At 47.6% G+C, this 71097-nt stretch overlaps 13 non-coding genes and 3 pseudogenes across 13 annotated transcripts; all 16 read left to right on the top strand.

Annotated features, from left to right (window-relative positions):
- The first annotated feature begins 19162 nt into the window (after positions 1-19162).
- On the top strand, positions 19163-19352 carry LOC140397919 (U2 spliceosomal RNA). Its single transcript, XR_011937341.1, has one exon. It is a non-coding gene; the product is annotated as a U2 spliceosomal RNA (small nuclear RNA).
- A 6134-nt stretch (positions 19353-25486) lies between these two features.
- Positions 25487-25662, top strand: LOC140397141 (U2 spliceosomal RNA; annotated as a pseudogene).
- A 6143-nt stretch (positions 25663-31805) lies between these two features.
- Positions 31806-31984, top strand: LOC140397285 (U2 spliceosomal RNA; annotated as a pseudogene).
- Positions 31985-32769: 785 nt separating this feature from the next.
- On the top strand, positions 32770-32960 carry LOC140397577 (U2 spliceosomal RNA). Its single transcript, XR_011937011.1, has one exon. It is a non-coding gene; the product is annotated as a U2 spliceosomal RNA (small nuclear RNA).
- Positions 32961-33745: 785 nt separating this feature from the next.
- On the top strand, positions 33746-33936 carry LOC140397545 (U2 spliceosomal RNA). Its single transcript, XR_011936980.1, has one exon. It is a non-coding gene; the product is annotated as a U2 spliceosomal RNA (small nuclear RNA).
- A 5757-nt stretch (positions 33937-39693) lies between these two features.
- Positions 39694-39885, top strand: LOC140397174 (U2 spliceosomal RNA). The gene has a single exon (XR_011936744.1). It is a non-coding gene; the product is annotated as a U2 spliceosomal RNA (small nuclear RNA).
- Positions 39886-40670: 785 nt separating this feature from the next.
- Positions 40671-40861, top strand: LOC140397612 (U2 spliceosomal RNA). Its single transcript, XR_011937045.1, has one exon. It is a non-coding gene; the product is annotated as a U2 spliceosomal RNA (small nuclear RNA).
- A 784-nt stretch (positions 40862-41645) lies between these two features.
- On the top strand, positions 41646-41836 carry LOC140397734 (U2 spliceosomal RNA). Its single transcript, XR_011937163.1, has one exon. It is a non-coding gene; the product is annotated as a U2 spliceosomal RNA (small nuclear RNA).
- A 777-nt stretch (positions 41837-42613) lies between these two features.
- Positions 42614-42804, top strand: LOC140397718 (U2 spliceosomal RNA). The gene has a single exon (XR_011937148.1). It is a non-coding gene; the product is annotated as a U2 spliceosomal RNA (small nuclear RNA).
- Positions 42805-43581: 777 nt separating this feature from the next.
- On the top strand, positions 43582-43772 carry LOC140397567 (U2 spliceosomal RNA). The gene has a single exon (XR_011937001.1). It is a non-coding gene; the product is annotated as a U2 spliceosomal RNA (small nuclear RNA).
- A 777-nt stretch (positions 43773-44549) lies between these two features.
- On the top strand, positions 44550-44740 carry LOC140397479 (U2 spliceosomal RNA). The gene has a single exon (XR_011936915.1). It is a non-coding gene; the product is annotated as a U2 spliceosomal RNA (small nuclear RNA).
- A 785-nt stretch (positions 44741-45525) lies between these two features.
- On the top strand, positions 45526-45716 carry LOC140397767 (U2 spliceosomal RNA). Its single transcript, XR_011937196.1, has one exon. It is a non-coding gene; the product is annotated as a U2 spliceosomal RNA (small nuclear RNA).
- Positions 45717-46501: 785 nt separating this feature from the next.
- On the top strand, positions 46502-46692 carry LOC140397737 (U2 spliceosomal RNA). Its single transcript, XR_011937166.1, has one exon. It is a non-coding gene; the product is annotated as a U2 spliceosomal RNA (small nuclear RNA).
- A 778-nt stretch (positions 46693-47470) lies between these two features.
- Positions 47471-47661, top strand: LOC140397480 (U2 spliceosomal RNA). The gene has a single exon (XR_011936916.1). It is a non-coding gene; the product is annotated as a U2 spliceosomal RNA (small nuclear RNA).
- A 785-nt stretch (positions 47662-48446) lies between these two features.
- Positions 48447-48637, top strand: LOC140397638 (U2 spliceosomal RNA). The gene has a single exon (XR_011937071.1). It is a non-coding gene; the product is annotated as a U2 spliceosomal RNA (small nuclear RNA).
- Positions 48638-58788: 10151 nt separating this feature from the next.
- Positions 58789-58959, top strand: LOC140397409 (U2 spliceosomal RNA; annotated as a pseudogene).
- Positions 58960-71097: the final 12138 nt, after the last annotated feature.

Raw genomic sequence — 71097 nt, 5'->3', positions numbered from 1 at the left:
CAGTGCCCTATAGTAAATCAAATGCTTTTAAACAGTGCCCAACAGTAAATCAAATGCATTTAAACAGTGCCCTGCAGTAAATCAAATGCATTTAAACAGTGCCCTACAGTAAATCAAATGCTTTTAAACAGTGCCCTACAGAAAATCAAACGCATTTAAACAGTGTCCTACAGTAAATCAAACACATTTAAACAGTGCCCTACAGTAAATCAAATGCTTTTAAACAGTGCCCTACAGTAAACCAAACGCATTTAAACAGTGCCCTACAGTAAATCAAATGCATTTAAACAGTGCCCTGCAGTAAATCAAATGCATTTAAACAGTGCCCTACAGTAAATCAAATGCTTTTAAACAGTGCCCTACAGAAAATCAAACGCATTTAAACAATGTCCTACAGTAAATCAAACACATTTAAACAGTGCCCTACAGTAAATCAAATGCTTTTAAACAGTGCCCTACAGTAAACCAAACGCATTTAAACAGTGCCCTACAGTAAATCAAATGCATTTAAACAGTGTCCTACAGTAAATCAAACGCATTTAAACAGTGCCCTGCAGAAAATCAAATGCATTTAAACAGTGCCCTACAGTAAATCAAATGCTTTTAAACAGTGGCCTACAGTAAATCAAACGCATTTAAACAGTGCCCTGCAGTAAATCAAATGCTTTTAAACAGTGTCCTACAGTAAATCAAACGCATTTAAACAGTGCCCTCCGGTAAATCAAATGCATTTAAACAGTGCCCTGCAGTAAATCAAATGCATTTAAACAGATTCCTGCAGTAAATCAAATGCATTTAAACAGTGCCCTGCAGTAAATCAAACGCGTTTAAACAGTGTCCTGCAGTAAATCAAACGCATTTAAACAGTGCCCTGCAGTAAATCAAATGCTTTTAAACAGTGTCCTACAGTAAATCAATCGCATTTAAACAGTGCCCTGCAGTAAATCAAATGCATTTAAACAGTGCCCTACAGTAAATCAAATGCTTTTAAACAGTGTCCTACAGTAAATCAAACGCATTTAAACAGTGCCCTCCGGTAAATCAAATGCATTTAAACAGTGCCCGACAGTAAATCAAATGTATTTAAACAGTGTCCTACAGTAAATCAAACGCATTTAAACAGTGCCCTGCAGGAAATCAAATGCATTTCAACAGTGCACAACAAAAAATGTAATGTATTTAAACAGTGCCCGACAGAAAATCCAATGTATTTAAACAGTGCCCTACAGTAAATGAAATGCATTTAAACAGTGCCCTACAGTAAACCAAATGCATTTAAACAGCGCGCCAGAGTAAATAAAATGCATGAAAACAGCGGCCTACAATAAACCAAATACGTTTATCCAGTGCACTACAGTAAATCAAATGCATTTATACAGTGCACCACAGTAAATCAAATGTATTTAAAAAGTGCCCGACACTAAAGCAAATGCATTTAAACTGTGCTCTGAAGAAAATCAAATGAATTTAATCAGTGCCCTACAGCAAACCAAACGTATTTAACCAGTGCCCTGATGCAAAATCACTTGGAATTAAACAGTGCCCTGCAGAAAATCAAATGCATTTAAACAGTGCCCTGCAGTAAATCAAATGCTTTTAAACAGTGTCCTACAGTAAATCAATCGCATTTAAACAGTGCCCTGCAGTAAATCAAATGCATTTAAACAGTGCCCTACCGTAAATCAAATGCTTTTAAACAGTGTCCTACAGTAAATCAAACGCATTTAAACAGTGCCCTGCAGGAAATCAAATGCTTTTAAACAGTGTCCCACAGTAAATCAAACGCATTTAAACAATGCCCTACAGTAAATCAAACGCATTTAAACAGTGCCCGACAGTAAATCAAATGTATTTAAACAGTGCCCTGCAGTAAATCAAATGCATTTAAACAGTGTCCTGCAGAAAATCAAATGAATTTAATCAGTGCCCTACAGCAAACCAAACGTATTTAACCAGTGCCCTGATGCAAAATCACTTGGAATTAAACAGTGCCCTGCAGAAAATCAAATGCATTTAAACAGTGCCCTGCAGTAAATCAAATGCTTTTAAACAGTGTCCTACAGTAAATCAATCGCATTTAAACAGTGCCCTGCAGTAAATCAAATGCATTTAAACAGTGCCCTACCGTAAATCAAATGCTTTTAAACAGTGTCCTACAGTAAATCAAACGCATTTAAACAGTGCCCTGCAGGAAATCAAATGCTTTTAAACAGTGTCCCACAGTAAATCAAACGCATTTAAACAATGCCCTACAGTAAATCAAACGCATTTAAACAGTGCCCTCCGGTAAATCAAATGCATTTAAACAGTGCCCGACAGTAAATCAAATGTATTTAAACAGTGCCCTGCAGTAAATCAAATGCATTTAAACAGTGTCCTGCAGTAAATCAAATGCATTTAAACAGTGCCCTGCAGTAAATCAAACGCATTTAAACAGTGCCCTGCAGTAAATCAAATGCATTTAAACAGTGCCCTACAGTAAATCAAATGCATTTAAACAGTGCCCGACAGTAAATCAAATGTATTTAAACAGTGCCCTGCAGTAAATCAAACACATTTCAACAGTGCCCTACAGTAAATCAAATGCATTTAAACAGTGCCCTACGGTAAATAAAATGCGTTTAAATAGTGCCCGACAAAAACCAAATGCCTTTGAAGTGCATTACAGTAAATCAGACAAATTTAAACAGTGAAATGAAATGAAAATCGCTTATTGTCATACGTAGGCTTCAAAGGAAGTTACTGTGAAATGCCCCTCGTCGCCACATTCCGATGCCTGTTCGGGGAGTCGGTACGGGAAATACGGGAAACAGTGCCCTGAAGTAAACCAAATGCATTTCAACAGTGCACAACAAAAAATGTAATGTATTTAAACAGTGCCCGACAGAAAATCCAATGTATTTAAACAGTGCCCTACAGTAAATCAAATGCATTTAAACAGTGCCCTACAGTAAACCAAATGCATTAAACCGCGCGCCAGAGTAAATAAAATGCATGAAAACAGCGGCCTACAATAAACCAAATACGTTTATCCAGTGCACTACAGTAAATCAAATGCATTTATACAGTGCACCACAGTAAATAAAATGTATTTAAAAAGTGCCCGACACTAAAGCAAATGCATTTAAACTGTGCTCTGAAGAAAATCAAATGCATTTAATCAGTGCCCTACAGCAAACCAAACGTATTTAACCAGTGCGCTGATGCAAAATCACTTGGAATTAAACAGTGCCCTGCAGTAAATCAAATGCATTTAAACAGTGCCCTACAGTAAATCAAATGCATTTAAACAGTGCCCTACAGTAAATCAAATACATTTAAACAGTGCCCGACAGTTAAATGAAGGTAATTAAACAGTGCCCGACATTAAATCAAATGTATTTAAACAGTGTACTACAGTAAATCAAAGGCACTTAAACAGTACTTTACAGTAAACCAAAGGCATTTAATCAGTGCCCTACTGTACATCAATCGCATTTAAACAGTGTCCTACAATAAACCAAATGCACTTAAATAGTGCCTACAGTACATCAATCTTATTTGTTCTGGGCCAGGGTTTAGAGATTCCCAAAGTGTATCATGAAGTTCACCTCACGCCCCTGACCCAGAACTTTTAATAGACTGTGGTATGGGGAGCACACGGCCCACTCTACAGGAGTGGTACAGCAGAAATGGAAAATATATTTTAAATAACAAATCGATGTTTATTCTATGAATTTAAGTTAACCTTTTTAAAACATACAGTGAACTTCTTAGCAACCATTAATTCAACTACAACCCCCAAAGAATACAACACTAAGTAATGCTTACGCTGTCCTTTTAACATCCAGAAGACTTACAAAAAACAGAACCTTTAACAGAAGCACATCTGGTTAACGTCACTCCTGAAAACGTTTATAATTCTGACTTCACCAAATGATCAAGAGATAGACGCTTCATGGCAGAGAGATCAAGAGTACACCTGCTCTGTCTGGCTTCTGCTCCAACACTGAAACTAAAACACACCCTGCAGCAAACAGCCTAAAACGAAAGTAAAAAGCTGCCAGACATCCCAGCTCCACCCATACTCTGACATCACTGATAAACACCCGTTTCTTAAAGGTTCATTTCTTAAACACCCATTTCTTAAAGGTACTCTCACATGACACCTCCGCCCAAGAAAAAATATAAACCATCAACTTCAAGATGGTTTCATTTTTCACCTTGTCACTATCCTTTAAGAAATGCACGAAGTAAACACACTTTTGCGTTTCTAAAAACAACACACGCAAACAGGGATAATAATATAGTCCATTTGTGTTCTTCTTCCTTCAACTGAAGCCCTTCTCGATTGACAGTCACTTTCAACATGAAATTTTACTTAAATGTTTAATGAAATTCACTCATGCCAAGAAATCGCATTATTTCCCTACGTTTGAGGGTATCGGAAACTTCGCAATGAAAGTGACTTGGGTTTTTCCAAATTCACTTTTGGCTAGGTTTATCACCAAACCCGCCTCCAGAAGTCGATCGAATAATTCCATCAGACGTTTCAACTGTTCTTTCCATGTCTGGCTGAAAACTATCAGATCGTCGATGTATACCACACGATTGGGTAATCCTGAAACAACTTTGTTAGTTAACCATTTAAACGTGGTTCGGCGTTTTTCATGCCAAATGGCATAACTTTGAATTGTTATATACCATCTGGAGTCACAAAAGCTGAAATCTCCTTCGCCCTTTCGGATAAAGGTACCTGCCAGCAACCCTTAAGTAAATCCAGTTTGGAAATAAAAGCTGATTGTCCCACTTTCTCAATGCAATTCTTCAAACGTGGGATAGGGTAAGAGCCCGTTCTTGTAACTGCATTAACCTTTCTATTGTCTACACACAACTGTTGGGTACCGTCTGGTATTGGTATCATCACTATGGGCGAGCTCCATTGGCTGCAACCCACTTCAATTATGCCATTTTAAAGCATAATCACCATCTCTTTGTTAACCTGTGCCAATTTTAAAGGATTAAGTCTACATGGATGTCGTTTGATTGGAACAGCATTTCCCACATCTACATCATGTATAGCCATTTTAGTACTTCCCAATTTATGTCCACAAACTTGCCCATGTGATAACTTTCAGGTCAGTCCGTTTTTCCTCTGGAAGGTAACTCTACAATTTATCCCAATTTTTAAGAACATCCCCGTTTTCCAATTTAATTTGAGGTGTGTCAAATTCACAGTCATCTGGATTTGGTTGGTCATTTTGAGTTAGAATCATTAAAACCTTTTTCTCTCCTTCCCTTTCCAAGCACCTTTTAAGCATATTCACATGACACACTCGGTGAGTCTTCCTTTTATCTGGTGTTGTTACCACGTAATTCATTTCACTTAATTTCCTTTCAAACTGATATGGTCCACAAAGCCTAGCTTTTAAAAGTTCACCTCCCACTTGGAACAATACTAAAGCTTGATCTCCACAGGCGAAACAACAAACTTTGGATTTCTTGTCCGCTACCCGTTTCATCGCATTTTGTGCAACTTTTAAATGTTGTCCAGCCAATTGACCTGCTCTATTTAATAGTTCCCTAAAATTTGCCACGTAATCCAATAATGTAATTTCTGATTACTCACGCACCAATTTTTCCTTACTCAATTTAAGTGACCCTCGTACCTCATGACGAAAGGTTAGTTCAAAAGACTAAATTTGGTTGACTCAGTAGGTGCATCCATAATTGCAAACAGTACGAATGGAATTTCTTTATCACAATCCTCTCAATTATCGTGACACTAAGCCCTCAACACTGTCTTTAATTTCTGACATTTACCTTTCGATTACTCCCTGCGATTCTGGGTGGTACGCAGTTGATTTAAATTGTTTTATTCCGAAACTATCCATAACTTCTTTGAATAATCAGGAGGTAAAATTTGACCCTTGATCCGGTTGTATTTCTGTGGGTCGTTTATTGCTAGTAAATAATTCAAGTAATTCCTCCAGAATCTTTTTAGCTGTAATATTACTGGATGGCCTCCGGAAACCTAGTAGACACCTCCATTATCGCCAAAAGATATTGATTCCAACATTTTGTTTTAGGAAGTTGTCCTACACAATCAATTAGGACCCTTGGAAAAGGTTCCTCAAATGCTGCAACGGGTATTCAGGGCGCTGCTTTTATCACTACTTGAGGTTTCCCTATCATTTGACATGTGTGACATGACTGACAACATTTAATTACATCTTTCTGGCGTACAGGCCAATAAAATTGTTTTTGTATTTTAGCTTAAGTTTTCCTTATTCCCAAATGACCTCCCACTGGAACCTCATGTGAAACTCGCAACACCTCCTTTCCATACCCAACGGCAATACTACTTGATGAACCTCTGCCCACTTTTCATCAGCCTGCATATGTAAAGGTCTCCATTTTCTCATCAAGCCATTACTTTTACGGTAATAACACTCTGTTATACACTCTTCCGTGTATGTTTCTGATACATCCGTTTTATTTCTACACCTTTCTGTTGTAACTCTGCCAATTTTCCTGAACTAAAAATATCCGCCTCATCCTCCACCTTTGTCAACCATCTGATCAAAAATCCTTTCTGATAATTGCACTTCAACTTCATCTTCACTCTCTGAATTCCCCTCCTGTCTTAACCTGTGACTTTGCGACCTTGTAACTACAGAATCCGGAAAAATCCTTCAACACTTCAGTTGTCTGATTTTCCACTGGATTATCAACCACCGTGGGCATCAGTCCCACCTGCGATTCAGCTGTATCATTACCAGAGATAAACTGTATTCCTGGACAAGATAGTTTCTCTATTACTCCTACTACCACCTCACGCCTCTTCACTGGACTTTCCAACCTTACCTTATATAATTGAACACTACTCCTCTCACCCTGAATTCCACATATTACCACCTTTTCTGGCAGCATTCTTCCCAAACTACATAACTCCTCATCTCCTACCATTAAAGATTGATTAGCTCCCGTATCTCTTAAAATTGTGACTTCTTGACCTACTCCTCATGATACACATGTAACCTTTACCAACACAAGTAAATTCTTTAAAGAGATCTGGCACCATTTGATAAATCACCTCTTGATCAGGTGTACAATCTTTTGCAACTCCTTCGCTTCATTTGGGCTTTCCTTTACCACTTTAACTACCCCCACTGTCTTATCCTGTTTTACCACATCAGCCTTCCCAGCGCTTTTCTTCAAGCACCAACACTGTGACTTTACATGGCCTAGTTTATTACAGTGAAAACATTTGAACCTTTTCATGTCTCTTCCACCCTCCTGGATTTTTACTCTGAGGTACACTTTCCTTATTATATCCCATCACATCACCTTTACTTTTACCACTTGAGTATTTCTCATGTCCCCAGTTTCTATCCCTCACAGGCTGAAACTGATGTCGGAAACCAAGCTTTGATTTATGAACTAATTCATAATCATCTGCCATTTTGCTGCTAATCTCGCAATTTTAACCCTCTGTTCATGCACATGAGTGCATACTGCATCAGGAATTCAATGTTAAACTACTCCAAAAGTATAATTTCTCTGAGAGCTTTGTACGTTTGGTCTATTTTCAAATCCCTTATCCACCTATCAAAATTAATTTGTTTGAGCCTTTCAAACTCCATGTATGTATGACCAAATTCTTTCTTTAATTTTCTAAACCTTTGTCAGTGAGCTTCGTGCCCGAGTTCATATGCACCTAAGATGGATTTTGTCACCTCCTCATACGTCCCAGATACCTCCTGCGGTAGTGATGCAAACACTTCACTGGCTCTACCTTCCAGCTTTGTTTGAATCAGTAATACCCACATGTCCTGTGGCCATTTTATTTGTTTAGCCACCTTATCAAATTAAATGAAAAAGGCTTCTACTTCCTTCTCGTCAAACCTTGGCAATGCTTGGACATATTAAAAAAAAATTCCACCAAGCCTTCAACTTTGACGCTCTTTCTCACTCTCTTCATCACTATCATCCAACTGTACGTTTCCCTTTGCATCTACCAATTTTAACTGACTGTCATGTTTCATGGCTATTTTCTGAAGTTCAAACTCTCTCTCTTTACTTTTTCCCCTCATCTGTATCTCCCGTTCTCTTTCTCTTTGTTCTGCTGGGGCTATTCTTCCATTTCTACTTACTTCTCTCACCTTTTCTATTTCTTCTCTCTCTCTCATTCATTTCCGTCTCTCTCCCTTTCTTATTCCTCTCTATCTCTTTCTTTCTCCCTTTCTTTTTCCTACAGCAAACTAAAGGCATTTAATCAGTGCCCTACAGTAAATCAAATGTACAGAAACAGTGCCCCAGAATAAATCCAAAGTGTTTAAACAGTGCACTGCAGTAAATCAAATATAATTAAATAGCGCACAACAGTCCATCAATTGTATTTAAACAGTGCCCTCGAGTCAATTAAATGCATTTCAACAGTGCCCGACTGTAAATCAAATGCATTTAAACAGTGCCCTAAGTTAAATCAAATGCATTTAAACAATGCCCTACAGTAAACCAAACGTTTTTGAACAGTGCTTTATAGTAAATCAAATGCATTTAAATAGTGCCCTACAGTAAATGAAATGCATTTAAACAGTGACACAGTAAATCAAATGTATTTAAACAGGCGCTGCAATAAATCAAATGCGTTTAAACAGTGCCCTACCGGAAACTAAATGCATTAAAAAAGTGCCACGAAGTAAATCAAATGCATTCAAACAGTGCCCTACAGTGAGCCAAATATATTTAAATCGTGATTTATAGTAAATTAATTGCATTTAAACAGTGCCCTACAGTAAATCAAATGCATTTAAACAGTGCCCTACAGTAAACCAAATGCATTAAACCGCGCGCCAGAGTAAATAAAATGCATGAAAACAGCGGCCTACAATAAACCAAATACGTTTATCCAGTGCACTACAGTAAATCAAATGCATTTATACAGTGCACCACAGTAAATAAAATGTATTTAAAAAGTGCCCGACACTAAAGCAAATGCATTTAAACTGTGCTCTGAAGAAAATCAAATGCATTTAATCAGTGCCCTACAGCAAACCAAACGTATTTAACCAGTGCGCTGATGCAAAATCACTTGGAATTAAACAGTGCCCTGCAGTAAATCAAATGCATTTAAACAGTGCCCTACAGTAAATCAAATGCATTTAAACAGTGCCCTACAGTAAATCAAATACATTTAAACAGTGCCCGACAGTTAAATGAAGGTAATTAAACAGTGCCCGACATTAAATCAAATGTATTTAAACAGTGTACTACAGTAAATCAAAGGCACTTAAACAGTACTTTACAGTAAACCAAAGGCATTTAATCAGTGCCCTACTGTACATCAATCGCATTTAAACAGTGTCCTACAATAAACCAAATGCACTTAAATAGTGCCTACAGTACATCAATCTTATTTGTTCTGGGCCAGGGTTTAGAGATTCCCAAAGTGTATCATGAAGTTCACCTCACGCCCCTGACCCAGAACTTTTAATAGACTGTGGTATGGGGAGCACACGGCCCACTCTACAGGAGTGGTACAGCAGAAATGGAAAATATATTTTAAATAACAAATCGATGTTTATTCTATGAATTTAAGTTAACCTTTTTAAAACATACAGTGAACTTCTTAGCAACCATTAATTCAACTACAACCCCCAAAGAATACAACACTAAGTAATGCTTACGCTGTCCTTTTAACATCCAGAAGACTTACAAAAAACAGAACCTTTAACAGAAGCACATCTGGTTAACGTCACTCCTGAAAACGTTTATAATTCTGACTTCACCAAATGATCAAGAGATAGACGCTTCATGGCAGAGAGATCAAGAGTACACCTGCTCTGTCTGGCTTCTGCTCCAACACTGAAACTAAAACACACCCTGCAGCAAACAGCCTAAAACGAAAGTAAAAAGCTGCCAGACATCCCAGCTCCACCCATACTCTGACATCACTGATAAACACCCGTTTCTTAAAGGTTCATTTCTTAAACACCCATTTCTTAAAGGTACTCTCACATGACACCTCCGCCCAAGAAAAAATATAAACCATCAACTTCAAGATGGTTTCATTTTTCACCTTGTCACTATCCTTTAAGAAATGCACGAAGTAAACACACTTTTGCGTTTCTAAAAACAACACACGCAAACAGGGATAATAATATAGTCCATTTGTGTTCTTCTTCCTTCAACTGAAGCCCTTCTCGATTGACAGTCACTTTCAACATGAAATTTTACTTAAATGTTTAATGAAATTCACTCATGCCAAGAAATCGCATTATTTCCCTACGTTTGAGGGTATCGGAAACTTCGCAATGAAAGTGACTTGGGTTTTTCCAAATTCACTTTTGGCTAGGTTTATCACCAAACCCGCCTCCAGAAGTCGATCGAATAATTCCATCAGACGTTTCAACTGTTCTTTCCATGTCTGGCTGAAAACTATCAGATCGTCGATGTATACCACACGATTGGGTAATCCTGAAACAACTTTGTTAGTTAACCATTTAAACGTGGTTCGGCGTTTTTCATGCCAAATGGCATAACTTTGAATTGTTATATACCATCTGGAGTCACAAAAGCTGAAATCTCCTTCGCCCTTTCGGATAAAGGTACCTGCCAGCAACCCTTAAGTAAATCCAGTTTGGAAATAAAAGCTGATTGTCCCACTTTCTCAATGCAATTCTTCAAACGTGGGATAGGGTAAGAGCCCGTTCTTGTAACTGCATTAACCTTTCTATTGTCTACACACAACTGTTGGGTACCGTCTGGTATTGGTATCATCACTATGGGCGAGCTCCATTGGCTGCAACCCACTTCAATTATGCCATTTTAAAGCATAATCACCATCTCTTTGTTAACCTGTGCCAATTTTAAAGGATTAAGTCTACATGGATGTCGTTTGATTGGAACAGCATTTCCCACATCTACATCATGTATAGCCATTTTAGTACTTCCCAATTTATGTCCACAAACTTGCCCATGTGATAACTTTCAGGTCAGTCCGTTTTTCCTCTGGAAGGTAACTCTACAATTTATCCCAATTTTTAAGAACATCCCCGTTTTCCAATTTAATTTGAGGTGTGTCAAATTCACAGTCATCTGGATTTGGTTGGTCATTTTGAGTTAGAATCATTAAAACCTTTTTCTCTCCTTCCCTTTCCAAGCACCTTTTAAGCATATTCACATGACACACTCGGTGAGTCTTCCTTTTATCTGGTGTTGTTACCACGTAATTCATTTCACTTAATTTCCTTTCAATCTGATATGGTCCACAAAGCCTAGCTTTTAAAAGTTCACCTCCCACTTGGAACAATACTAAAGCTTGATCTCCACAGGCGAAACAACAAACTTTGGATTTCTTGTCCGCTACCCGTTTCATCGCATTTTGTGCAACTTTTAAATGTTGTCTAGCCAATTGACCTGCTCTATTTAATAGTTCCCTAAAATTTGCCACGTAATCCAATAATGTAATTTCTGATTACTCACGCACCAATTTTTCCTTACTCAATTTAAGTGACCCTCGTACCTCATGACGAAAGGTTAGTTCAAAAGACTAAATTTGGTTGACTCAGTAGGTGCATCCATAATTGCAAACAGTACGAATGGAATTTCTTTATCACAATCCTCTCAATTATCGTGACACTAAGCCCTCAACACTGTCTTTAATTTCTGACATTTACCTTTCTAATACTCCCTGCGATTCTGGGTGGTACGCAGTTGATTTAAATTGTTTTATTCCGAAACTATCCATAACTTCTTTGAATAATCAGGAGGTAAAATTTGACCCTTGATCCGGTTGTATTTCTGTGGGTCGTCTATTGCTAGTAAATAATTCAAGTAATTCCTCCAGAATCTTTTTAGCTGTAATATTACTGGATGGCCTCCGGAAACCTAGTAGACACCTTTATTATCGCCAAAAGATATTGATTCCAACATTTTGTTTTAGGAAGTTGTCCTACACAATCAATTAGGACCCTTGGAAAAGGTTCCTCAAATGCTGCAACGGGTATTCAGGGCGCTGCTTTTATCACTGCTTGAGGTTTCCCTATCATTTGACATGTGTGACATGACTGACAACATTTAATTACATCTTTCTGGCGTACAGGCCAATAACATTGTTTTTGTATTTTAGCTTAAGTTTTCCTTATTCCCAAATGACCTCCCACTGGAACCTCATGTGAAACTCGCAACACCTCCTTTCCATACCCAACGGCAATACTACTTGATGAACTTCTGCCCACTTTTCATCAGCCTGCATATGTAAAGGTCTCCATTTTCTCATCAAGCCATTACTTTTACGGTAATAACACTCTGTTATACACTCTTCCGTGTATGTTTCTGATACATCCGTTTTATTTCTACACCTTTCTGTTGTAACTCTGCCAATTTTCCTGAACTAAAAATATCCGCCTCATCCTCCACCTTTGTCAACCATCTGATCAAAAATCCTTTCTGATAATTGCACTTCAACTTCATCTTCACTCTCTGAATTCCCCTCCTGTCTTAACCTGTGACTTTGCGACCTTGTAACTACAGAATCCGGAAAAATCCTTCAACACTTCAGTTGTCTGATTTTCCACTGGATTATCAACCACCGTGGGCATCAGTCCCACCTGCGATTCAGCTGTATCATTACCAGAGATAAACTGTATTCCTGGACAAGATAGTTTCTCTATTACTCCTACTACCACCTCACGCCTCTTCACTGGACTTTCCAACCTTACCTTATATAATTGAACACTACTCCTCTCACCCTGAATTCCACATATTACCACCTTTTCTGGCAGCATTCTTCCCAAACTACATAACTCCTCATCTCCTACCATTAAAGATTGATTAGCTCCCGTATCTCTTAAAATTGTGACTTCTTGACCTACTCCTCATGATACACATGAGTAACCTTTACCAACACAAGTAAATTCTTTAAAGAGATCTGGCACCATTTGATAAATCACCTCTTGATCAGGTGTACAATCTTTTGCAACTCCTTCGCTTCATTTGGGCTTTCCTTTACCACTTTAACTACCCCCACTGTCTTATCCTGTTTTACCACATCAGCCTTCCCAGCGCTTTTCTTCAAGCACCAACACTGTGACTTTACATGGCCTAGTTTATTACAGTGAAAACATTTGAACCTTTTCATGTCTCTTCCACCCTCCTGGATTTTTACTCTGAGGTACACTTTCCTTATTATATCCCATCACATCACCTTTACTTTTACCACTTGAGTATTTCTCATGTCCCCAGTTTCTATCCCTCACAGGCTGAAACTGATGTCGGAAACCAAGCTTTGATTTATGAACTAATTCATAATCATCTGCCATTTTGCTGCTAATCTCGCAATTTTAACCCTCTGTTCATGCACATGAGTGCATACTGCATCAGGAATTCAATGTTAAACTACTCCAAAAGTATAATTTCTATGAGAGCTTTGTACGTTTGGTCTATTTTCAAATCCCTTATCCACCTATCAAAATTAATTTGTTTGAGCCTTTCAAACTCCATGTATGTATGACCAAATTCTTTCTTTAATTTTCTAAACCTTTGTCAGTGAGCTTCGTGCCCGAGTTCATATGCACCTAAGATGGATTTTGTCACCTCCTCATACGTCCCAGATACCTCCTGCGGTAGTGATGCAAACACTTCACTGGCTCTACCTTCCAGCTTTGTTTGAATCAGTAATACCCACATGTCCTGTGGCCATTTTATTTGTTTAGCCACCTTATCAAATTAAATGAAAAAGGCTTCTACTTCCTTCTCGTCAAACCTTGGCAATGCTTGGACATATTAAAAAAAAATTCCACCAAGCCTTCAACTTTGACGCTCTTTCTCACTCTCTTCATCACTATCATCCAACTGTACGTTTCCCTTTGCATCTACCAATTTTAACTGACTGTCATGTTTCATGGCTATTTTCTGAAGTTCAAACTCTCTCTCTTTACTTTTTCCCCTCATCTGTATCTCCCGTTCTCTTTCTCTTTGTTCTGCTGGGGCTATTCTTCCATTTCTACTTACTTCTCTCACCTTTTCTATTTCTTCTCTCTCTCTCATTCATTTCCGTCTCTCTCCCTTTCTTATTCCTCTCTATCTCTTTCTTTCTCCCTTTCTTTTTCCTACAGCAAACTAAAGGCATTTAATCAGTGCCCTACAGTAAATCAAATGTACAGAAACAGTGCCCCAGAATAAATCCAAAGTATTTAAACAGTGCACTGCAGTAAATCAAATATAATTAAATAGCGCACAACAGTCCATCAATTGTATTTAAACAGTGCCCTCGAGTCAATTAAATGCATTTCAACAGTGCCCGACTGTAAATCAAATGCATTTAAACAGTGCCCTAAGTTAAATCAAATGCATTTAAACAATGCCCTACAGTAAACCAAACGTTTTTGAACAGTGCTTTATAGTAAATCAAATGCATTTAAATAGTGCCCTACAGTAAATGAAATGCATTTAAACAGTGACACAGTAAATCAAATGTATTTAAACAGGCGCTGCAATAAATCAAATGCGTTTAAACAGTGCCCTACCGGAAACTAAATGCATTAAAAAAGTGCCACGAAGTAAATCAAATGCATTCAAACAGTGCCCTACAGTGAGCCAAATATATTTAAATCGTGATTTATAGTAAATTAATTGCATTTAAACAGTGCCTGACAGTAAATCAAAAGTATTTAAATTTGCGCCCTAGAATAAATTAAATGCGTTTACACAGTGTCCGACACGAAATCAAACGCATTGAAACAATGCCCTACAGTAAGTCAAGTGCATTTAAACAGTGCCCGACAGCAAACTAAAGGCATTTAAACAGTGCCCTGCAGTACATTAAATGCATTTAAACTGCCCGACAGTAAATCAAATGTATTTAAACAGTGCCCCAGAATAAATCCAAAGTATTTAAACAGTGTACTGCAGTAAATCAAATATAATTAAATAGCGCACAACAGTCCATCAAATGCATTTAAACAGTGCCCTCGAGTCAATTAAATGCATTTAAACAGTGCCCTACAGTAAATCAAATGCATTTGAACAGTGGCCTAAAATAAATCAATTATATCTAAACGGTGCCAAATGTATTTAAACAGTTCTTTATAGTAAATTAAATGCATTTAAACAGTGCCAACAATAAATCAAATGTATTTAAACAGTGCCACGACAGTCAATCAAATGTGTTTAAACACTGCGCAAGAGTAAAACAAATACTTTTAAACAGTGCACCACAGTAAATCAAATGCATTTAAACAGTGCCCTACAGTAAATCAAATGCATTTAAACAGTGCCCAACAGTAAATCAAATGCATTTTGTTCCCTACAGTAAACTAATTGCATTTATACAGTGCCCGATACTCAAATGCATTTTAACATTGCCCTCCTGTAAATCAAAAGCATTTAAACAGTGTTCTACGTTAAATCAAATGCATATAAACAGTGCCCTACAGTAAATCAAATGCATTTAAACAGTAACATAGTAAATCAAATGTTTTTAAACAGGCGCTACAATAAATCAAATGCATTTAAACAGTATCCCACAATGAACTAAATGCATTTTAAAAATGCCCTGCAGTGAATCAAATGCATTCAAACAGTGCCCTCCAGTATACGAAATGCTTTTAAACAGTTTCTGACAGTTAAATAAATGCATTTAAAGAGTGCCCAACACTCAAATGCATATAAGTAGTGCCCTACAGTAAATTAAATCAATTTAAACAGTGCCCTGTTGTAAACCAAATGCGTTTAAATAGTGCGGTGAAGTAAATGAAATGCATTTAAACTGTGCCCTACAATAAATCAAATGCATTTTAACAGTGCCCATCGTAAATCAATGCATTTAAACAGTGCCCTACAGGAAATCAAATGCATTTATACAGTGCCCTACAGTAAACCAAATGCATTTAAACAGTGCCCTATAGTCAATCAAATGTATTTAAACAGTGCCCGACAGTCAAACGGACCTTATTTAAACAGAGCCTTACAGTAACACACCAATTAAAAGTGCCCTACTGTAATCGGACTTAAAATGTGCCCGATAATAAATCATGTTTTTAAACATTAAACATGTTTATGTAAAGCGAATTGCTTTGGAGACCTAAAAAACAACTTTCCCGAGGCCAGTATATGCCCTTCCAAAAACTGAACGGGATCCAGCCAAAATAATACTGTTCCATATTTCTATCCAGCATATTAATTCTGCTCCATTTTAATATGCAGCCATATTAAAACGGCTCCATATTAATACTGTTCCATATTAATACTCTTCCACATTAATACTGTTCCATATTAATACTGTTCCATATTCGTGCTGCTTCATTTTAAGACCGTTACAAATGAGTACTGTTCCCTATTAATGTCCAGCATATAAACATTGTTCCATATTAATACTCGCTCAGATTATAACTTTTCCATATTAGTAGTGTTCCATATTAATACTGTTCTATATGATTACCGGTACATATTAATATCCAGCCATGTTAACACTGTTCCATATTAGTACTGTTCCATATTAATATCTGGCCAATTTAATATCCGGCTATATTAACACTGTTCCATAGTAATACAGTTCCATATTAACATCCAGCCACATTCCATATTAATAATAATTATCTTTGTCACAAGTAGTCTTACATTAACACAACAACGAAGTTACTGTGAAAAGCCCTTCGTCGCCACATTCTGGCGCCTGTTCGGGTACACAGAGGGAGAATTCAGAATGTCCAATTCACCTAACAAGCACGTCTTTCGGGCCTTGTGGGAGGAAACCGGAGCAGGAAATGCACGCAGACACCGGGAGAACATGCAGGCTCCGCAAAGAGACTGACCCAAGCTAGGAATCAAATCTGGGACCCTGGAGCTGTGACGATATGGTTCCATATTAATACTGTTCCATATTAGTACTGTTCCATATTAATATTCAGCCATATTAATACTATTCCATATTAATACGGTTCCAAGTTAATATGCAGCCATATTAATCCTGCTCCATATGAATAATGTTCCATATTAATATCCAGCCACATTAATGCTCTTCCATATCAATATGGTTCCATATTAATATGCAGCCAGATTAATACGTTTTTGCTCAATGCCTGCTACCCCGCCCCCCACATGGAGGTTGGACATGGCCCGACTTGCACAGAATGCTTTGTGCAAGAAAATATCACAGCCACAGATAACTATATTATTAATAACTAGAATGGGGAAGTCCCGCCCTTCACGCTCTGGGAGGCCACGAAGGCTGTGGTCAGGGGTGATATCATAGCCAAGAACGCACGTAGAGACAAGGTAGAGAGGGTGGCTAGGCGACAGTTGTGGACTCCATACTGGAGGTAGACAGGCGATACTCTGAGGGCCTGACCAAAGAACTCCTGGCGGAGAGGAAAAAGCTACAAATGGACTTTGATCTGCTCTCCACGAGGGAAGCATTGCAGTAACTCCGCCAGGTACGGGAGACCCTTTACGAACACGGAGATAAAGCCAGCCACTGCTGGTTCGCCAGCTGAGAAAGCAGGCAGCCACGGGGGTAATAGCTCAGATTAGAAGCAGCAGACCGAATCCAGTGGCAGAGCCAAAAAATGTCTACGAGGCATTTGAGACGTTCTACCGGGGGCTATTCACCTACAAGCCATCACCTTAGGGATGAAACAGTTCATCGATGGACGGGACACGCCAGTTGTGAGACAGGCTGAAAATGGGACTGGAAGCACCAGTAAAACTGGGAGAAGGATAGCGCAGTGGTGAGCCGTCGTTCCTCATGATCCCGCCCGCCCCAAACATCCCTGTGACGATGGATGTGGCTGTCCTGAAACCCAGTTGTGTGTAGAAGCTGGGATTCGTCTTTCTGGAGCGCAGGAGGTTAGGGGGAATTGAAACAAGTCTTCAACGTCATAAAGATTTTTTTTTAATGATAGAAATGGATAGATCCTCTGCCCCCAATTGCTCGACTGCATAAATCCCACCTTAGTTAGTGTACCAATCCACCGGACTTTCCACAATACCATATCCAGCAATGCTCAGGAAGAATAATTGTTTTCCTATCCAGCCGAATGTTCTATATTGAAGAAGCTGGTGAACTTTAGAAGGACAATTCTGCCTTCCTATCCACACTGCTGTTCACACATCAGTGCACTACGTCGAGATATACTTTGGACTGACTTTTCTGTGTCATTTTTGGCTCTATTGTTCATAAAAACAGATCAAGCTGAGCTGGACGAGATCTGCGTGTTCCCAGTGCACTCTGCTGAACACATCCAGATATCGTCTGGAGTAATATTTCGCTCTTCCGTTCTAACCTGGTGCTCCAACGGACACATGCACCTGCCCTGCAGCCGAACATGTATGTGTTTCATTTCCCAACCACTGTCCACACCCACTGACCCAAGCTGTACTTCAGAAGCCAATCTGCCTGTGCCATTCGCCTTGGATTGTTTCGAAATCCCACGTCAGGCTCGAATGCAGGTTACGATTCTTTATAGAATCATAGAATACAGAGCGGAAGGCGGGTCATTCGGCGCAACGCGTCTGCACCAGCCCTTAGAAAGAGCAACCTATTTAAGCCCACACCGCCACCCTATCCACATTCCCGCAAACCAAACTAACCTAAAGGGCAATTTAGCACGGCGAATCCACCTGACTTGCACATATTTGGACTGTGGGAGGAAAACAGAGAACCCAGAGGAAACCGTGTCAGAGAAAGTGCAAACTCCACATGGACAGACATCCGAGGCTGGAATTGAACCTGGGTTGCTGGCGCGCTGAGGCAAGCGTGCAAACTACTGTGACACCGGATTGCAGCCTCCTGGACTCTGCACTGCACCGATTCACCGTGTAGGACAACCTCTGGGGTCTCTGACATCCTCTTTTTTGTTTTACAATGAAATACACAGTTCTTAAAATTTAGAGTAGTCAATTATTTTTCCAATTTATGGTGGCTAATCCACCTACCTCTCACATCTTTGAGTTGTCGGGTGAGACTCACGCAGAACCGGGGAGAATGTGCAAACTCCACGCGGCCAGTGACCCGGGGCCGGGGTCGCAATGTGGACTGGGAACTTCAGGTAATTAGGAGAGCAAAAACGGTACATGAAAGGATACAGGCAGGTAAAATGAACGAACGTCCTAAGTAATTTTACCAGCTCATTACGGGTAAAAGGATAACTCGGGAAATAGCCGGAAAACATGGGCTATCGCTTCTCGGCCTTTTGGTTCAGATCAAGTGTTGTATCTGTTCTTATCAGTTTAATATCTTGTATGTCCCCTTCGGGGGACCGAATATTAAATTGATTTTTGGGACACGGAGATGGTTCAGGGGCTTTCTTGCTCCGCTCCAGGCATCAACCTGGTCTTGCAATGTTTCCAGGAATGGTGCCTTCACCCCGCTTTGGGCACAAATAGTGCAAAAGCAGAAAATGGCGCAAAACCTGGCTTCCCCTCTCCTGTCTTGTCCAGTTGTCTCATCCTGACCAATTAAAAAAATTTCAGGCTCCAGAGCATTGCTAGCTTTTCTGCTGGCGGGCGCTTCGCGCACTAATGTCGTGAGCCTATGGGCTCGCGGACTTGCGGCAGCCAGGCTCCGTTTTCAGCTGATATGCCAAACAGATTTCCTGCTGCTTTTTACAGGCCACTCACCCTCACCCTCGGATGCCGACTTGCCTTCTCCTCACTTCAGTTACCACATCCCTTCATCCTGCACAACGGGGAAGTGTGGCGACAGACTGAACGGCATCCTGATTTGGATGTAGGTACACCTTCACGGCGTCTCTTTTCGTTCTCGTGACTCCACGACCAACACGCCAGGGTGGAGCTCAGGGAGACTAGACATTTCCCCCTGTTGGATTCCGCCAGTACTTGCTGCTTGCACGGATTGCCCTTTGTTCGGCAAAGGTGGAGATTTCTTCGACTCCCTCCGTTGGGTGTCACTGGGCCTTCACAGCGTCTCCATTTAATCTGGTGACGACAGGGGGCGGCTTGCCAGACGATGTCTTCCTGTTGTGTTTTACTGGTTCTGCATGCACAGACTCCACCGTGCTCGGCCAAGCTGGAGGTCTCTTGACCAACAGTGACCGTAGACTAAAAGTTCCAAAGCACGGTCGAGCGCAGCAAGGTGCTCCTGAATGTCGGTGGACGAGGAGGACAAGAGCCATAGCCGGAAAATATTGGCTATCGCTTCTCGGCCTTCTGGCTGAGATCAAGTGTAGTCTCATTTGATCGAGGGAAGCTGAGGATCTCGATGACGATCGTGGATTGGAGAACTCGGAGGGATTGAAGTCGTCAAAGAGGAAACGTTTGGAGCCCGGCTGCTATTGGTGGATCTACATACTGGCCTAAACTTCTGGTTTAGGCCTAACGCCGATACAGTTCAGACCCAACGTACGAGCTATGGATGCAGCTGCATCCCGACCACCAGGCTGGGGAGTGCGAAACACTGTCCGAGTCACAGTGAAGAAAACGGAAGGAGAGTCACCTGTGGACAGGAAACATTTCGTGAAGAGGGTGCTGCTCGAGTGTTGAGGGTTTAAAGCAACAGAGATCTTCTGCTTGCAAAACTTCCCCAACAATGTTTGTTTTGATGTCACCTTCAAGAGCGTCGCAGCGTGCATCAAATTCTTGATTGTCTTCAAGGAAAATGGTAACCAGAGTCCCTTGTCGATCCTGACTGCGGATCCTCTGTTTACGCTACCGTCGCAGCGAAATCGGGTTGTTACACTGCACACGTACAACCCCCACGTCCCTGTGTCTGATGTGCCTACGTTCCTCGCCAGGTACGCTGAACTGAAAAGTGACAGCGTGCAAGTGAAAGACACCTTCGGCATCTGGACAAGTGAGCACCAGGTCAAGGTGACTCTATGAACAGACAGCAAATGAACCATCCTGCATCCCCCCTCCAATTTCGCTATTGGAGTAAGTCGTGGCTACCTCGACTACGTGGGACAGCCACGAGTATGCCACACCTGTGGCAAAACGGGGCATGTTGCAGCAAACTGCAGTGTGACCTTCTGCAAAAACTGCAGGCAGGAGTGACACATGATTAAGGAATGCAAGGAAGACAAGTACTGCAACCTGTGTGGGGAGGCCGGCCGTCTTTACAGGGCCTGCCCGAAACGCGGGGCGACATACGCTCAAATCATCAGCAGCGGAGTTAAAAAGGCGACCAGAGAGGAGGAGCATACACCCTCCACCGAAAAAGACAGCACGGCTCAGAATGAGGAAAAGCAACAGAAGGGCCCCCAACAAAAAGAGGAGGCCCCAGCACCTCCTGACAACCCAGCCCCAGCCCCATCTGATGAGGAACACTCAATGGAAGAGGAAGAGGATGGGACAAAGAATAAAGAGCCCTGGGAAACAGTGAACAGGGACAAACGAAAGCGGAAACAAAAAAACAAACTGAAGAACCCCCCGAGGGGTAGTGGCAAAAAGCGACAACTTTCAGCCGGCGCACTTAGCGCCGACACCTCATCCGATGAGTGAAAACAGGACAAGAATCGGCCTCAAATAAACAGACAAAGCACCAACGTGGAACGGGAGGCACAGACCCTCCAGACCACCGACCGGGAAGAAAACAAGGTCACAGACCAAACCCCGATAGTAACGAGCAGCAACAACCCAGGTGAAGACCGGCCTGCAACCCCAACACCTACTGTCTGCCACGACGAACCCCAGGAATACACCCCCCCCCCCCCAATGCATCTGCATCAAAACCACGGGGCCAGTATGGACCAGAACAGCTTCCTCAGCCCTGCACCTGTGCTAAAGTTTGCGAGCACTACCGGCATGCTGGGGAACATTCAACAGCTGGAACAGCCAACTGTATAGACTCTGGACTCTTGAGACTGGTAAATCTACCTTTTTATAATGGGTTTAAAAATTGCATCCATAAATGTGCGAAGCATCAAAGATACTTCGCGGTCTGTAGCCACACTCAACTATTTGGCAAATGCAAAAGCTGACCTACTGTTCCTGCAGGAGTGCGGAATTCCGCACCTCAGCAACTACAGGCGCTGCTCGAGCTGGTGGTCCCACGGACCATCCATCTGGTCAGGAGGAAACGACTGCCGCTCCTCCGGCCTGGGTATTCTGCTGCGGGGAGGCAACTTCACCATCTCTGACGTTAAGGAGGTGGTGGGCGGGCGCCTCCTCGTAGCAGACGTGAAATACAAAAACACCCCTCTCAGACTTATTAATGTGTACGCCCCGGCCGTAAAAAGTGAGCGGCTGGCAGTCCTTCAGCAACTCCCACTGCTGTTGGCCACCTCCAAGCCGGTCATCCTGGGTGGTGACTTCAACTGCATCATCGATGCGGCTGGACGATCCAGCAAAGCCGACAGCAAACTAGACGCTACGTCCAGACTCCTGATGGAAACGGTAAAAGACGCCAAGCTGCTCGACGTCTGCATCAACCCTGCAGACGGCGCGCAGCGTAGATACACATGGTCATGGCCAGACGGGTCCGTCCGCTCCAGGATAGACTTCTTTTTTGTGTCCCGAGCTTTCACGGTCAGGTCCACCGACGTAACGCCGGTGTTCTTCTCTGACCACTGCCTCCTACTGGCCGACTGCCACCTGCAGGAAGACCAGGGGGTAGGCAGGGGGACATGGAAGCTAAATGTAAAACTGCTGACCCCTGAGAACATCGAGGAACTCAGGAGGGATTACAAAGGTTGGAGAACCGTGAAACCCCTCTTTGAGGCCCCACATCTCTGGTGGGAAGCAATCAAGGGGAATATCAAGAGGTTTTTCATCCTCAAGGGCGTTCAAACGGTGAGAGAGAGACGAGGGGTCATGTCCAGGATCCAGAAAAGTATGCAAAATTTGCTCCAGCTGCAGTCGATGGGGGTGGATGTCAAGGAGGATTTCCAAGAGGTGAAGAGCCAGCAAGCCTCGGAGGCCTCCAAGGTTATCTTCCGTTCCAGAGTCCGCTCCGTGGAGCAGGACGAAAAGTGCTCACGCTTCTTCTTCCAAAAGGTGCACAGAGAGACCTCTGTGATCAGCAGCCTGAAGGAAGAAGATGGCTCTGAAAAGTCATCGCAGTCTGACATCCTGAGGATCAGCCAATCCTTTTATGCCGGACTGTATGACCTGAAGCCAACAGATAGAACTGTTTCCCAGACCTTCCTGTCGACTATCACGGAGGTCATAGGCGACAGCGAGCTGGAAAACCTGGACAAACCACTAACTCTGGACGAGCTGACAAAGGCCGCCAAGTCCTTCGAGACGAGTAAAACTCCCGGAAGCGACGGCTTACCGGTTGAGTTGTATTCGGCTCTGTGGGACTGGATGGGCCCAGACCTGCTGGAAGTGTACGAGAGTATGCTTCTGGAAGGCAGCATGTCAGAGTCCATGAGGAAAGGCATCATCACCCTCATCTACAAGCAGAAGGGGGAAAGGGAAGAAATTCGAAATTGGCGACCCATTTCACTGTTGAATGTGGACTACAAAATTCTAGCCAAGGTCATCGCCAATCGGATCAGGTCTGCTCTGGAGTCGGTGATCCACCCTGACCAGACCTGTGCTGTACCCGGCAGAAAGATCTCTGATAGCCTCGCGCTACTCAGGGATACGATCGCCTACGTGCAGGACAGGGGGGTGGACACTTGCCTCATCAGCCTTGACCAGGAGAAGGCTTTTGACAGAATATCACACACCTACATGATGGATGTGCTCTCCAAAATGGGGTTTGGGGAGGGAATTCGCAATTGGATCAAACTGCTCTCCACAAACATCTATAGCGCAGTCTCAATCAATGGCTGGGAATCAGAAAAGTTCCAGATCAAATCTGGAGTCAGGCAGGGCTGCCCTCTCTCCTCTGCCCTTTTTGTGTGCTGCATAGAACCTTTTGCCGAGTCCATCAGGAGGGATCCGGGCATAAGAGGAGTGACGATTCCAGGTAGTGGAGGCATGCAAGTCAAGGCCTCCCTGTACATGGACGACGTTGCCGTCTTCTGCTCGGATCCTGCGTCTGTGCGCAGGCTCTTGACCACCTGCGACCAGTTTGAACTGGCCTCGGGAGCCAAGGTAAACCGGGGCAAGAGCGAGGCCATGTTCTTTGGGAACTGGGCCGACCGGTCCTTTGTCCCCTTCACTGTCAGGTCAGATTACCTGAAGGTGCTGGGGATATGGTTCGGAGCTGCTGGGGCGTGCACCAAAAACTGGGAGGAGCGCATAGGAAAGGTAAGACAGAAACTGGGCTGGTGGGAGCAACGCTCCCTCTCCATTGCGGGCAAAACCCTGGTCATCAGGTGTGAGGTACTCTCGGTGCTACTGTACGTGGCGCAGGTCTGGCCCATAACCCGACCCTAGGCCACAGCAGTCACCCGGGCCATCTTCAAATTTATCTGGCGATCCAAGATGGACCGTGTCCGAAGGGACACCATGTACAAACCTCTGGAGAAGGGAGGGCGGAACGTACCCAACGCCTCCCTCATCCTGTTGGCCACCTTTGTGTCCAGCTGCATCAAGCTGTGCGTGGACCCCCAGTATGCAAACACCAAGTTTCACTACATACTGAGGTTCTACCTGTCCCCGGTGTTACGAAGGATGGGCCTGGCCTCATTGCCGCGGAACGCTCCAAGTAGTTGGACCGGACCGTACCACCTGTTCTTCGTGGAAAAGTTTTTGAAGTAAAACACCTTTGACCACAAGGCAATGAAGCAGTGGTCAGCACGTAATGTCCTCGAGGCCCTCAGGGAAAAGGAGACCGTGGAGGACGTTGGATGGTTCCCTGAGCAGACTGCCAGAGTCATCTGGCAGAACGCCTCATCACCAGAACTTTCAAACAAGCACCAAGACCTAGCTTGGCTGGTGGTGAGAAAGGCCCTCCCTGTCAGATTCTTCATGCACACCCGAAGGCTCTGCAACAATGCACGCTGCCCTCGGAGTGGCTGTGGGGGAAATGAGACGGTCACACACCTCCTTGTGGAATGTGCCTTTGCAAAGAAGGTCTGGAGAGAGATGCAGTGGTATTTGTCAAGGTTTATCCCAAACAGATCAGTGACACAGGACTCTGTGCTCTACGGACTGTTTCCAGGGACACACACCGAGACAAATATCAACTGCTGCTGGAAGGTCATCAACTCGGTAAAAGACGCTCTTTGGTCTGCCCGAAACTTGCTGATCTTCCAGTGCAAAGAATTGTCATCGACCAAGTGTTGCAGACTGGCACATTCCAAGGTCCAGGACTACGTGCTGAGGGACGCACTCAAGCTTGGGGCAGCTGCCGCCAAGGCGCAATGGGGAAAGACCACTGTGTAAAGTCTTTCCAGCAAATGTACACCAAGGGGCGCGTAACAGTGTAAAGCCCCTCGGTCTGGGCAACCAACACTCCAATGTATAAAACAAACATGCCACTGTAAATATTTAAGAAGGAATTGTAATGTAAAGAGTGATATGTGTACGACAATATCAAAATTAAATGAAAGAAAGTCAAGGCAGCATGTAACCCTGCCGGAAATGTACAGTCAAGACAATTTGAAATGTTTCTGTAATGCTCATGATAAAGTTTTATGAATAAAGTATATTTTTTTGGAAAAAAAAAAATCTGTTCTTATCAGTTTAATATCTGATATGTCCTCAATCTGGGGACCGAATATTAAATTGATTTTTAGGACTGGGAGATGATTCAGGGGCTTGCTCCTTCCGCTCCACGCATCAACCTGGTCTTGCAGTGCTTCCAGGAATGGTGCCTTCACCCCGCTTTGGGGCGAAAATGTATAAAAGCAGAAAATGCCGCAAAACCTGCCTACCCCTTTTCTCTGTTATCCAGTTGCCTCATCCTGACCAATTTAAGGCATTTCAAGCTCCAAAGCATTGCTAGCTTTTCTGCTGGCGGGAGCTTCGTGCACTCATGTTGCGAGCCGATGGACTCGAGGACTTTCGGCAGCCAGGCTCCGTTTTCAGCTGATATGCAGCACAGATTTCCTACTGCTTTTTACAGGCCACTCACCCTCACCCTCGGATGCCGACTTGCCTTCTCCTCACTTCAGTTACCACATCCCTTCATCCTGCACAACGGGGAAGTGTGGCGACAGACTGAACGGCATCCTGTTTGGATGTAGGTATACCTTCACGGCGTCTCTTTTCGTTCTCCTGACTCCACGACCAACACGCTATTGTGGAGCTCAGGGAGACTAGACATTGCCCCCTGTTGGATACCGCCAGTACTTGCTGCTTGCACGGATAGCCCTTTGTTCGGCAAAGCTGGAGATGACTTCGACTCCCTCCGTTGGGTGTTACTGGGCCTTCAGAGCGTCTCCATTTCATCTGGTGACGACAGGGGACGGCTTGCCAGAGGAAGTCTTCGTGTTGTGTTTTACTGGTTCTGCATGCACAGACTCCACCGTGCTCGGCCAAGCTGGATGTCTCTTGATCAACAGTGAGCGGAGACTAAAAGTTCCAAAGCACAGTCGAGCGCAGCAAGGTGCACCTGAATGTCGGTGGACGAGGAGGACAAGAGCCATTGCCGGAAAATATGGGCGATCGCTTCTCGGCCTTTTGGCTAAAATCAAGTGCAGTCTCATTTGATCGAGAGAAGCTGAGGATTTCCATGTCGATCGTGGATTGGACAACTCGGAGGGATTGAAGTCGGCAAAGAGGAAACGTTTGGAGCTTGGCTGCTATTGGTGGATCTACATGCTGGCCTAAACCTCGGGTTTATGCCTAACGCCGATACAGTTTCACACCCAACGTACGAGCTATGGATGCAGCTGCATCCCGACCACCAGGCTGGGTAGTGCGAAACACTGTCCGAGTCACAGTAAAGAAAACGGAGGGAGAGTCACCTTTGGACCGGAAACACTTCGTGAAGAGGGTGCTGCTCGAGTGTTGTGGGTTTAAAACAACAGAGATCTTCTGCTTGCAAAACTTCCCCAAGAATGGTTTCTTTGATGTCACCTTCAAGAGCGTCGCAGCGTGCATCAAATTCTTGAACGTCTTCAAGGAAAAAGGTAACCAGAGTCCCCTGTCGATCCTGACTGCGGAGCCTCTGTTTACGCTACCGGCACAGCGAAATCGGGTTGTTACACTGCACACGTACAACCCCCACGTCCCTGTGTCTGATGTGCTCACGTTCCTCGCCAGGTACGCTCAGCTGAAAAGTGACAGCGTGCAAGTGAAAGACACCTTCGGCATCTGGACAAGTGAGCACCAGGTCAAGGTGACCCTACGAATGGACAGCAACGAAGCCATTCTGCATCCCCCCTCCAATTTCGCTATTGGAGTAAATCGTGGCTACCTCTACTACGTGGGACAGCCACGAGTATGCCACACCTGTGGCAAAATGGGGCATGTTGCCGCAAACTGCAGTGTGACCTTCTGCAAGAACTGCAGGCAGGAGGGACACATGACTAAGGACTGCAAGGAAGACAAGTGCTGCAACCTGTGTGGGGAGGCCGGCCATCTTTACAGGGCCTGCCCGGAACGCGGGGCGACATATGCACAGATCATCAGCAGTGGAGTCAAAAAGGCGACCAGAGAGGAGGAACATACACCCTCCACCGAAAAAGACACCACGGTTCAGAATGAGGAAAAGCAACAGAAGGGCCCCCAACAAAAAGAGGAGGCCCCAGCACCTCCTGACAACCCAGCCCCAGCCCCATCTGATGAGGAACACTCAATGGAAGAGGAAGAGGATGGGACAAAGAATAAAGAGCCCTGGGAAATCGTGAACAGGGACAAACGAAAGAGAAAACAAAAAAACAAACTGAAGAACCCCCTGAGGGGTAGTGGCAAAAAGCGACACCTCTCAGCCGGCGCACTTAGTGCCGACACCTCATCCGATGAGGGAAAACAGGACAAGAATCGGCCTCAGATAAAGAGGCAAAGCACCAACGTGGAACGGAAGGCACAGACCCCCCAGACCACCGACCGGGAAGAAAACAAGGTCACAGACCAACCCCCGATAGCAACGAGCAGCAACAACCCAGGTGAAGACCGGCCTGCAACCCCAACACCTACTGACTGCCACGACGAACCCCAGGGCTACACCACCCCCCCATTGCATCTGCATCAAAATCACTGGGCCAGTACGGACCAGAACAGTTTTCTCAGCCCTGCAACTGTGCTAAAGTTTGCGAGCACCACCGGCATGCTGGGGAACATTCAACAGCTGGAACAGCCAACTGTATAGACTCTGGACTCTTGAGACTGGTAAATCTATCTTTTTATAATGGGTTTAAAAATTGCATCCATAAATGTGCGAAGCATCAAAGATACTTCGCGGTGTGTAGCCACACTCAACTATTTGGCAAATGTAAAAGCTGACCTACTGTTCCTGCAGGAGTGCGGAATTCCGCACCTCAGCAACTACAGGCGCTGGTCGAGCTGGTGGTCCCACGGGCCATCCATCTGGTCAGGAGGAAACGACTGCCGCTCCTCCAGCCTGGGTATTCTGCTGCGGGGAGGCAAATTCACCATCTCCGACGTTAAGGAGGTGGTGGGCGGGCGCCTCCTCGTAGCAGACGTGAAATACAAAAACACCCCTCTCAGATTTATTAATGTGTACGCCCCGGCCGTAAAAAGTGAGCGGCTGGCAGTTCTTCAGCAACTCCCACTGCTGTTGGCCACCTCCAAGCCGGTCATCCTGGGTGGTGACTTCAACTGCATCATCGATGCGGCTGGACGATCCAGCAAAGCCGACAGCAAACTAGACGCCACTTCCAGACTCCTGATGGAAACGGTAAAAGACGCCAAGCTGCTCGACGTCTGCAGCAACCCTGCAGACGGCGCGCAGCGTAGATACACATGGTCACGGCCAGAGGGTCCGTCCGCTCCAGGATAAACGTCTTTTTTGTGTCCCGAGCTTTCACGGTCAGGTCCACCAACGTAACGCCGGTGTTCTTCCCTGACCACTGCCTCCTACTGGCCGACTGCCACCTGCAGGAAGACCAGGGGGTAGGCAGGGGGACGTGGAAGCTAAATGTAAAACTGCTGACCCCTGAGAACATCGAGGAACTCAGGAGGGATTACAAAGGTTGGAGAACCGTGAAACCCCTCTTTGAGGCCCCACATCTCTGGTGGGAAGCAATCACGGTTAATATCAAGAAGTTTTTCATCCTCAAGGGCGTTCAAAAGGTGAGAGAAAGACGAGGGGTCATGTCCAGGCTCCAGAAAAGTATGCAAAATTTGCTCCAGCTGCAGTCGATGGGGGTGGATGTCAAGGAGGATCTCCAAGAGGTGAAGAGCCAGCAAGCCTCGCTCTACACCTCGGAGGCCTCCAAGGTTATCTTCCGTTCCAGAGTCCGCTCTGTGGAGCAGGACGAAAAGTGCTCACGCTTCTTCTTCCAAAAGGTGCACAGAGAGACCTCTGTGATCAGCAGCCTGAAGGAAGAAGATGGCTCTGAAAAGTCATCGCAATCTGACATCCTGAGGATCAGCCAATCCTTTTATGCCGGACTGTATGACCTGAAGCCAACAGATAGCACTGTTTCCCAGACCTTCCTGTCGACTATCACGGAGGTCAGAGGCGACAGCGAGCTGGAAAACCTGGACAAACCACTAACTCTGGACGAGCTGACAAAGGCCGCCAAGTCCTTCGAGACGAGTAAAACTCCCGGAAGCGACGGCTTACCGGTTGAGTTGTATTCGGCTCTGTGGGACTGGATGGGCCCAGACCTGCTGGAAGTGTACGAGAGTATGCTTCTGGAAGGCAGCATGTCAGAGTCCATGAGGAAAGGCATCATCACCCTCATCTACAAGCAGAAGGGGGAAAGGGAAGAAATTCGAAATTGGCGACCCATTTCACTGTTGAATGTGGACTACAAAATTCTAGCCAAGGTCATCGCCAATCGGGTCAGGTCTGCTCTGGAGTCGGTGATCCACCCTGACCAGACCTGTGCTGTACCCGGCAGGAAGATCTCTGATAGCCTCGCGCTACTCAGGGATACGATCGCCTACGTGCAGGACAGGGGAGTGGACATTTGCCTCATCAGCCTTGACCAGGAGAAGGCTTTTGACAGAATATCGCACACCTACATGATGGATGTGCTCTCCAAAATGGGGTTTGGGGAGGGAATTCGCAATTGAATCAAACTGCTCTACACAAACATCTATAGCGCAGTCTCAATCAATGGGTGGGAATCAGAAAAGTTCCAGATCAGATCTGGAGTCAGGCAGGGCTGCCCTCTCTCCTCTGCCCTTTTTGTGTGCTGCATAGAACCTTTGGCCGAGTCCATCAGGAGGGATCCGGGTATAAGAGGAGTGACGATCCCAGGCAGTGGAGGCATGCAAGTCAAGGCCTCCCTGTACATGGACGATGTTGCCGTCTTCTGCTCGGATCCTGCGTCTGTACGCAGGCTCTTGACCACCTGCGACCAGTTTGAACTGGCCTCTGGAGCCAAGGTAAACCGGGGCAAGAGCGAGGCCATGTTCTTTGGGAACTGGGCCGACCGGTCCTTTGTCCCCTTCACTGTCAGGTCAGATTACCTGAAGGTGCTGGGGATATGGTTCGGAGCTGCTGGGGCGTGCACCAAAAACTGGGAGGAGCGCATAGGAAAGGTAAGACAGAAACTGGGCTGGTGGGAGCAACGCTCCCTCTCCATTGCGGGCAAAACCCTGGTCATCAGGTGTGAGGTACTCTCGGTGCTACTGTACGTGGCGCAGGTCTGGCCCATAACCCGACCCTACGCCACAGCAGTCACCCAGGCCATCTTCAAATTTATCTGGCGATCCAAGATGGACCGTGTCCGAAGGGACACCATGTACAAACCTCTGGAGAAGGGAGGGCGGAACGTACCCAACGCCTCCCTCATCCTGTTGGCCACCTTTGTGTCCAGCTGCATCAAGCTGAGCGTGGACCCCCAGTACGCAAACACCAAGTGTCACTACATACTGAGGTTCTACCTGTCCCCGGTGTTGCGAAGGATGGGCCTGGCCTCATTGCCGCGGAACGCTCCAAGTAGTTGGACCGTACCGTACCACCTGTCCTTTGTGGAAAAGTTTTTGAAGGAAAACACCTTTGACCACAAGGCAATGAAGCAGTGGTCAGCACGTAATGTCCTCGAGGCCCTCAGGGAAAAAGAGACCGTGGAGGACGTTGGATGGTTCCCTGAGCAGACTGCCAGAGTCATCTGGCAGAACGCCTCATCACCAGAACTTTCAAACAAGCACCAAGACCTAGCTTGGCTGGTGGTGAGAAGGGCCCTCCCTGTCAGATTCTTCATGCACACCCGAAGGCTCTGTGCCAATGCACGCTGCTCTCGGAGTGGCTGTGGGGGAAATGAGACGGTCACACACCTCCTTGTGGAATGTGCCTTTGCAAAGAAGGTCTGGAGAGAGATGCAGTGGTATTTGTCAAGGTTTATCCCAAACAGATCTGTGACACAGGACTCTGTGCTCTACGGACTGTTTCCAGGGACACACACCGAGACAAATATCAACTGCTGCTGGAAGGTCATCAACTCGGTAAAAGACGCTCTTTGGTCTGCCCGAAACTTGCTGATCTTCCAGTGCAAAGAATTGTCCTCGACCGAGTGTTGCAGACTGGCACATTCCAAGGTCCAGGACTACGTGCTGAGGGACGCACTCAAGCTTGGGGCAGCTGCCGCCAAGGCGCAATGGGGAAACACCACTGTGTAAAGTCTTTCCAGCAAATGTATACCGAGGGGCGGGTAACAGTGTAAAGCCCCCTCGGTCTGGGCAACCAACACTCCAATGTATAAAATCAACATGCCACTGTAAATATTTCAGAAGGAATTGTAATGTAAAGAGTGATATGTGTACGACAATATCAAAAGTGAATGAAAGAAAGTCAAGGCAGCATGTAACCCTGCCGGAAATGTACAGTCAAGACAATTTGAAATGTTTCTGTAATGCTCATGATAAATTTTTATGAATAAAGTATATTTTTTGAAAAAAAAAAAAAAAATCTGTTCTTATCAGTTTAATATCTGATATGTCCTCAATATGGAGACCGAATATTAAATTGATTTTTAGGACTCGGAGATGGTTCAGGGGCTTGCTCCTTCCGCTCCACGCATCAACCTGGGCTTGCAGTGCTTCCAGGAATGGTGCCTTCACCCCGCTTTGGGGCGGAAATGTATAAAAGCAGAAAATGCCGCAAAACCTGCCTACCCCTTTTCTCTGTTGTCCAGTTGCTTCATCTTGACCAATTTAAGGCATTTCAAGCTCCAAAGCATTGCTAGCTTTTCTGCTGGCGGGAGCTTCGTGCACTAATGTTGCGAGTCGATGGACTCGAGGACTTTCGGCAGCCAGGCTCCGTTTTCAGCTGATATGCCGCACAGATTTCCTGCTGCTTTTTACAGGCCACTCACCCTCACCCTCGGATGCCGACTTGCCTTCTCCTCACTTCAGTTACCACATCCCTTCATCCTGCACAACGGGATACTGTTGCGACAGACTGAACGGTATCCTGTTTGGATGTAGGTATACCTTCACGGCGTCTCTTTTCGTTCTCCTGACTCCACGACCAACACGCCAGGGTGGAGCTCAGGGAGACTAGACATTGCCCTCTGTTGGATTCCGCCAGTACTTGCTGTTTGCACGGATTGCCCTTTGTTCGGCAAAGGTGGAGATGACTTCGACTCCCTCTGTTGGGTGTCACTGGGCCTTCACAGCGTCTCCATTTCATCTGGTGACGACAGGGGACGGCTTGCCAGACGATGTCTTCCTGTTGTGTTTTACTGGTTCTGCATGCTCAGACTCCACCGTGCTCGGCCAAGCTGGATGTCTCTTGTCCAAGAGTGAGCGTAGACTAAAAGTTCCAAAGCACAGTCGAGCGCAGCAAGGTGCACCTGAATGTCGGTGGACGAGGAGGACAAGAGCCATTGCCGGAAAATATGGGCCATCGCTTCTCGGCCTTTTGGCTCAGATCAAGTGTAATATCTGTTCTTATCAGTTTAATATCTGATATGTCCTCCATCTGGGGACCGAATATTAAATTGATTTTTAGGACTCGGAGATGGTTCAGGGGCTTGCTCCTTTCGCTCCACGCATCAACCTGGTCTTGCAGTGCTTCCAGGAATGGTGCCCTCTCCCCGCTTTGGGGCGCAAAATGTATAAAAGCAGAAAATGCCGCAAAACCTGGCTTCCCCTTTTCTCTCTTGTCCAGTTGTCTCATCCTGACCAATTTAAGGCCTTTCAGGCTCCAAAGCATTGCTAGCTTTTCTGCTGGCGGGAGCTTCGTGCACGAATGTTGCGAGCCGATGGACTCGCGGACTTGCGGCAGCCAGGCTCCGTTTTCAGCTGATATGCCACACAGATTTCCTGCTGCTTTTTACAGGCCACTCACCTTCACACTCGGATGCCGACTTGCCTTCTCCTCACTTCAGTTACCACATCCCTTCATCCTGCACAACGGGGAAGTGTGGCGACAGACTGAACGACATCCTGTTTGGATGTAGGTACACCTTCACGGCGTCTCTTTTCGTTCTCCTGACTCCACGACCAACACGCCAGGGTGGAGCTCAGGGAGACTAGACATTGCCCTCTGTTGGATTCCGCCAGTACTTGCTGCTTGCACGGATTGCCCTTTGTTCGGCAAAGGTGGAGATTACTTCGACTCCCTCCGTTGGGTGTCACTGGGCCTTCACAGCGTCTCCATTTCATCTGGTGACGACAGGGGACGGCTTGCCAGACGATGTCTTCGTGTTGTGTTTACTGGTTCTGCATGCACAGACTCCACCGTGCTCGGCGAAGCTGGATGTATCTTGACCAACAGTGAGCGTAGACTAAAAGTTCCAAAGCACAGTCGAGCGCAGCAAGGTGCACCTGAATGTTGGTGGACGAGGAGGACAAGAGCCATTGCCGGAAAATATGAGCTATCGCTTCTCGGCCTTTTGGCTCAGATCAAGTGTAGTATCTGTTCTTATCAGTTTAATATCTGATATGTCCTCAATCTGGGGACCAAATATTAAATTGATTTTTAGGACTCGGAGATGGTTCAGGGGCTTGCTCCTTCCGCTCCACGCATCAACCTGGTCTTGCAGTGCTTCCAGGAATGGTGCCCTCTCCCAGCTTTCGGGCGCAAAATGTATAAAAGCAGAAAATGCCGCAAAAACCTGGCTTCCCCTTTTCTCTCTTGTCCAGTTGTCTCATCCTGACCAATTTAAGGCCTTTCAGGCTCCAAAGCATTGCTAGCTTTTCTGCTGGCGGGAGCTTCGTGCACGAATGTTGCGAGCCGATGGACTCGTGGACTTGCGGCAGCCAGGCTCCGTTTTCAGCTCATATGCCACACAGATTTCCGGCTGCTTTTTACAGGCCACTCACCTTCACACTCGGATGCCGACTTGCCTACTCCTCACTTCAGTTACCACATCCCTTCATCCTGCACAACGGGGAAGTGTGGCGACAGACTGAACGGCATTCTCTTTGAATGTCGGTGGACGAGGAGGACAAGAGCCATTGCCGGAAAATATGGGCTATCGCTTCTCGGCCTTTTGGCTAAGATCAAGTGTAGTCTCATTTGATCGAGGGAAGCTGAGGATTTCGATGACGATCGTGGATTGGAGAACTCGGAGGGATTGAACTCGCCAAAGAAGAAACGTTTGGAGCTTGGCTGCTATTGGTGGATCTACATGCTGGCCTAAACCTCGGGTTTAGGCCTAACGCCGATACAGTTTCACACCCAACGTACGAGCTATGGATGCAGCTGCATCCCGACCACCAGGCTGGGGCGTGCGAAACACTGTCCGAGTCACAGTGAAGAAAACGGATGGAGAGTCACCTTTGGACCGGAAACACTTCGTGAAGAAGGTGCTGCTCGAGTGCTGTGGGTTTAAAGCAACAGAGATCTTCTGCTTGCAAAACTTCCCCAAGAATGGTTTCTTTGATGTCACCTTCAAGAGCGTCGCAGCGTGCATCAAATTCTTGAACGTCTTCAAGGAAAAAGGTAACCAGAGTCCCTTGTCGATCCTGACTGCGGAACCTCTGTTTACGCTACCGGCACAGCGAAATCGGGTTGTTACACTGCACACGTACAACCCCCACGTCCCTGTATCTGATGTGCTCACGTTCCTCGCCAGGTACGCTGAGCTGAAAAGTGACAGCGTGCAAGTGAAAGACACCTTCGGCATCTGGACAAGTGAGCACCAGGTCAAGGTGACCCTAAGAACGGACAGCAACGGAGCCATCCTGCATCCCCCCTCCAATTTCGCTATTGGAGTAAATCGTGGCTACCTCTACTACGTGGGACAGCCACGAGTATGCCACACCTGTGGCAAAACGGGGCACGTTGCCGCAAACTGCAGTGTGACCTTCTGCAAGAACTGCAGGCAGGAGGGACACATGACTAAGGACTGCAAAGAAGACAAGTGCTGCAACCTGTGTGGGGAGGCCGGCCATCTTTACAGGGCCTGCCCGAAACGCGGGGCGACATACGCTGAAATCATCAGCAGCGGAGTTAAAAAGGCGACCAGAGAGGAGGTGCATACACCCTCCACCGAAAAAGACACCACGGCTCAGAATGAGAAAAAGCAACAAAAGGGCCCCCAACAAAAAGAAGAGGCCCCAGCACCTCCTGACAACCCAACCCCAGCCCCAACTGATGAGGAACACTCAATGGAAGAGGAAGAGGATGGGACAAAGAATAAAGAGCCCTGGGAAACAGTGAACAGGGACAAACGAAAGCGGAAACAAAAAAACAAACTGAAGAACCCCCCGAGGTTGTAGTGGCAAAAAGCGACACCTCTCAGCCGGCGCACTTAGCGCCGACACCTCATCCGATGAGGGAAAACAGGACAAGAATCGGCCTCAAATAAAGAGGCAAAGCACCAACGTAGAACGGAAGGCACAGACCCCCCCAGACCACCGACCGGGAAGGAAACAAGGTCACAGACCAACCCCCGATAGTAACGAGCAGCAACAACCCAGGTGAAGACCGGCCTGCAACCCCAACACCTACTGACTGCCATGACGAACGCCAGGGCTACATCACCCCCCCCAATGCATCTGCATCAAAATCACGGGGCCAGTACGGACCAGAACAGCTTTCTCAGCCCTGCAACTGTGCTAAAGTTTGCGAGCACCACCGGCATGCTGGGGAACATCGAACAGCTGGAACAGCCAACTGTATAGACTCTAGACTCTTGAGACTGGTAAATCTACCTTTTTTATAATGGGTTTAAAAATTGCATCCATAAATGTGCGAAGCATCAAAGATACTTCGCGGTGTGTAGCCACACTCAACTATTTGGCAAATGTAAAAGCTGACCTACTGTTCCTGCAGGAGTGCGGAATTCCGCACCTCAGCAACTACAGGCGCTGGTCGAGCTGGTGGTCCCACGGGCCATCCATCTGGTCAGGAGGAAACGACTGCCGTTCCTCCGGCCTGGGTATTCTGCTGCGGGGAGGCAACTTCACCATCTCCGACGTTAAGGAGGTGGTGGGCGGGCGCCTCCTCGTAGCAGACGTGAAATACAAAAACACCCCTCTCAGACTTATTAATGTGTACGCCCCGGCCGTAAAAAGTGAGCGGCTGGCAGTCCTTCAGCAACTCCCACTGCTGTTGGCCACCTCCAAGCCGGTCATCCTGGGTGGTGACTTCAACTGCATCATCGATGCGGCTGGACGATCCAGCAAAGCCGATAGCAAACTAGACGCTACGTCCAGACTCCTGATGGAAACGGTAAAAGACGCCAAGCTGCTCGACGTCTGCAGCAACCCTGCAGACGGCGCGCAGCGTAGATACACATGGTCACGGCCAGACGGGTCCGTCCGCTCCAGGATAGACTTCTTTTTTGTGTCCCGAGCTTTCACGGTCAGGTCCACCGACGTAACGCCGGTGTTCTTCTCTGACCACTGCCTCCTACTGGCCGACTGCCACCTGCAGGAAGACCAGGGGGTAGGCAGGGGGACGTGGAAGATAAATGTAAAACTGCTGACCCCTGAGAACATCGAGGAACTCAGGAGGGATTACAAAGGTTGGAGAACCGTGAAACCCCTCTTTGAGGCCCCACATCTCTGGTGGGAAGCAATCAAGGGGAATATCAAGAGGTTTTTCATCCTCAAGGGCGTTCAAAAGGTGAGAGAGAGACGAGGGGTCATGTCCAGGCTCCAGAAAAGTATGCAAAATTTGCTCCAGCTGCAGTCGATGGGGGTGGATGTCAAGGAGGATCTCCAAGAGGTGAAGAGCCAGCAAGCCTCGCTCTACACCTCGGAGGCCTCCAAGGTTATCTTCCGTTCCGGAGTCCGCTCCGTGGAGCAGGACGAAAAGTGCTCACGCTTCTTCTTCCAAAAGGTGCACAGAGACACCTCTGTGATCAGCAGCCTGAAGGAAGAAGATGGCTCTGAAAAGTCATCGCAGTCTGACATCCTGAGGATCAGCCAATCCTTTTATGCCGGACTGTATGACCTGAAGCCAACAGATAGCACTGTTTCCCAGACCTTCCTGTCGACTATCACGGAGGTCATAGGCGACAGCGAGCTGGAAAACCTGGACAAACCACTAACTCTGGACGAGCTGACAAAGGCCGCCAAGTCCTTCGAGACGAGTAGAACTCCCGGAAGCGACGGCTTACCGGTTGAGTTGTATTCGGCTCTGTGGGACTGGATGGGCCCAGACCTGCTGGAAGTGTACGAGAGTATGCTTCTGGAAGGCAGCATGTCAGAGTCCATGAGGAAAGGCATCATCACCCTAATCTACAAGCAGAAGGGGGAAAGGGAAGAAATTCGAAATTGGCGACCCATTTCACTGTTGAATGTGGACTACAAAATTCTAGCAAAGGTCATCGCCAATCGGGTCAGGTCTGCTCTGGAGTCGGTGATCCACCCTGACCAGACCTGTGCTGTACCCGGCAGGAAGATCTCTGATAGCCTCGCGCTACTCAGGGATACGATCGCCTACGTGCAGGACAGGGGGGTGGACACTTGCCTCATCAGCCTTGACCAGGAGAAGGCTTTTGACAGAATATCGCACACCTACATGATGGATGTGCTCTCCAAAATGGTGTTTGGGGAGGGAATTCGCAATTGGATCAAACATCTATAGCGCAGTCTCAATCAATGGGTGGGAATCAGAAAAGTTCCAGATCAGATCTGGAGTCAGGCAGGGCTGCCCTCTCTCCTCTGCCCTTTTTGTGTGCTGCATAGAACCTTTTGCCGAGTCCATCAGGAGGGATCCGGGCATAAGAGGAGTGACGATCCCAGGCAGTGGAGGCATGCAAGTCAAGGCCTCCCTGTACATGGACGACGTTGCCGTCTTCTGCTCGGATCCTGCGTCTGTACGCAGGCTCTTGACCACCTGCGACCAGTTTGAACTGGCCTCTGGAGCCAAGGTAAACCGGGGCAAGAGCGAGGCCATGTTCTTTGGGAACTGGGCCGACCGGTCCTTTGTCCCCTTCACTGTCAGGTCAGATTACCTGAAGGTGCTGGGGATATGGTTCGGAGCTGCTGGGGCGTGCACCAAAAACTGGGAGGAGCGCATAGGAAAGGTAAGACAGAAACTGGGCTGGTGGGAGCAACGCTCCCTCTCCATTGCGGGCAAAACCCTGGTCATCAGGTGTGAGGTACTCTCGGTGCTACTGTACGTGGCGCAGGTCTGGCCCATAACCCGACCCTACGCCACAGCAGTCACCCGGGCCATCTTCAAATTTATCTGGCAATCCAAGATGGACCGTGTCCGAAGGGACACCATGTACAAACCTCTGGAGAAGGGAGCGCGGAACGTACCCAACGCCTCCCTCATCCTGTTGGCCACCTTTGTGTCCAGCTGCATCAAGCTGTGCGTGGACCCCCAGTATGCAAACACCAAGTGTCACTACATACTGAGGTTCTACCTGTCCCCGGTGTTGCGAAGGATGGGCCTGGCCTCATTGCCGCGGAACGCTCCAAGTAGTTGGACCGTACCGTACCACCTGTCCTTTGTGGAAAAGTTTTTGAAGGAAAACACCTTTGACCACAAGGCAATGAAGCAGTGGTCAGCACGTAATGTCCTCGAGGCCCTCAGGGAAAAGGAGACCGTGGAGGACGTTGGATGGTTCCCTGAGCAGACTGCCAGAGTCATCTGGCAGAACGCCTCATCACCAGAACTTTCAAACAAGCACCAAGACCTAGCTTGGCTGGTGGTGAGAAGGGCCCTCCCTGTCAGATTCTTCATGCACACCCGAAGGCTCTGCACCAATGCACGCTGCCCTCGGAGTGGCTGTGGGGGAAATGAGACGGTCACACACCTCCTTGTGGAATGTGCCTTTGCAAAGAAGGTCTGGAGAGAGATGCAGTGGTATTTGTCAAGGTTTATCCCAAACAGATCTGTGACACAGGACTCTGTGCTCTACGGACTGTTTCCAGGGACACACACCGAGACAAATATCAACTGCTGCTGGAAGGTCATCAACTCGGTAAAAGACGCTCTTTGGTCTGCCCGAAACTTGCTGATCTTCCAGTGCAAAGAATTGTCCTCGACCGAGTGTTGCAGACTGGCACATTCCAAGGTCCAGGACTACGTGCTGAGGGAAGCACTCAAGCTTGGGGCAGCTGCCGCCAAGGCGCAATGGGGAAAGACCACTGTGTAAAGTCTTTCCAGCAAATGTACACCGAGGGGCGCGTAACAGTGTAAAGCCCCTCGGTCTGGGCAACCAACACTCCAATGTATAAAACAAACATGACAATGTAAATATTTAAGAAGGAATTGTAATGTAAAGAGTGATATGTGTATGACAATATCAAAATTGAATGAAAGAAAGTCAAGGCAACATGTAACCCTGCCGGAAATGTACAGTCAAGACAATTTGAAAGGTTTCTGTAATGCTCATGATAAATTTTTATGAAGAAAGTATATTTTTTTGAAAAAAAAAAAAAAAAAAAAAAAAAAAATCTGTTCTTATCAGTTTAATATCTGATATGTCCTCAATCTGGGGACCGAATATTAAATTGATTTTTAGGACTCGGAGATGGTTCAGGGGCTTGCTCCTTCCGCTCCACGCATCAACCTGGTCTTGCAGTGCTTCCAGGAATGGTGCCCTCTCCCCGCTTTGGGGCGCCAAATGTATAAAAGCAGAAAATGCCGCAAAACCTGGCTTACCCTTTTCTCTCTTGTCCAGTTGTCTCATCCTGACCAATTTAAGGCTTTTCAGGCTCCAAAGCATTGCTAGCTTTTCTGCTGTCGGGAGCTCCGTGCACGAATGTTGTGAGCCGATGGACTCGCGGACTTGCGGCAGCCAGGCTCCGTTTTCAGCTGATATGCCACACAGATTTCCTGCTGCTCTTTACAGGCCACTCACCTTCACACTCGGATGCCGACTTGCCTTCTCCTCACTTCAGTTACCACATCCCTTCATCCTGCACAACGGGGAAGTGTGGCGACAGACTGAACGGCATTCTCTTTGGATGTAGGTATACCTTCACGGCGTCTCTTTTCGTTCTCCTGACTCCACGACCAACACGCTAGGGTGGAGCTCAGGGAGACTAGACATTGCCCCCTGTTGGATACCGCCAGTACTTGCTGCTTGCACGGATTGTCCTTTTTTCGGCAAAGGTGGAGATTTCTTCCACTCCCTCCGTTGGGTGTCACTGGCCTTCACAGCGTCTCCATTTCATCTGGTGACGACAGGGGACGGCTTGCCAGACGATGTCTTCGTGTTGTGTTTTACTGGTTCTGCATGCACAGACTCCACCGTGCTCGGCCAAGCTGGAGGTTTCTTGACCAACAGTGAGCGTAGACTAAAAGTTCCAAAGCACAGTCGAGCGCAGCAAGGTGCACCTGAATGTCGGTGGATGAGGAGGACAAGAGCCATTGCCGGAAAATATGGGCTATCGCTTCTCGGCCTTTTGGCTCAGATCAAGTGTAGTATCTGTTCTTATCAGTTTAATATCTGATACGTTCTCAATATGGAGACCGAATATTAAATTGATTTTTAGGACTCGGAGATGGTTCAGGGGCTTGCTCCTTCCGCTCCACGCATCAACCTGGTCTTGCAGTGCTTCCAGGAATGGTGCCTTCACCCCGCTTTGGGGCGGAAATGTATAAAAGCAGAAAATGCCGCAAAACCTGCCTACCCCTTTTCTCTGTTGTCCAGTTGCCTCATCTTGACCAATTTAAGGCATTTCAAGCTCCAAAGCATTGCTAGCTTTTTTGCTGGCGGGAGCTTCGTGCACGAATGTTGCGAGCCGATGGACTCGCGGACTTGCGGCAGCCAGGCTCCGTTTTCAGCTGATATGCCACACAGATTTCCTGCTGCTTTTTACAGGCCACTCACCCTCACCCTCGGATGCCGACTTGCCTTCTCCTCACTTCAGTTACCACATCCCTTCATCCTGCACAACGGCGAAGTGTGGCGACAGACTGAACGGCATCCTGTTTGGATGTAGGTACACCTTCACGGCGTCTCTTTTCGTTCTCCTGACTCCACGACCAACACGCCAGGGTGGAGCTCAGGGAGACTAGACATTGCCCTCTGTTGGATTCCGCCAGTGCTTGCTGCTTGCACGGATTGCCCTTTGTTCGGCAAAGGTGGAGATGACTTCGACTCCCTCCGTTGGGTGTCACTGGGCCTTCACAGCGTCTCCATTTCATCTGGTGACGACAGGGGACGGCTTGCCAGACGATGTGTTCGTGTTGTGTTTACTGGTTCTGCATGCACAGACTCCACCGTGCTCGGCCAAGCTGGATGTCTCTTGACCAACAGTGAGCGTAGACTAAAAGTTCCAAAGCACAGTCCAGCGCAGCAAGGTGCACCTGAATGTCGGTGGATGAGGAGGACACGAGCCATTGCCGGAAAATATGGGTTATCGCTTCTCGGCCTTTTGGCTCAGATCAAGTGTAGTATCTGTTCTTATCAGTTTAATATCTGATATGCCCTCAATCTGGGGACCGGATGTTAAATTGATTTTTAGGACTCGGAGATGGTTCAGGGGCTTGCTCCATCCGCTCCACGCATCAACCTGGTCTTGCCGTGCTTCCAGGAATGTTGCCCTCTCCCCGCTTTGGGGCGCTAAAAGCATAAAATGCCGCAAAACGTGGCTTCCGTTTTTCTCTCTTGTCCAGTTGTTTCATCCTGACCAATTTAAGGCCTTTCAGGCTCCAAAGCATTGCTAGCTTTTCTGCTGGCGGGAGCTTCGTGCACGAATGTTGCGAGTCGAAGGACTCGAGGACTTTCGGCAGCCAGGCTCCGTTTTCAGCTGATATGCCGCACAGATTTCCTGCTGCTTTTTACAGGCCACTCACCCTCACCCTCGGATGCCGACTTGCCTTCTCCTCACTTCAGTTACCACATCCCTTCATCCTGCACAACGGGATACTGTTGCGACAGACTGAACGGCATCCTGTTTGGATGTAGGTATACCTTCACGGCGTCTCTTTTCGTTCTCCTGACTCCACGACCAACACGCCAGGGTGGAGCTCAGGGAGACTAGACATTGCCCTCTGTTGGATTCCGCCAGTACTTGCTGTTTGCACGGATTGCCCTTTGTTCGGCAAAGGTGGAGATGACTTCGACTCCCTCTGTTGGGTGTCACTGGGCCTTCACAGCGTCTCCATTCCATCTGGTGACGACAGGGGACGGCTTGCCAGACGATGTCTTCGTGTTGTGTTTACTGGTTCTGCATGCACAGACTCCACCGTGCTCGGCCAAGCTGGATGTCTCTTGACCAACAGTGAGCGTAGACTAAAAGTTCCAAAGCACAGTCCAGCGCAGCAAGGTGCACCTGAATGTCGGTGGATGAGGAGGACACGAGCCATTGCCGGAAAATATGGGTTATCGCTTCTCGGCCTTTTGGCTCAGATCAAGTGTAGTATCTGTTCTTATCAGTTTAATATCTGATATGCCCTCAATCTGGGGACCGAATGTTAAATTGATTTTTAGGACTCGGAGATGGTTCAGGGGCTTGCTCCATCCGCTCCACGCATCAACCTGGTCTTGCCGTGCTTCCAGGAATGTTGCCCTCTCCCCGCTTTGGGGCGCTAAAAGCATAAAATGCCGCAAAACGTGGCTTCCGTTTTTCTCTCTTGTCCAGTTGTTTCATCCTGACCAATTTAAGGCCTTTCAGGCTCCAAAGCATTGCTAGCTTTTCTGCTGGCGGGAGCTTCATGCACGAATGTTGCGAGTCGAAGGACTCGAGGACTTTCGGCAGCCAGGCTCCGTTTTCAGCTGATATGCCGCACAGATTTCCTGCTGCTTTTTACAGGCCACTCACCCTCACCCTCGGATGCCGACTTGCCTTCTCCTCACTTCAGTTACCACATCCCTTCATCCTGCACAACGGGATACTGTTGCGACAGACTGAACGGCATCCTGTTTGGATGTAGGTATACCTTCACGGCGTCTCTTTTCGTTCTCCTGACTCCACGACCAACACGCCAGGGTGGAGCTCAGGGAGACTAGACATTGCCCTCTGTTGGATTCCGCCAGTACTTGCTGTTTGCACGGATTGCCCTTTGTTCGGCAAAGGTGGAGATGACTTCGACTCCCTCTGTTGGGTGTCACTGGGCCTTCACAGCGTCTCCATTCCATCTGGTGACGACAGGGGACGGCTTGCCAGACGATGTCTTCGTGTTGTGTTTACTGGTTCTGCATGCACAGACTCCACCGTGCTCGGCCAAGCTGGATGTCTCTTGACCAACAGTGAGCGTAGACTAAAAGTTCCAAAGCACAGTCGAGCGCAGCAAGGTGCACCTGAATGTTGGTGGATGAGGAGGACACGAGCCATTGCCGGAAAATATGGGTTATCGCTTCTCGGCCTTTTGGCTCAGATCAAGTGTAGTATCTGTTCTTATCAGTTTAATATCTGATATGTCCTCAATCTGGGGACCGAATGTTAAATTGATTTTTAGGACTCGGAGATGGTTCAGGGGCTTGTTCCATCCGCTCCACGCATCAACCTGGTCTTGCTGTGCTTCCAGGAATGGTGCCCTCTCCCCGCTTTGGGGCGCTAAAAGCATAAAATGCCGCAAAACGTGGCTTCCGTTTTTCTCCCTTGTGCAGTTGTTTCATCCTGACCAATTTAAGGCCTTTCAGGCTCCAAAGCATTGCTAGCTTTTCTGCTGGCGGGAGCTTCGTGCACGAATGTTGCGAGCCGATGGACTCGCGGACTTGCGGCAGCCAGGCTCCGTTTTCAGCTGATATGCCACACAGATTTCCTGCTGCTTTTTACAGGCCATTCACCCTCACCCTCGGATGCCGACTTGCCTTCTCCTCACTTCAGTTACCACATCCCTTCATCCTGCACAACGGGGAAGTGTGGCGACAGACTGAACGGCATCCTGTTTGGATGTAGGTACACCTTCACGGCGTCTCTTTTCGTTCTCCTGACTCCACGACCAACACGCCAGGGTGGAGCTCAGGGAGACTAGACATTGCCCTCTGTTGGATTCCGCCAGTACTTGCTGCTTGCACGGATTGCCCTTTGTTCGGCAAAGGTGGAGATGACTTCGACTCCCTCCGTTGGGTGTCACTGGGCCTTCACAGCGTCTCCATTTCATCTGGTGACGACAGGGGACGGCTTGCCAGAAGATGTCTTCGTGTTGTGTTTACTGGTTCTGCATGCACAGACTCCACCGTGCTCGGCCAAGCTGGAAGTCTCTTGACCAACAGTGAGCGTAGACTAAAAGTTCCAAAGCACAGTCGAGCGCAGTAAGGTGCACCTGAATGTCGGTGGATGAGGAGGACAAGAGCCATTGCCGGAAAATATGGGTTATCGCTTCTCGGCCTTTTGGCTCAGATCAAGTGTAGTATCTGTTCTTATCAGTTTAATATCTGTTATGTCCTCAATCTGGGGACCGAATATTAAATTGATTTTTAGGATTCGGAGATGGTTCAGGGGCTTGCTCCTTCCGCTCCACGCATCAACCTGGTCTTGCAGTGCTTCCAGGAATGGTGCCCTCTCCCCGCTTTGGGGCGCAAAATGTATAAAAGCAGAAAATGCCGCAAAACCTGGCTTCCCCTTTTCTCTCTTGTCCAGTTGTCTCATCCTGACCAATTTAAGGCCTTTCAGGCTCCAAAGCATTGCTAGCTTTTCTGCTGGCGGGAGCTTCGTGCACGAATGTTGCGAGCCGATGGACTCGCGGACTTGCGGCAGCCAGGCTCCGTTTTCAGCTGATATGCCACACAGATTTCCTGCTGCTTTTTACAGGCCACTCACCTTCACACTCGGATGCCGACTTGCCTACTCCTCACTTCAGTTACCACATCCCTTCATCCTGCACAACGGGGAAGTGTGGCGACAGACTGAACGGCATCCTGTTTGGATGTAGGTATACCTTCACGGCGTCTCTTTTCTTTCTCCTGACTCCACGACCAACACGCTAGGGTGGAGCTCAGGGAGACTAGACATTGCCCCCTGTTGGATACCGCCAGTACTTGCTGCTTGCACGGATTGTCCTTTGTTCGGCAAAGGTGGAGATTTCTTCCACTCCCTCCGTTGGGTGTCACTGGCCTTCACAGCGTCTCCATTTCATCTGGTGACGACAGGGGACGGCTTGCCAGACGATGTCTTCGTGTTGTGTTTTATTGGTTCTGCATGCACAGACTCCACCGTGCTCGGCCAAGCTGGAGGTTTCTTGACCAACAGTGAGCGTAGACTAAAAGTTCCAAAGCACAGTCGAGCGCAGCAAGGTGCACGTGAATGTCGGTGGATGAGGAGGACAAGAGCCATTTCCGGAAAATATGGGCTATCGCTTCTCGGCCTTTTGGCTCAGATCACGTGTAGTATCTGTTCTTATCAGTTTAATATCTGATATGTCCTCAATATGGAGACCGAATATTCAATTGATTTTTAGGACCCGGAGATGGTTCAGGGGCTTGCTCCTTCCGCTCCACGCATCAACCTGGGCTTGCAGTGCTTCCAGGAATGGTGCCTTCACCCCGCTTTGGGGCGGAAATGTATAAAAGCAGAAAATGCCGCAAAACCTACCTACCCCTTTTCTCTGTTGTCCAGTTGCCTCATCTTGACCAATTTAAGGCATTTCAAGCTCCAAAGCATTGCTAGCTTTTCTGCTGGCGGGAGCTTCGTGCACTAATGTTTACAGTCGATGGACTCGAGGACTTTCGGCAGCCAGGCTCCGTTTTCAGCTGATATGCCGCACAGATTTCCTGCTGCTTTTTACAGGCCACTCACCCTCACCCTCGGATGCCGACTTGCCTTCTCCTCACTTCAGTTACCACATCCCTTCATCCTGCACAACGGGATACTGTTGCGACAGACTGAACGGCATCCTGTTTGGATGTAGGTATACCTTCACGGCGACTCTTTTAGTTCTCCTGACTCCACGACCAACACGCCAGGGTGGAGCTCAGGGAGACTAGACATTGCCCTCTGTTGGATTCCGCCAGTACTTGCTGTTTCCACGGATTGCTCTTTGTTCGGCAAAGGTGGAGATGACTTCGACTCCCTCTGTTGGGTGTCACTGGGCCTTCACAGCGTCTCCATTTCATCTGGTGACGACAGGGGACGGCTTGCCAGACGATGTCTTCCTGTTGTGTTTTACTGGTTCTGCATGCTCAGACTCCACCGTGCTCGGCCAAGCTGGATGTCTCTTGTCCAACAGTGAGCGTAGACTAAAAGTTCCAAAGCACAGTCGAGCGCAGCAAGGTGCACCTGAATGTCGGTGGACGAGGAGGACAAGAGCCATTGCCGGAAAATATGGGCTATCGCTTTTCGGCCTTTTGGCTCAGATCAAGTGTAGTATCTGTTCTTATCAGTTTAATATCTGATATGTCCTTAATCTGGGGACCGAATATTAAATTGATTTTTAGGACTCGGAGATGGTTCAGGGGCTTGCTCTTTCCGCTCCACGCATCAACCTGGTCTTGCCGTGCTTCCAGGAATGGTGTTCTCTCCCCGCTTTGGGGCGCTCAAAGCATAAAATGCCGCAAAACGTGGCTTCCGTTTTTCTCTCTTGTCCAGTTGTCTCATCCTGACCAATTTAAGGCCTTTCAGGCTCCAAAGCATTGCTAGCTTTTCTGCTGGCGGGAGCTTCGTGCACGAATGTTGCGAGCCGATGGACTCGCGGACTTGCGGCAGCCAGGCTCCGTTTTCAGCTGATATGCCACACAGATTTCCTGCTGCTTTTTACAGGCCACTCACCTTCACACTCGGGTGCCGACTTGCCTTCTCCTCACTTCAGTTACCACATCCCTTCATCCTGCACAACGGGGAAGTGTGGCGACAGACTGAACGGCATCCTGTTTGGATGTAGGTACACCTTCACGGCATCTCTTTTCGTTCTCCTGACTCCACGACCAACACGCCAGGGTGGAGCTCAGGGAGACTAGACATTGCCCTCTGTTGGATTCCGCCAGTACTTGCTGCTTGCACGGATTGCCCTTTGTTCGGCAAAGGTGGAGATGACTTCGACTCCCTCCGTTGGGTGTCACTGGGCCTTCACAGCGTCTCCATTTCATCTGGTGACGACAGGGGACGGCTTGCCAGACGATGTCTTCCTGTTGTGTTTTACTGGTTCTGCATGCTCAGACTCCACCGTGCTCGGCCAAGCTGGATGTCTCTTGTCCAACAGTGAGCGTAGACTAAAAGTTCCAAAGCACAGTCGAGCGCAGCAAGGTGCACCTGAATGTCGGTGGACGAGGAGGACAAGAGCCATTGCAGGAAAATATGGGCTATCGCTTCTCGGCCTGTTGGCTCAGATCAAGTGTAGTATCTGTTCTTATCAGTTTAATATCTGATATGTCCTCAATCTGGGGACCGAAAGTTAAATTGATTTTTAGTACTCGGAGATGGTTCAGGAGCTTGCTCCGTCCGCTCCACGCATCAACCTGGTCTTGCAGTGCTTCCAGGAATGGTGCCTTCACCCTGCTTTGGGGCGCAAATGTATAAAAGCAGAAAATGCCGCAAAACCTGCCTACCCCTTTTCTTTGTTGTCCAGTTGCTTCATCCTGACCAATTTAAGGCATTTCAAGCTCCAAAGCATTGCTAGCTTTTCTGCTGGCGGGAGCTTCGTGCACTAATGCTGCGAGCCGATGGACTCGAGGACTTTCGGCAGCCAGGCTCCGTTTTCAGCTGATATGCCACACAGATTTCCTGCTGCTCTTTACAGGCCACTCACCTTCACACTCGGATGCCGACTTGCCTTCTCCTCACTTCAGTTACCACATCCCTTCATCCTGCACAACGGGGAAGTGTGGCGACAGACTGAACGGCATTCTCTTTGGATGTAGGTATACCTTCACGGCGTCTCTTTTCGTTCTCCTGACTCCACGACCAACACGCTAGGGTGGAGCTCAGGGAGACTAGACATTGCCCCCTGTTGGATACCGCCAGTACTTGCTGCTTGCACGGATTGTCCTTTGTTCGGCAAAGGTGGAGATTTCTTCCACTCCCTCCGTTGGGTGTCACTGGGCCTTCACAGCGTCTCCATTTCATCTGGTGACGACAGGGGACGGCTTGCCAGACGATGTCTTCGTGTTGTGTTTTACTGGTTCTGCATGCACAGACTCCACCGTGCTCGGCCAAGCTGGAGGTTTCTTGACCAACAGTGAGCGTAGACTAAAAGTTCCAAAGCACAGTCGAGCGCAGCAAGGTGCACCTGAATATCGGTGGATGAGGAGGACAAGAGCCATTGCCGGAAAATATGGGCTATCGCTTCTCGGCCTTTTGGCTCAGATCAAGTGTAGTATCTGTTCTTATCAGTTTAATATCTGATATTTCCTCAATATGGAGACCGAATATTAAATTGATTTTTAGGACTCGGAGATGGTTCAGGGGCTTGCTCCTTCCGCTCCACGCATCAACCTGGGCTTGCAGTGCTTCCAGGAATGGTGCCTTCACCCCGCTTTGGGGCGGAAATGTATAAAAGCAGAAAATGCCGCAAAACCTGCCTACCCCTTTTCTCTGTTGTCCAGTTGCCTCATCTTGACCAATTTAAGGCATTTCAAGCTCCAAAGCATTGCTAGCTTTTCTGCTGGCGGGAGCTTCGTGCACTAGTGTTGCGAGTCGATGGACTCGAGGACCTTCGGCAGCCAGGCTCCGTTTTCAGCTGATATGCCGCACAGATTTCCTGCTGCTTTTTACAGGCCACTCACCCTCACCCTCGGATGCCGACTTGCCTTCTCCTCACTTCAGTTACCACATCCCTTCATCCTGCACAACGGGATACTGTTGCGACAGACTGAACGGCATCCTGTTTGGATGTAGGTATACCTTCACGGCGTCTATTTTAGTTCTCCTGACTCCACGACCAACACGCCAGGGTGGAGCTCAGGGAGACTAGACATTGCCCTCTGTTGGATTCCGCCAGTACTTGCTGCTTGCACGGATTGCCCTTTGTTCGGCAAAGGTGGAGATGACTTCGACTCCCTCCGTTGGGTGTCACTGGGCCTTCACAGCGTCTCCATTTCATCTGGTGACGACAGGGGATGGCTTGCCAGACGATGTCTTCGTGTTGTGTTTACTGGTTCTGCATGCACAGACTCCACCGTGCTCGGCCAAGCTGGATGTCTCTTGACCAACAGTGAGCGTAGACTAAAAGTTCCAAAGCACAGTCGAGCGCAGCAAGGTGCACCTGAATGTCGGTGGATGAGGAGGACAAGAGCCATTGCCGGAAAATATGGGTTATCGCTTCTCGGCCTTTTGACTCAGATCAAGTGTAGTCTCATTTGATCGAGAGAAGCTGAGGATTTCGTTGTGGATTGGAGAACTCGGAGGGATTGAAGTCGTCAAAGAGGAAACGTTTGGAGCTTGGCTGCTATTGGTGGATCTACATGCTGGCCTAAACGTCGGGTTTAGGCCTAACACCGATACAGTTTCACACCCAACGTACGAGCTATGGATGCAGTTGCATCCCGACCACCAGGCTGGGGAATGCGAAACACTGTCCGAGTCACAGTAAAGAAAACGGAGGGAGAGTCACCTTTGGACCGGAAACACTTCGTGAAGTGGGTGCTGCTCGAGTGTTGTGGGTTTAAAGCAACAGATATCTTCTGCTTGCAAAACTTCCCCAAGAATGGTTTCTTTGATGTCACCTTCAAGAGCGTCGCAGCGTGCATCAAATTCTTGAATGTCTTCAAGGAAAAAGGTAACCAGAGTCCCCTGTCGATCCTGACTGCGGAGCCTCTGTTTACGCTACCGGCAGAGCGAAATCGGGTTGTTACACTGCACACGTACAAACCCCACGTCCCTGTGTCTGATGTGCTCACGTTCCTCGCCAGGTACGCTGAGCTGAAAAGTGACAGCGTGCAAGTGAAAGACACCTTCGGCATCTGGACAAGTGAGCACCAGGTCAAGGTGACCCTAAGAACGGACAGCAACGGAGCCATCCTGCATCCCCCCTCCAATTTCGCTATTGGAGTAAATCGTGGCTACCTCTACTACGTGGGACAGCGGGGCATGTTGCCGCAAACTGCAGTGTGACCTTCTGCAGGAACTGCAGGCAGGAGGGACACATGACTAAGGACTGCAAGGAAGACAAGTGCTGCAACCTGTGTGGGGAGGCCGGCCATCTTTACAGGGCCTGCCCGAAACGCGGGGCGACATATGCACAGATCATCAGCAGCGGAGTCAAAAAGGCGACCAGAGAGGAGGTGCATACACCCTCCACCGAAAAAGACACCACGGTTCAGAATGAGGAAAAGCAACAGAAGGGCCCCCAACAAAAAGAGGAGGCCCCAGCACCTCCTGACAACCCAACCCCAGCCCCATCTGATGAGGAACACTCAATGGAAGAGGAAGAGGATGGGACAAAGAATAAAGAGCCCTGGGAAACCGTGAACAGGGACAAACGAAAGAGAAAACAAAAAAACAAACTGAAGAACCCCCTGAGGGGTAGTGGCAAAAAGCGACACCTCTCAGCCGGCGCACTTAGTGCCGACACCTCATCCGATGAGGGAAAACAGGACAAGAATCGACCTCAGATAAAGAGGCAAAGCACCAACGTGGAACGGGAGGCACAGACCCCCCAGACCACCGACCGGGAAGAAAACAAGGTCACAGACCAACCCCCGATAGCAACGAGCAGAAACAACCCAGGTGAAGACCGGCCTGCAACCCCAACACCTACTGACTGCCACGACGAACCCCAGGGCTACACCACCCCCCCCCCAATGCATCTGCATCAAAATCACGGGGCCAGTACGGACCAGAACAGTTTTCTCAGCCCTGCAACTGTGCTAAAGTTTGCGAGCACCACCGGCATGCTGGGGAACATTCAACAGCTGGAACAGCCAACTGTATAGACTCTGGACTCTTGAGACTGGTAAATCTATCTTTTTATAATGGGTTTAAAAATTGCATCCATAAATGTGCGAAGCATCAAAGATACTTCGCGGTGTGTAGCCACACTCAACTATTTGGCAAATGTAAAAGCTGACCTACTGTTCCTGCAGGAGTGCGGAATTCCGCACCTCAGCAACTACAGACGCTGGTCGAGCTGGTGGTCCCACGGGCCATCCATCTGGTCAGGAGGAAACGACTGCCGCTCCTCCGGCCTGGGTATTCTGCTGCGGGGAGGCAACTTCACCATCTCCGACGTTAAGGAGGAGGTGGGCGGGCGCCTCCTCGTAGCAGACGTGAAATACAAAAACACCCCTCTCAGACTTATTAATGTGTACGCCCCGGCCGTAAAAAGTGAGCGGCTGGCAGTTCTTCAGCAACTCCTACTGCTGTTGGCCACCTCCAAGCCGGTCATCCTGGGTGGTGACTTCAACTGCATCATCGATGCGGCTGGACGATCCAGCAAAGCCGACAGCAAACTAGACGCTACGTCCAGACTCCTGATGGAAACGGTAAAAGACGCCAAGCTGCTCGACGTCTGCAGCAACCCTGCAGACGGCGCGCAGCGTAGATACACATGGTCACGGCCAGACGGGTCCGTCCGCTCCAGGATAGACTTCTTTTTTGTGTCCCGAGCTTTCACGGTCAGGTCCACCGACGTAACGCCTGTGTTCTTCTCTGACCACTGCCTCCTACTGGCCGACTGCCACCTGCAGGAAGACCAGGGGGTAGGCAGGGGGACGTGGAAGCTAAATGTAAAACTGCTGACCCCTGAGAACATCGAGGAACTCAGGAGGGATTACAAAGGTTGGAGAACCGTGAAACCCCTCTTTGAGGCCCCACATCTCTGGTGGGAAGCAATCAAGGGGAATATCAAGAGGTTTTTCATCCTCAAGGGCGTTCAGAAGGTGAGAGAGAGACGAGGGGTCATGTCCAGGCTCCAGAAAAGTATGCAAAATTTACTCCAGCTGCAGTCGATGGGGGTGGATGTCAAGGAGGATCTCCAAGAGGTGAAGAGCCAGCAAGCCTCGCTCTACACCTCGGAGGCCTCCAAGGTTATCTTCCATTCCAGAGTCCGCTCCGTGGAGCAGGACGAAAAGTGCTCACGCTTCTTCTTCCAAAAGGTGCACAGAGAGACCTCTGTGATCAGCAGCCTGAAGGAAGAAGATGGCTCTGAAAAGTCATCGCAGTCTGACATCCTGAGGATCAGCCAATCCTTTTATGCCGGACTGTATGACCTGAAGCCAACAGATAGCACTGTTTCCCAGACCTTCCTGTCGACTATCACGGAGGTCATAGGCGACAGCGAGCTGGAAAACCTGGACAAACCACTAACTCTGGACGAGCTGACAAAGGCCGCCAAGTCCTTCGAGACGAGTAAAACTCCCGGAAGCGACGGCTTACCGGTTGAGTTGTATTCGGCTCTGTGGGACTGGATGGGCCCAGACCTGCTGGAAGTGTACGAGAGTATGATTCTGGAAGGCAGCATGTCAGAGTCCATGAGGAAAGGCATCATCACCCTCATCTACAAGCAGAAGGGGGAAAGGGAAGAAATTCGAAATTGGCGACCCATTTCACTGTTGAATGTGGACTACAAAATTCTAGCAAAGGTCATCGCCAATCGGGTCAGGTCTGCTCTGGAGTCGGTGATCCACCCTGACCAGACCTGTGCTGTACCCGGCAGGAAGATCTCTGATAGCCTCGCGCTACTCAGGGATACGATCGCCTACGTGCAGGACAGGGGGGTGGACACTTGCCTCATCAGCCTTGACCAGGAGAAGGCTTTTGACAGAATATCGCTCACCTACATGATGGATGTGCTCTCCAAAATGGGGTGTGGGGAGGGAATTCGCAATTGGATCAAACTGCTCTCCACAAACATCTATAGCGCAGTCTCAATCAATGGGTGGGAATCAGAAAAGTTCCAGGTCAGATCTGGAGTCAGGCAGGGCTGCCCTCTCTCCTCTGCCCTTTTTGTGTGCTGCATAGAACCTTTTGCCGAGTCCATCAGGAGGGATCCGGGTATAAGAGGAGTGACGATCCCAGGCAGTGGAGGCATGCAAGTCAAGGTCTCCCTGTACATGGACGATGTGGCCGTCTTCTGCTCGGATCCTGCGCCTGTACGCAGGCTCTTGACCACCTGCGACCAGTTTGAACTGGCCTCGGGAGCCAAGGTAAACCGTGGCAAGAGCGAGGCCATGTTCTTTGGGAACTGGGCCGACCGGTCCTTTGTCCCCTTCACTGTCAGGTCAGATTACCTGAAGGTGCTGCTGATATGATTCGGAGTTGCTCGGGCGTGCACCAAAAACTGGGAGGAGCGCATAGCAAAGGTAAGGCAGAAACTGGGCTGGTGGGAGCAACGCTCCCTCTCCATTGCGGGCAAAACCCTGGTCATCAGGTGTGAGGTACTCTCGGTGCTACTGTACATTGCGCAGGTCTGGCCCATAACCTGACCCTACGCCACAGAAGTCACCCGGGCCCTCTTCAAATTTATCTGGTGATCCAAGATGGACCGTGTCCGAAGGGACACCATGTACAAACCTCTGGAGAAGGGAGGGCGGAACGTACCCAACGCCATCCTCATCCTGTTGGGCACCTTTGTGTCCAGCTGCATCAATCTGTGCGTGGACCCCCAGTATGCAAACACCAAGTGTCACGACATACTGAGGTTCTACCTGTCATCGGTGTTACGAAGGATGGGCCTGGCCTCATTGCCGCGGAACGCTCCAAGTAGTTGGACCGTACCGTACCACCTGTCCTTTGTGGAAAAGTTTTTGAAGGAAAACACCTTTGACCACAAGGCAATGAAGCAGTGGTCAACACGTAATGTCGTCGAGCAACGAGTATGTCACACCTGTGGCAAAACGGGGCATGTTGCCACAAACTGCAGTGTGACCTTCTGCAAAAACTGCAGGCAGGAGGGACACATGACTAAGGACTGCAAGGAAGACAAGTGCTGCAACCTGTGTGGGGAGGCCGGCCATCTTTACAGGGCCTGCCCGAAACGCGGGGCGACATATGCACAGATCATCAGCAGCGGAGTTAAAAAGATGATCAGAGAGGAGGTTCATACACCCTCCACCGAAAAAGATACCACGGCACAGAATAAGGAAAAGCAACAGAAGGGCCCTCAATAAAAAGGGGAGAACCCAGCACTTCCTGACAACTCAACCCCAACCTCATCTGACAGGGAACACTCAATGGAAGAGGATGGGACAAAGAACAAAGAGCCCTGGGAAACAGTGAACAGGGACAAACGAAAGAGAAAACAAAAAAACAAACTGAAGAACCCCATAATGGGGAGTGGCACAAAGCGACACCTTTCAGACAGTACACTTCGTGCCGAAACCTCCTCCGACGAGGGTAAACAAGCCAAGGATCGGCCTCAAATAAAGAGGCAAAGCACCAACGTGGAACGGGAGGCACAGACCCCCCAGACCACCGACCGGGAAGAAAATAAAACCCGCCGAGACAATCAACCCCTGGCTCATGGGAACACCAATATGACCAACGGCCACCAAACGCCGGACATCGAAAACAAGGTCACAGACCAACCCCCGAAAGTAACAAGAAGCAACAACCCAGGCGAAGACCGGCCTGCAACCCCAACACCAACTGACTGCCACAACGGACGCCAGGGCTACACTCCCGCGCCCCCCCCCCCCCCCCCCCTCAATACATCTGCATCAAGTTCACTAGCCAATGCGGACCAGGACAGTTTTCTCAGCCCTGCAACTGTGCTAACGTTTGCGAGCACCACCGGCATGCTGGGGAACATCCAACAGCTGGAACAGCCAACTGTATAGACTCTGGACTCTTGAGACTGGTAAATCGTCCTTTTTATAATGGGTTTTAAAATTGTATCCATTAATGTGCGAAGCATCAAAGATACTTCGCGGTGTGTAGCCACACTCAACTATTTGGCAAATGTAAAAGCTGACCTACTGTTCCTGCAGGAGTGTGGAATTCCGCACCTCAGCAACTACAGGCGCTGGTCGAGCTGGTGGTCCCACGGGCCATCCATCTGGTCAGGAGGAAACGACTGCCGCTCCTCCGGCCTGGGTATTCTGCTGCGGGGAGGCAACTTCACCATCTCCGACGTTAAGGAGGTGGTGGGCGGGCGCCTCCTCGTAGCAGACGTGAAATACAAAAACACCCCTCTCAGACTTATTAATGTGTACGCCCCGGCCGTAAAAAGTGAGCGGCTGGCAGTCCTTTAGCAACTCCCACTGCTGTTGGCCACCTCCAAGCCGGTCATTCTGAGCGGTCACTTCAACTGCATCATCGATGCAGCTGAACGATCTGGCAGAGCCGACACTAACTAGACCCGACGTCCAGACTCCTGATGGAAACGGTAAGAGACGCCAAGCTGCTCGATGTCTGCAGAAACCCTGCAGACGGAGCGCAGCGCAGATACGCATGATCACGGCCAGACGGGTCCGTCCGCTCCAGGATAGACTTCTTCTTTGTGTCCCGTGCTTTCACGGCCATGTCCAAGATGTATGGCCGGTGTTCTTCTCTGACAACTTCCTGCTGCTGGCCGACTGCCACCTGCTGGAAAACCAGGCTGCAGGCATGGGGACATGGAAGCTGAATGTAAAACTGCTGACCCCTGAGAACCTCGAGGAACTCGAGAGGGATTACAAAGTTTGGAGAACCGTGAAACCCCTCTATGAGGCTCCACATCTCTGATGGGAAGCAATCAAGGGGAATATCAAGAGGTTTTTCATCCTCAAGGGCGTTCAAAAGGCGAGAGAGAGACGAGGGGATCATGTCCAGGCTCCAGAAAAGTATGCAGAATTTGCTCCAGCTGCAGTCGATGGGGGTGGATGTCGAAGAGGATCTCCAAGAGGCGAAGAGCCTGCAAGCCTCGATCTACACCTCGGAGGCCTCCAAGGTTATCTTCCGTTCCAGAGTCCGCTCCGTGGAGCAGGATGAAAAGTGCTCACGCTTCTTCTTCCAAAAGGTGCACAGAGAGACCTCTGTGATCAGCAGCCTGAAGGAAGAAGATGGCCCTGAAAAGTCATCGCAGTCTGACGTCCTGAGGATCAGCCAATCCTTTTATGCCGGACTGTATGACCTGAAGCCAACAGATAGCACTGATTCCCAGACCTTCCTGTCGACTATCACGGTGATCTTAGGCGAGCTGGAAAACCTGGACAAACCACTAACTCTGGATGAGCTGACAAAAGGCCGTCAAGTCCTTTGAGACGAGTAAGACTCCCGGAAGCGACGGCTTACCGGTTGAGTTGTATTCGGCTCTGTCGGACTGGATGGGCCCAGACCTACTGGAAGTGTACGAGAGTATGCTTCTGGAAGGCAGCATGTCAGAGACCATGAGGAAAGGCATCATCACCCTCATCTACAAGCAGAAGGGGGAAAGGGAAGAAATTCGAAATTGGCGACCCATTTCACTGTTGAATGTGGATTCCAAAATTCGAGCCAAAGTCATCGCCAATCGGGTCAAGTCTGCTCTGGAGTCGGTGATCCACCCTGACCTGACCTGTGCTGTTCCCGTCAGGAAGATCTCTGAGAGCCTCGAGCTACTCAGGGATACGATCGCCTATGTGCAGGACAGGAGGGTTGTCACATGCCTCATCAGCCTTGACCAGGAGAAGGCTTTTGACAGAATATCGCACACCTACATGATGGATGTGCTCTCCAAAATGGGGTTTGGGGAGGGAATTCGCAATTGGATCAAACTGCTCTACACAAACATCTATAGCGCAGTCTCAATCAATGGGTGGGAATCAGAAAAGTTCCAGATAAATCCGGAGTCAGGCAGGGCTGCCCTCTCTCCTCTGCCCTTTTTGTGTGCTGCATAGAACCTTTTGCCGAGTCCATCAGGAAGGATCCGGGTATAAGATGAGTGACGATCCCAGGCAGTGGAGGCATACAAGTCAAGGCCTCCCTGTACATGGACGACGTTGCCGTCTTCTGCTCGGATCCTGCGTCTGCACGCAGGCTCTTGACCACCTGCGACCAGTTTGAACTGGCCTCGGGAGCCAAGGTAAACCATGGCAAGAGCGAGGCCATGTTCTTTGGGAGCTGGGCCGACCGGTCCTTCGTCCAATTCACTGTCAGGTCAGATTATCATGGGATATGGTTCGGAGCTGCTGGGGCATGCACCAAAAACTGGGAGGAGCGCATAGCCAAGGTAAGACAGGAACTGGGCTGGAGGGAGCAACGCTCCCTCTCCATTGCGGGCAAAACCCTGGTCATCAGGTGTGAGGTGCTCTCGGTGTTACTGTACGTGGCGCAGTTATGACCCTACGCCACAGCAGTCACCCGGGCCAACTTGAAATTCATCTGGAGATCCAAGATGGACCGTGTCCGAAGGAAGGAGATGGCTCTGTAAAGTCATCGCAGTCTGACATCCTGAGGATCAGCCAATCCTTTTATGCCGGACTGTATGACCTGAAGCCAACAGATAGCACTGTTTCCCAGACCTTCCTGTCGACTAACACGGAGGTCTTAGGCGACAGCGAGCTGGAAAACCTGGACAAACCGCTAACTCTGGATGAGCTGAAAAAGGCCGTCAAGCCCTTCGAGACGAGTAAGACTCCCGGAAACCTCTGGAGAAGGGAGGGCAGAACGTACCCAACGCCTCCCTCATCCTGTTGGCCACTTTTGTGTCCAGCTGCATCAAGCTGTGCGTGGACCCCAAATATGCAAACACCAAGTGTCACTCCATACTGAGGTTCTACCTGTCCCCCGTTTTACGAAGGATGATCCTGGCCTCAGTGCCGCGGAACGCTCCAAATCGTTCGACCGTTCCGTACTACCTGTCCTTCGTGGAAAGGTTTTCGAAGAAAAGCACCTTTGACCACAAGGCAATGAAGCAGTGGTCAGCACGTAATGCCCTCGAGGCCCTCAGGGAAACGGAGAACGTGGAGGATGTTGGATGGGTCCCTGAGCAGACTGCCAGAGTCGTCTCGCAGAACGCCTCATCACCAGAACTTTCAAACAAGCACCAAGACCTAGCTTGGCTGGTGGTGAGAAGGGCCCTCCCTGTCAGATTCTTCATGCACACCCGAAGGCTCTGCGCCAATGCACGCTGCCCTCGGAGTGGCTGTGGGGGAAATGAGATGGTCACACACCTCCTTGTGGAATGTGCCTTTGCAAAGAAGGTCTGGCGAGAGATGCAGTGGTATTTGTCAAGGTTTATCCCGAGCAGCTCTGTGACACAGGACTCTGTGCTCTACGGACTGTTTCCAGGGACACACACCGAGACAAATATCAACTGCTGCTGGAAGGTCATCAACTCGGTGAAAGACGCTCTTTGGTCTGCCCGAAACTTGCTGATCTTCCAGTGCAAAGAATTGTCCTCGACCGAGTGTTGCAGACTGGCACATTCCAAGGTCCAGGACTATGTGCTGAGCGACGCACTCAAGCTTGGGGCAGCTGCCGCCAAGGCGCAATGGGGAAAGACCACTGTGTAAGGTCTTTCCAGCAAAGGTACACCGAGGGCCGGGTAACAGTGTAAACTCCCCGCGGTCTGGGCCACCAGCACTCCAATGTATAAAAGAAACATGACGATGTAAATATTTAAGAAGGAATTGTAATGTAAAGAGTGATATGTGTATAATAAGATCAAAATTGAATGGAAGAAAGTCAAGGCAACATGTAACCTTGCCGGAAATGTAGTCAAGACAATTCGAAATGCTCTGTAATGCACATGATAAATGTTATTAATAAAGTATATTTTTTTGAATAACATTTTTTTTTAAAAATCTGTTCTTATCAGTATAATATCTGATGTGTCCTCTATCTGGGGACCGAATATAAATTGATTTTTAAGACTCGGAGATCGTGCAGGGGCTTGCTCCTTCCGCTCCACGCATCGACGGGTCTTGCCGTGCTTCCAGGAATGGTGCCTTCACCCCGCTTTGGGGAGCAAAGGTGCGAAGGCAGAAAATGGCGCAAAACCTGCCTTCCCCTTTTCTGTCTTGTCTAGTTATCTCATCCTGACCAATTTAAGGCCTTTCAGGCTCCAAAGCATTGCTAGCTTTTCTGCTGGCGGGAGCTTCGTGCACTAATGTTGCGAGCCGGTGGACTCGCGGACTTTCGGCAGCCAGGCTCCGTTTTCGGCTGATATGCGCACAGATTTCCTGCTGCTTTTTACAGGCCACTCACCCTCACCCTCGGATGCCGACTTACCTTCTCCTCACTTCAGTTACCACATCCCTTCATCCTGCACAACAGAGAAGTGTGGCGACAGACTGAACGGCATCCTGATTTGAATGTAGGTGTACCTTCACGGTGTCTCTTTTCGTTCTCCTGACTCCACGACCAACACGCCTGGGTGGAGCTCGGGGGACTAGACATTGCCCCCTGTTGGGTTTCGCCAGTACTTGCTGCTTGCACGGATTGCCCTTTGTTCGGCAAAGGTGGAGGTTTCTTCGACTCCCTGCGTTGGGTGTCACTGGGCCTTCACACCGTCTTCTTTCCTTCTGGTTACTATAGTGGAAGGCGTGCTAGACGATTTCTCCCTGTTGTGTTTTTCTGGTTTTGCATGCACAGACTCCACAGTGCTCGGCCAAGCTGGAGATCTCTTTACCAACCATGACCGTAGACTAAACGTTCCAAAGCACAGTCGAGCGCAGCAAGGTGCACCTGAATGTTGGTGGGCGAGGAGGACAAGAGCCATAGCTGGTAAATATGGGATATCGCTTCTCGGCCTTTTGGCTATGATCAACAGTATATTGGATCAAGAGAAGCTGAGGATTGTGATGTGGATTGGAGAACACAGAGGGATTTAAGTCGTCAAAGAGGAAACGTTTGGAGCTCGGCTGCTATTAGTGGATCTACATGCTGGGCTAAGCCTCTGGTTTAGGCCAAATGCCGATACAGTTTAGACTCAACGTATGAGCTATGGCTGCAACTGCATCCCGACCACTAGGCTGGGGAGTGCGAAACACTGTCCGAATCACAGCGAAGAAGGCGGAAGGGGAGTCACCTGTAGACCGAAACTTCTTCGTGAAGCGGGTGCTGCTCGAGCGCTGCGGGTTTCAAGCAACAGATATCTTCTGCTTGCAAAACCTCCCCAACAATGGATATTTTGATGTCACCTTCAAGAGTGTTGCAGCGTGCATCAAATTCTTGAACGTGCTCAAAGAAAAGGGCAACCAAAGTCCCCTGTTTATCCTGACTGCGGAGCCTCTGTTTACGCTACCGGCACAGCGAAATCGGGTTGTTACACTGCACACGTACAAGCCCCACGTCCCTGTATCTGATGTGCTCACGTTCCTCGCCAGGTACGCTGAGCTGAAAAGTGACAGCGTGCAACTGATGGACACCTTTGGCATCTGGACAAGTGAGCACCAGATCAAGGTGACTCTGAGAACAGAGGGCGGCGGAACCATCCTGCAACCCCCCTCCAGTTCCGCCATTGGAGTAAATCGTGGCTACCTCTACTACGTGGGACAGCCACGAGTATGCCACACCTGTGGCAAAACGGGGCATGTTGCCGCCAACTGCAATGTCACCTTCTGCAACAACTGCAGGCAGGAGGGACACATGACTAAGGACTGCAAGGAAGACAAGTGCTGCAACCTGTGTGGGGAGGCCGGCCATCTGTACAGGGCCTGCCCGAAACGCGGGGCGACATACGCTCAAATCAGCGGCAGAGTCAAAAAGGCGACCTCAGAGGAGGTTGATGCCACCTCCATCGACAAAGACACAACAGCGCAGAATGTGTAAAAGCACCAGAAGGGCCCTCAACAAAAAGGGGAGGCCACAGCACGCCCTGACAATACAACCCCAACCTCATCTGACGAGGAACACTCAATGGAAGAGGATGGAACGAAGATTCAAGAGGAATAAAAGGTGAACAACATTAAACCAGCTGTACCGCTCCGTGGAAATCTCAGAGACAACCCCAGACAATGAGGCGCTGAGATGAATGTGTGTTTAAAAGGTGCGGGATGCAGAATGTGCCGGTGAAAAGGCGGCTGCACCTTTCCGCTGTGTCTGTCAATGAATTAAAGACTCAAATCCCTCTCTGTCTCAAACCTCTGTCAGTGTGGCTGATTCAACTGCTTCAAGGCTGCCGCCAGCTGGTGGTTCACAGCCGCTGCAGGCGCTGCTCTGCGGCCAGAGAGACGTCGGCGGCTGTTTCCCGTCCCGGCCGCCAGAGGGCGTGGGTCACTCTCCCAGAAGCCGATGCTGCTTCCGCTCCTCCCAGTATCACCTCCTGTCCGCAGCCCGGCCCGGCCGCTGCTTGTTGGCGGAACATCCGGTTCCCGGTGTTGGGCGGGGCATCCGCCATGTTGCCGTGACGTCACCTCTCCACCCACCGGTTATTTCACAGAAAAGAGGAGGAAGCGGCTGCTGGGAAACGGGGGAGTTGACTTAAATTCAGAGCCGCCCCCAGGAAATGAATTAAAATCAAATCAACAGGTCATTTCATAACCCAGTGACGGCTGCGGGACTGCGCATGCGCCGCCGCATCCCCCAGAGTGCGGCCAGAGGAGCCCAGGTTTGAAAAATAAATCAAATTGTCAAAAACAGATCAAAACTGGAATCGAAGCTTCAGAACCGAGAAGGAAGAGGAATTCAGACGGGAGAGGATGCGAGTAATTATAATCATCAGATGCAAATTAAAATTCAAACATGCGCCTGTGCTCATGTGCGGAGGGGCTTTCCCCCAGAGGACAGCGCGCGGGCCATCACCTCAATGAAGCCGTTTCCCCTGGCAACTCAAGATTGCCGCCGGCCGTCTCCCCGGCAACTCAAAATGGCGCCGGCCGTCACACCGAGCAGCTCAAGATGGCCGCCATCCTCAGGCTGTGGTTGTGGCGCAGGCGCAGTGGCGACTCCTGCAGCCCATTGTCCAGATTGGATGGAGCAGGAGATGGACAACAATTCCCTGAGGCAGAGACTGGCCAATGGCAGCATCTTTATTGACAAAACCAGTTCACATTGACTGAGCTTCAGCTCAATCTCAACGATGGCCGTTGACCAGCTCCACATTGAAACCACCGCGCCATCCACGGTGAAAAGTCCTTCTTACAAAGTAGACGTCTATCCTGAGATTGGACATTGCCCGTGACCCACAATATAACAGAAATTCCAAACTCAAATCACACGCAATGTGACAAAGGGCCACCCAGGCACAACACCAGAGTTTGGTTTGACCAACACCAATGTGTGTTTGATTCTGGTGCCACGCACTCCGACCTGGTGTGGGATCATTCTGAGGCAGAGAGACATCAGGATAACATCAGATGAAACATTGTGCCTTTTAATCTCTCTCCCTCTGACAGTCCCCGAGCAGGTACAACACGGCCATTAGACAGCCGTTCAGGTTGGGTGGATTGGCCATGAAAAACTGCCCGTTAATGTTCAAGTGTGTGCAGGTTAGGTTACTGGGTTATTGCGGTCGAGGGGGGTGGGCGGGGGAGTGGAATTCGGTACAGTACACTTTCGGAGGGTTGGCGTAGACTCAATGGGCCAAATGGCTTCCTTCTGTAATTGGAGTCATAAAATCATACAGCACAGAAAGGGCCATTCGGCCCATTGCGCTTGTGCGGGTCATAAATGAACAACTAACCATTCTAATGCCGTTTTCCAGGACTTGGCCCATAGCCTTCTATGCCGTGTAGGAATTCCATGTGATTCCATAAAATGTGCTCTTGATATCCATGATGGATTCTACTTCCACTTCAATGTCAGGCAGTATATTCAGGACAATAGTCACTGACTACATTAATACAATTCCTCAGTCACCTCTGTCGCAAAACTATCGACAACCGCTTCATCAGTGACCTTCCCTCCATCATAAGATCGCTGATAATTGCACAATCTTCAGCACCATACACAACTCCTCAGACAATGAAATGGAAAATGTGATCATACGAAGCAGGTCAGGCAGCATCTATGGAGATGCAAACAAATTACTTGAGTTATATGACACAGGAGTGCATCAGAAGCTCAGCAGATTGATTCTTGGGAGGGAAGATTGTCGCCTTGGAGAGATTGGGTTGACAGCACCTGCATTCACTAGAATTGAGAAGAATGGGAGGGAATCGAATTGAACCGTATAAAAAACTGACAGTGCTGGAGAAGCTGGATGTAGGGATGTTCGTTATTCTGGTTGGGGGCTGGGGAAGAAGAAGGTGTCACTGCAAATTGTTTCCATTAAAATAGTCACCCAATGCCCTCTTGAGTGCCTCGATTCAAACCTTCCACCAATGTGCCAAGGGCAGCATGGTAGCCTTGTGGATAGCACAATTGCTTCACAGCTCCAGGGTCCCAGGTTCGATTCCAGCTTGGGTCCCTGTCTGTGCGGAGTCTGCACATCCTCCCTGTGTGTGCGTGGGTTTCCTCCGGGTGCTCCGGTTTCCTCCCACAGTCCAAAGATGTGCAGGTTAGGTGGATTGGCTATGATAAATTGCCCTTAGTGTCCAAAATTGCCCTTAGTGTTGGGTGGGGTTACTGGGTTATGGGGATAGGGTGGTGGTGTTGACCTTGGGTAGGGTGCTCTTTCCAAGAGCCGGTGCACACTCGATGGGCCGAATGGCCTCCTTCTACACTGTAAATTCTACGAAAGCAAATTATTTTACTCCCATCATTCAAAGCTGATCCATTGTCCATCAAAAAAATCAATTGCTTCAACAAATGTACGGAAATATGATATCCTTTTGCGCTATTCATGACCATATTGTTATGGGCGAGGCGTTTTTAGAACCCGAAAATCTATCATGGAGTTCAACCAACCTCTCCCTTTAATGGATTTGTTGCTTTTCCTAGCACACGGCTTGTTCCCGAGGTGTAGGATTGCAATTATGGATACGTGGGTTTTTAAACACAAAACACTTTTATTCCATGAACTCAACTTAACATCTTAAATAAACATTGGATCTCTTAACACCCTTTTCTTCAAAGATAACTCAGAAAATATTGCAACAGTAAATAATTCCTAAAAATGTTCCTTCGAACTTCCAAAAGACTTAACACCTTCAAACAAAATCACATCAGGTTGAAGGCTTTACTTTAAATCACCCAAAATGATCCACGGATAGTCTTTCATGGCAGAGACCCAACTCACTGTAAAGCACAGACACACACAAGCTGCTTTTTAAAACTGCAGCTCTCTGGAAACACCGAGACACAGACACGCTCTTTTTCCAACTGCAAAACAAAACTGCAAAACGGCTGACCTGACCTCAGCGCCACCCACTCTCTGACATCACTGTTTTCTTAAAGGTACATTGCTTCAACATCCATGTCTTAAAGGTACTCTCACATGACAATGTCCTGTGCTTCTATGTTACACCGATATTGTATTTTGATCAGATCACTGGGGTTGTGTTATCTGGTCGAAGGTTTTTCCAGAAGGAAATCCGGTGGAGGAGAGGTTGCGACATTACAATTCTCTTGGGCAGCCAGATTGCAATTGCAGGTAGGCTATTACTAGGCCAAGCATTACCCCGCCTCCTGTTTCTGACCCCGAAAACCTCTACCGCAGGGATAACCTGTCAGTTCTTGCCAGGTTGGGTGAAGTATCTATTAAACTATCAAGAAAAAGATTCTTACATTTACAAGTTCAGGACAATTACCAACACACCATACCCGAGCCTAAAATTACATCAGTGGCATTGGAATGGGGAAGATTATGTATGCCTTAAAAAACAAACCCACAAATAACAAGTCAAATTTGTTATTGAAGTCAATGCCTGGACGATCATTTTCCAGCATCCCATAATCAGACGGGCATCCCCCAGAGCCGAGGGGTTAGACAAGCAAAGTGAAAGAGAATACATTATATTTAATGGAGTGTGTTTTGACACATAGAAGTGTCCCCAACAAAACTGGAGGGTAAGGAAGATGGAGGATATTCCTTCAGACACTATCGCAGAGGCAGACGTCTGTCAAAATATTAATAGTAAGTGTGGGAAACATTTGCAATAATTCTATACATGATTAAGGAGAATGAAATAAATAGTTAATTGGTCGATCATTTTTACAACGCACTGTGGGACATGGTCTGTGTGGGTATGTTGTTACAAATGGATCTTCCATCCTTTTTTTTAAAGAACAACATTGAACGAAATGTCCTTGTCACTAGGTTATATATGCGGTTGTAAAAAAAACATCTAAAAAGTTCTCCCATATTCTTAGAGGTTTTGCCTTTCGCCATAGCTTATATTTTACCATTCTGACAATTCAGAAAAATAACAATAAATGTATAAATTTCCACTTTGAGCATTGTATCTCAATTAGAATTCCGTGAAGGTTTCGTGGCCAAATCCCGTGAAACCCCGTTGGCTTCATCAACAGACAGCCCCTCCCTTCACCACCAACCCGCCACTCGCTGACACAGAGACACAGCATCTGCTGTCAAAAATAACGGCCTTTGCGATCATGCGCTACATAATGTTCCAAGATGCAGCATGCAGTGGTGGCATTTCAGGCCTTAACACAGGGAGCATGTTGTGGGCCTGGTTTGGAAGGATGGGGTTGAGGGGCAGAGGGGTAGTGGTGCGGTGCCCCAGGATATAGTGTGATGCTGTCCACAGTTGTCTTCATAAGACACCGTAAATCATGCTCGATGGTTGGAAATATGAAGGCACGGCTAGGGAATAAACAGAGAATTTGGCAGCCCTCAAATAGTAAAATTATTTGATGAAAATTGGCCAGGACGGGTAACAGAGAGTTTCATTGAATGGCTGTTGGTCAACAGAAGTCAAACATGTATTACTGTGTGAGTTCTGATATGCGGTCACTGTATGTATTTTGGGACATTAGTTAATACTGAGGTAATTCTTCAGCAACTCATAAAACACTGATTTAAAAAACCATAAAATGAAAAATATATTTCTTCCCAGAGATGTGAGACGTGAGAAATTTTAGTTGCAAAACATATGTTCCGCATCCGGGTATTGCCAAATGGATAGAGAAATGCTGATGGCGTCTAAAAGTCACGAACTCTTGCTGAATCAAAATTCTTAAAGTGACTCGACAGGAACAGAACTGCTCTACGAACCAGGACACAGCATACAACTGAGACATCACCCGAAATATTAACAGATTAATAGCTGGATCCCTCATTTTCACAACATCCAGACACTGCTCCAGAATTCATCTCTGAACAAAGGTACAAGAGTGCATCAGTGGGCCTCTCGCTAATAAAGCAATACAGGGATGACCAGGTAGCCGTGTGGTCCCAATTACTGACGAAACACTTAGGAAATCACATCGTGGTTAGTGCTTGACATGCTGTTGTTATGGGCGAGGCGTTTTCAGAACCCCAAAATGTGCCATGGAGTTGAACCAATCTCCCCCTTTAATGCAATTGTTGCTTTTCCGAGCACACGGCTTGTTCCCTAGGTGTTGTATTTCAATTATGGACACGTGGGTTTTCAAACACAACACAATGTTTATTCCATGAACTCAACTGAACCTCTGAAATAAACATTGGATCTCTTAACACCCCTTACTTCAAAGATAACCCCGAATACATTACAACAGTAAATAATCCTTCAGTTATTCCTTTCAACATCCAAGAGAGACTTAACACCTTTAAACAGAAACACACCAGGTTAAACGCTTTACTATTATGAGTTTAAATCACCCAAATGATCCAGAGATAGTCTTTCACCTTTGAACATCCTTGAGATTAATACCTTTAAACAGAAACACATCAGGTTAAATGCTTTACTATTATGAGTTTAAATCACCCAAATGATCCAGAGATAGTCTTTCACCTTTGAACATCCTTGAGATTAATACCTTTAAACAGAAACACATCAGGTTAAATGCTTTACCATTATGAGTTTAAATCACCCAAATGATCCAGAGATAGTCTTTAACCTTTGAACATCCTTGAGACTTAACACCATTAAACAGAAACACGTCAGGTTAAAGGCTTTACTATTATGAGTTTAAATCACTCAAATGATCCAGAGATAGTCTTTCATGGCAGAGATCACAGCAGATCCAGCTCACTGCAAACACAGACAGACACCCAAGCTCTTTTCAAACTGAAACTACAAACTGGCTGAACTGAGCTCAGCTCCACCCACTCTCTGCTTTCACTGTTTTCTTAAAGGTACATTGCTGAAACATCCATTTCTTAAATGTACTCTCACATGACACTGTGTATTGAAATATATCAGAGGAAACTGACAACCAGATTGTAACTGACCCAGAAACCGTAATCACATCCTGCAACTAAAGGTAAGAGGAGGACCTAACATCCCAAGTACCTTTCTGCTCGCATCTCAACGGTATGTGTGGCATGTTCCTGTGAGGAAGAAGGATAAATACGGCAATTTTCAGGAGCCTTGGAAAACGAGAGATATTGTAGGCCTCGTCACAAAGAAAAAGGAGCAATTTGTCAGGGCTAAAAGGCTGGGAACAGACGAAGCCTGCGTGAAATATAAGGAAAGTAGGAATGAACTTAAGAAAGGAGTAAGGAGGGCTAGAAGGGGTCACGAAAAGTCATTGGCAAATAGGGTTAAGGAAAATCCCATGGCTTTTTACACGTACATAAAAAGCAAGAGGTAGCCAGGGAAAGGGTTGGCTCACTGAAGGATGGGCAAGGGAATCTATGTGTTGAGCCAGAGGAAATGGGCGAGGTACTCAATGAATACTTTGCATCAGTATTCACCAATGAGAAGACATTGGTAGATGTTGAGTCTAGAGAAGGGTGTGTAGATAGCCTGGGAGACATTGAGATCCAAAAAGACGAGGTGTCTTAAAAAATATTAAGGTAGGTAAGTCCCCAGGGCCTGATGGGATCTACCCCAGAATACTGAAGGAAGTTGGAGAGAAAATTGCTGAGGCCTTGACAGAAATCTTTGGATCCTCACTGTCTTCAGGGGATGTCCCGGAGGACTGGAGAATATCCAATGTTGTTCCTCTGTTTAAGAAGCGTAGCAACAATAATCCAGGGAACTACAGGCCGGTGAGCCTTACTTCAGTGGTAGGGAAGTTACTGGCGAGAATTCTTCGAGACAGGATCTACTCCCATTTGGAAGCAAATGGACGTATTGGTGAGAGGCAGCATGGTTTTGTGAAGGGGAGGTCGTGTCTCACTAACTTTATAGAGTTTTTCGAGGAGGTCACTAAGATGATTGATGCAGGTAGGGCCGTGGATGTTGTCTATATGGACTTCAGTAAGGCCTTTGACATGGTCCCTCATGGTAGACTAGTACAAAAGGTGAAGTCACACGGGGTCAGGGGTGAGCTGGGAAGGTGGATACAGAACTGGCTAGGTCATAGAAGGCAGAGAGTAGCAATGGAAGGATGCTTTTCTTATTGGAGGGTTGTGACCAGTGGTGTTCCACAGGGATCAGTGCTCGGACCTTTGCTGTTTGTAGTATATATAAATGATTTGGAGGAAAATGTAACTGGTCTGATTAGTAAGTTTGCAGACGACACAAAGGTTGGTGGAATTGCGGATAGCGATGAAGACTGTCAGAGGATACAGCAGGATTTAGATTGTTTGGAGACTTGGGCGGAGAGATGGCAGATGGATTTTAATCCGGACAAATGTGAGGTAATGCATTTTGGAAGGTCTGATGCAGGTAGTGAATATACAGTGAATGGTAGAATCCTCAAGAGTATTGAAAGTCAAAGAGATCTAGGAGTACAGGTCCACAGGTCACTGAAAGGGGCAACACAGCTGGAGAAGGAAGTCAAGAAGCCATACGGCATGCTTGCCTTCATTGGCCGTGGCATTGAGTATAAGAATTGGCAAGTCATGTTGCAGCTGTATAGAACCTTAGTTAGGCCACACTTGGAGTATAGTGTTCAATTCTGGTCGCCACACTACCAGAAGGATGTGGAGGCTTTAGAGAGGGTGCAGAAGAGATTTACCAGAATGTTGCCTGGTATGGAGGGCATTAGCTATGAGGAGCGGTTGAATAAACTCGGTTTGTTCTCACTGGAACGAAGAAGGTTGACGGACGACCTGATAGAGGTCTACAAAATCATGAGGGGCATAGACAGAGTGGATAGTCAGAGTCTTTTCCCCGGGGTAGAGGGGTCAATTACTAGAGGGCATAGGTTTAAGGTAAGAGGGGCAAGGTTTAGAGTAGATGTACGAGGCAAGTGTTTTACGCAGAGGGTGGTGGGTGCCTGGAACTCGCTACCGGAGGAGGTGGTGGAAGCAGGGACGATCGTGACATTTAAGGGGCAACTTGACAAATACATGAATAGGATGTGAATAGAGGGATACGGACCCAGGAAGTGTAGAAGATTGTAGTTTAGTCGGGCAGCATGGTCGGCATGGGCTTGGAGGGCCGACGGGCCCGTTCCAGTGCTGTACATTTCTTTGTTCTTTGTTGTTTATAGTCCATCCGGCCTGCTGTGTGTAGTCAGGAAGTACTGAGGGATTTCAGCTGGATCGTGGCTCCTGTACAACTAAGCAGGACAAGGTATACGTATAGCTTATTGATTTTCACTTGAGGATTTTATATAGAAGCCATGCTTTCAGAAGTTACCAGTAAATGGTTACAGTTTAGCAATGTTACCTCCCCGCTACATTGCCCAGCACAAGTTAGAACATTCAGCAGCAGCGTGGCAACGCAAACGGAGATCAAAGACTGAAATGCAAACACAGACATCGCTAGAACGCCAGGTGCTTCCTGTCAGTTTTGCAGAACAGGAAAAGACACAGCGAGTCTTCTGAGGCTCTGCAAACTTAAACCTGCTTTCGCATTACCCAAAATATGTCTCAATGCCAATTGGTCAGCTTCTCATCAACATTTCTCTTTGTGTTTACAACAAATATAACAGTGCGCGTTACGTCTGTGCCAGAAGCTCGATAAATATTGCAGCACGTTTACTCAACTGACTGGCAAGTTGACCGATGAAGGTGCAAGAATTTTGGTGCATTAATAATGAACGATTACTGAGCGGCATTGGCCTGACGTACTCTGTCACTCTAAGCTGGGCACAGGCAGCAAACACGCTCAGAAATGTAATGTTGGCCTCGATCGTCTGATCGAAAAGTAATTAAATTCAATTGAAGAATTACTATATTTTAACAGAGCCTTTAATAACTTCTGCAATAAGTCGCTGCAAATTAGAAGTTAATTGAGATTGAGCCGCCATTTAGACTGAAAGTTATATAAAACCCAATAGGTTGCTGAAATCCTTGGTTAAACTGCGTGTCATTCCTTTAAGTATGTTCAAGGCTGAGATAGATATGATTTAAATCAATAAGGGGATCATGGGATATTGGGATAACGGGTAAAAGTGGTCTAGAAGATTATCATTGCAAATCAGTATTGTACAGTATTCAATTGTGGAACAGACTTGATTGGATAAATGACCTACTTCTGCCCCAACGTCTTGTCGATTTATGATCTGTAATGCATCCCCAAATCTTTAGTTATCCCTGTACAGGATCACCGACAATAATCCTCTGCATATTTCACGAACACAGCTGATTTGCTTGCAGAATAGCCAGGAAAATGTTATAAATTTGACACAACGTCTATTTGAAACATACGACAACATCGCGATCCACATCAAAGATCAGTTTAAAATAGGGCCGTTTGAACTTCAGGAATAGAGAGAAAAGTTGGAAATAGATGTTTCACTTCACTGTCTCTATCATGTTCCAATTGGATTGGGGACACGGCAGTACATGTCCGCGTGCGTCTGGGTGTGCTTTGATTTAGATTTTAAAAATGTACGGAACATGCGGTAAAGGATTTTGCATTCTGCGATGGACATTGAAAAGTGAAAATCACACTGTGTCAGCACAAACACTGAGTGCAATCAGGATGTGGAACCAAATGTCACAATAGGCTTCAAATATAAAATCTGACTAATTTCAAATATAATCGATGAGCTGCCTCTGAATCTGTTGGTGGCCAGGTTTAACATGATATTTTAAATGAGGATGATAAAAAGATCCATTTCGAGCTTAATTTTTACTTTGTTTTCAGGTTTTCCTGCGGATGTGTTGTTTCTCCATTATAAACCCCGCATTTAGGCGGATTAGCAAACACAATTTAGTCTTAGAATGCCTGCTTCATTTCAGGTGAACATTCTATCTCACGC

This window comes from Scyliorhinus torazame, chromosome 20 (genome assembly GCF_047496885.1).
Source record: "Scyliorhinus torazame isolate Kashiwa2021f chromosome 20, sScyTor2.1, whole genome shotgun sequence".
NCBI classification, from domain to species: domain Eukaryota; kingdom Metazoa; phylum Chordata; class Chondrichthyes; order Carcharhiniformes; family Scyliorhinidae; genus Scyliorhinus; species Scyliorhinus torazame.
Note: the sequence above shows the minus strand (reverse complement) of the source record. Positions and strands in the feature narration are given on the sequence as shown.